The sequence below is a fragment of the Panthera tigris genome, chromosome D3 (genome assembly GCF_018350195.1).
Source record: "Panthera tigris isolate Pti1 chromosome D3, P.tigris_Pti1_mat1.1, whole genome shotgun sequence".
In the NCBI taxonomy this organism is placed as follows: Eukaryota; Metazoa; Chordata; class Mammalia; order Carnivora; family Felidae; genus Panthera; species Panthera tigris.
Window position 1 is genome coordinate 71,148,145 of NC_056671.1, and position 72,089 is coordinate 71,220,233.

Below are 72,089 nucleotides of genomic sequence, written 5' to 3' on the forward strand. Positions count from 1 at the left end.
GAGAGGCTGTGGGTGGGAATGAAACAAGAAAAAATTAAAGAGGAAAATCCATGTTATTTTACAATGGCTTATTGAAGGAAATAATAGTAACAGAAAAATCAATAAAGCACATGATGCAGAATAAAAAGCAATGAAGTCTGGGGTAAAGGCAGGCACTATTATGTTCAACAGAAGGAATCATGGGACTAATAACAATTATGTACTTTTTATTATAAAAACAAATAAAATGTTTCCAATTGAAGTCACTGATCCCAATAACTGAGAGCTTGAGAATCATAATAAGCATTCAGTCTTTTTTTGAAAGTCAGTTCAATGCTTACAGTATATTATCAATATAAGCAAAGTGATATCTTCTGGGAAAAGAAGTCACTCTAGAATTATAATGCCAATTATATCTTTGAAAACATGTAGGCAGTGTTCTGTCAGGAGCATTTCTGAAAGAAGTATTTTTATTTTATTGCTGGAGAGTCAAATCAGGACATTGGACAGAGCCTCTGTTTTTTTTTTTGTTTTGTTTTGTTTTGTTTTGTTTTGTTTTGTTTTGTTTTGTTTTGTTTTTTAATTCCCCACCTGAGGGCTAAAAGGGAGGAACATACTTAAAGAACTTCATCAACAGTATCAGTCTGGTAGGAAAATACAAAGCCATTCTTTGTGCAATAGTACAAATCTTAGCTCATTCCTCCTTCACCAAACCTGTAGTTTTTAGCATTCGTGGAAGGCCACTAAAAAGAAGCTATGGTTATGTTGCTTTTTGCCAATCACTCTTGGCTAAGGTTACTTTTTTTTTTTTTTTTAATGTCTAGGGAAAATTGTACATTTCTTGGGACAGAACATTGTCCCTACTGCACTTTTTAGCCTCCAGTCTGTCTGTTCATATCTCTTAATTGACCTGAATTCCCTATTTATATTGAACACAATAAACCTCTCTTCTTCTTTGGTTCTGTGACAACAGTTTATGCCTTGGGTATCTTTCTTCAGACAAGACAAACCTTCAGTGAAAGCAGTAAATTGTCCTGCTTTGGTTTTTCAGGTTGAAAGTTGTACCTCTGTACCTATTGTGTCTGAGCACAATGTACTGTAAGAATTGTAAACCCTTTGTTATTTGTCCATGAGTAGGAATCAAAGTCTTAGGATATGTGTGTGGGGGAGGTTGGTCTGTAGAATGGGTGTAATTTTGTGGAGATTACAATGAAGATCATGGCATTGGAGGCAATGGAGCCTGGCAGCATCAAAGGAGGGAGTTGAAGAGATGCTAAGAGGAGGGGAAGGGACACTCGGGAATTATTTCTGCTTCTTATATCCTCTCCCTGACATGATCCTTTCATTTTTTTCTTCCTGGTGGATTCTTACTCATTCTTCAAGGCCCAGCTTAAATATTATCTCTTTTATAGAGTTTTATTTCTTGCCTCTTTCTCCTCTGCTTTTCTGCCTCCCCACCCCCCCAACCCCTTCGTTCTCTTTCCCTACCCCGGTAGTGGTAGCACCTCTATCTTCTGGGCTGTGTAGTCATGTTCACACATCCTTCTGATCTATAGCTCACACTGAGTTAAAGGATTTGGGGCACCATTCTGTTATTCTGTCAGAGTATGAGAGCCTTGAAAGCAGAGATCATGCATTCTTCTCTTAGTATTCTTAGAGATTATTAGGAACCCAGTAATATGCAATACAGGTAGGAGCAATTAAACTGATGAATGAATATATGAACAAATGAACAATATTTTGCCTTGGGTCATCTGTGTCATTACTTCTTTCTGATTAGATGGTGCAGCAAGTAACTCCTCAGAGTGATTTCCAGGCAACTTTCCCACTTGCCCAAACCGAAACCTTAGGAATCATTTTATGCCTCTGTCCCACCTCATATCCCCCTGTTGATCCCATTCCCCTTTCCCTCACACCAGTGGCTTCCATGCTAACTTTTCTTTCCTCCTGGTATCCTCCCTGGCACCATCACTGTGCTTGTCTGTAGATCATTCCAGCTCCTTCCCACCACCACCATTCAAACGGCAACGGACGTGTTTACAGAGATAACTTTAGAATGCACTTGCTAACTGTTAGAGGCACATGATATATGACAAAAAGTTAAAATTATCTGAGATGTTAAGGATGTTAATATAATAAATTGGAAAGAGATGTGCATGCAGGCCCCTTATCGTTCATGATAACAGCAGAAACTCAAAAGCAGACTCCCCTGTGTAACTGAGGAGAACATTTTACAAGATTAAAACGTTCCAAGCACTGTCGGCTTTGACAGTGGCATTAAACAATTTCCCACAAGGAGTGGGAATAAAACCAGATCTAATAACCAGGACCCATACGTGGCTGCATGATGAGAAGACAAAAGATGAAACCATTGCAAAAAGATGGCCCTAACATTCAGTGATGCCAAGTGATTCACAAAATCCTGCCTGGGTGTAAATTTCTTCCTGACACTTGAACAACACAAATATCTCATTTTAACTGGTTTTAGCTTATGTCTCCCTCTGGCCTTTCTGTTTCTATTTCTTACTGGAAGCAAATAATGTATTATTGACTCTTGATAATATGTGACAGTTTTAACTTGAGCTCCTGAAGCTGAGTCCTGGGAACTGGGGGGTAAGACAACATTTCTTTCCACATTCTCCTGTGAAGGCATTCTTGGTATTTCTCTCATTTCCTATGTCTTAGAGCTCAGTAAGGTGCTGAATTTCAGTAGAGATACAAATGTGCTTGCAAACTTGGCAGTGATCAATCCTGATATTTTCTGTAAGGGGAAAATTGGAGTTGTTTTTTGCAGAACAGACTTCTCCAGAAGAGTTCAACTTGTAGAACCTCTGGTGGGTAATCTAATTAGGTTTAGAAGATTGCGTGAAGCTCATTTGGAAAGAACGAAAGGAGCACAGAGGCCTGAAGGCAGCTGCCTTTTATTTTCTTATAATACACTTTATTTCAAAAATATCTTAAGCCAGTGCCAGCTCCTGAGACTACATCAGTATTTTTGACATATAAATGGAAACAGTATAAATCACTGATTTGATACTGTTAAAAGACAAAATTCACCTGAGTAAATTTAAAGATCAAATTGGCTTTGTTCAATGATTCATGAATTGGGCAACATCCCATCTAGTAAATAGAAAGGGGTGCTGAACAAAATGGGGGAGTTAGTTATACATAGACAGGGTTGGGGATCAGGAAAGAGCAGGTTACCTCATCCTTCTTTGGGAGATCATTGGGGTATGTCAGGTAGATTACCTCACAAGTGCTGGCCATGAAATTTCAGATTTACTGGAACTCCTTGGAGATGTTGTAACTGCAGTTAGGTTAGGTAGTAAGACCTGGTTTACTGAGGTGGGGCTCAGTACTAGTGACACCTTTTTGGGCCTGTTGTCTCTTTTTTAACAATGCATTCTCAATAAGTTTTCCTAACAATAAGTTACGTGGTATCATATTTTCTTCCATATTGAACAATTCTAGCTTAGTCTCTTTCCATGTTTGATAATCCTTCTTGCCAATATATCTGGCCTTTTAAATATCAATTTATGTTTCTCAAGAGCTGGAAGACATGATACTCATCAAATGGTAGGTCGAATGGAAACCGTGATGTCCAGACTCTAATAATTACACTTTGGGCTCCTCACGGAGAAATCCCTAATTCCAAAGCATAGAAGAAGGAATGAGAACCTTGTTTGGTCTATCTCCTATAATAATGGATTTTCTGGATATCATGAAACAACACTTAAATAAACCATTGGGAAGTGGAGAATTTGAACAGTGTAGAGTAGATGACAGAGGAGCATCATTTTTACTTTGTTGGATTAATCCAACTTAGTGTGGTAGTAATAACTCTCAACAGAGAAACAAAGTAGCAAAACATTGTAATCTAAAGAATTATTCTAAAAGGCTTACATATGCAAAACCTATTGTGAATATGCATGTATGATGCTTGGACAGAATGCCAAAATTTGACTTTTTTTTTTCTTTTTTGAAATTGCTTTATTAAAAATATTCATCAAAATGTTCTCTTTGCTCAAAGAAATTGAAACTGTGATTTCAGAAGAATATATCTTACCTGGCACCTTAAATATGCAACTAGGAGAAAGACAGATATACTATTGCCTCCTCAGTAACAGGGCATCTCAATTTTACCCTTGCAGCTGGAGGGTAGAGCTAGAGTCCAGAGGAAATTTTGCTGTTGTTGAACTTTACTAATAATATTACCTGATTCTGATCCACCTGGAGCAGATCTAGAAAGCACCGTGGCTACCTGTGGCTATGCTTGATTTGATCTTTCTCTGTATGGGTGAATTTAATCAATACTCTTCCCTCTCTCCCCAGAGGTGCCAGTCCTCTAAAATGGAGGGAGGAGACAAAGCTCTGGATATACACAAATGATTTGGGAAAGCCAGAGTTTTCTAAAACCAAAGGAAAGAGTAATTATTTTCAGGTTTACCAGAAGACGTGTCTTTTGTTAACTAATTTATGTAATTAGGGAAGGGATCAGAGAGGGATACAACAGGCTTGTAATTTAAATAGCTTCAAATCCTTGTGCCATGGAGGGTGATACCATGAACCAAGCCAAAGAGTGACAGCTGCTTTATAATACCCTCCCCTCCAAACCTAAAGATAGTGAGTGTGAGAATCACAGGTCCAGAGATATTCTAGTCCACCACAGCTGATAAGCTCAGATGTCCCTCCAAGAAAGATCACTTTCCAGAGGGATGACCAAGACCCGGTGGCACCTACTTGCAGAGGTTGGTAAGAACCAGGTGTTCACAGCCCATCTCCTCCTCCATAAACAATGCAGGATGTTTTATGCTAGCAGCAGAGTAATGATGCTAAGAGACTGAATGATTAAATGCCAGTCTGCCAGCCAGAGTACATTTGTTTTCTGCTTGAAAAAGCCACTTTCATTTTGTATGACAGCTTTCTTAACTGCAACATAGCTCAGAAAATGACAGAGAGCGAATGAGAATAAGTGATTGTAAACTGGCAAACAACTATTTGCTACTATTTGAACTACCATTAAACCGTTCATTCAATTTCTAGTCAGAAGCCATCACTCAGCTGTGGAACCAGAATGTAAGCATTATTTATTTGGTGGTATTACAATGCCATCTAATCTTGGGGAAAATCTTTTAGACAAAAATCAGAATATCCAAAAATTGCTTCGGCATTCAGTGGCAAAATATAATGCTTAGGCATGGCTTCTTTTCTGTATTCTTTTTCTCATTGTTATTACTGAAATACTTGAATTCTATTCTCATTCCAATGTTATACACTCAATAATATGCTTTTTCTTACTAGCAGTCTATTCTGGCTAGGTATTGTTAGCACTGGGCAGAGTTGCAATTTTATAAGCTGTTCATGGGCAACATGTGGCTTCCACCATTAATTTTCTTTGGGAATGTGTTCTTTCACAGCTTCCACATTCCCTAAGACAGAGTTGCTTTGCCTTAAAGAACTAGGAATTACAAAAATAATGAGGTCAAAGGTACTCTGCATATTTGATCTTATTTAAACTTAACAACCTTATTGTTATAGATGGTTTGCCTCTGTTACAGACAAGGAAGTTAAGGTTTATCTAAATTAAGTGATTTCCAAAGAGTTAGAATTTGGCCTCAAGTCTGAGAGACCATAAACCTACCCTACCACACTGCTTCTCAAAGGAATCTCTTAGTGTTAAGGCCTTATTACACAGAAAAGGAGGAAATTTAAATATTCAGAGGGAGTCATTTAGTATTTGTTGTGAATTTGAAGTAAGGGGAAAATAATTTTTAGGCAAATATTCCAGAGTTAGTTTCATATGAGAGTGGTTTTTTCCCTTGTGAATAATGGAAGAGTATGTCCTTAGTCCAAGGATATGGACCACACTGAAAGCACCTTTTAGAATATCTTCTAAGACCTTTCTAGGATCTGGAATCCTAGGTGTTTCTGCTTGTTTGTTTGCTTCCTTATTTGTTTTCTTGTCTTTAATGTTAACTATTTTACCCTAGCTTTTTGTTCTCTAAAAGTGTATTTGGTATTTGATAACAAATCAAATTAATCTGGAGTCAAGTGTAGTGTTAACCAGTAGATCAAGTTATCCACTATCATTTTGTGTATGAAAAGAATTGATCATATATTACATGGATGTGAATTAGTGTACCTCATAAAATGAAATGTTAGAGAATTTATAACACTGTCATGATGGTTTTCCAAGGGTGTTAGAAGAAAAGAAGGTTTCTGGAGATATTTTGGTAAAATGTAGGAAGACCTCTAAAGTTTTCTATGTTCTAGAACAACAATTCCACTTCTAGAAAGTTGTGCTAAAGAAATAAAGATGTATGCTAAGATTTTTTTTTTCTAGGACACTCATGAATGCATTATTTAAAAGATAAAATGTAAGAGTATATCTAACATGGGGAATTAGTCATATTACTATACAAGTGTAAGAGAGAACACTGTGCCTTCATTTAAAACAATATTATAGAATAACATGTAGTACTTTAATAATTGAACATAAATATTGATGAATTTAAATATATTAGAAAATGTTTTATGATATAAATATTATTCTTTATATATATGATGTATGTATATATTGTATGTACACCAAAAGGTAACCATGGTTTTTAATTTTTTTGTGTGTGTTTTGTCTTCAGATTTCCCATAGCATATAGTATTAATTTTGTAATGAGAATATTTAAACACCTCTGAAAAGTGTTTTAGTCTATACTCATACATTATAGAAGGTTAATCACTTGGTTTAACTAACTGAATTTCAACATAGCACCTTTCAAAAATACAGCCTTCACAGACTACGAGAAACTATTTGCAAAAGACACATGTGATAAAGGATTGTGCAAAGAATTCTTAAAACTCAAAAATAAGAAAATGAACAACCCAATTAAAAATGGACAAAAGACCTAATCAGACGCCTCACCAGAAATACAGATTGATGGCAAGTTACCATGTGAAAATGTGTTCAGGATCATGTGTCATTAGAGAATTGCAACTTTAAAACAACTTTGACATATCACTAAAGACCTATTATAGCCAAAATTTAAAACACTGACAACACCAAATGCTGATAAGGATGTGGAGCAACAGGAACTCTCATTATCTTCTGGTAGGAAGACAAAATGAAATAAATAAATCACTTTGGAAGGCAGTTTGGCAGCTTTTTTTTTTTTTTTAATTAAACTAAACATCATTACCATGCAATCTAGCAATTCTTCTTCTTGGTATTTATCTCAGTGAACTGAACATTATTTTCACACAAAAACCTGCATATAGATGTTTGTATAGCAGCTTTATTCATAATTGTCCAAACTTGGAAAGAAACAAGATGTCTTCTGATAAGTGAATGGCTAAACAAAATGTAGTATATCCAAGCAATTCAGCACTAAAAATAAATGAGCTGTCAAGCCATGAAAAGACATGGAGGAACTGAATATTACTAAGTGAAAGAAGCCAATCTGAAAAGCCTATGTAGTGTGTGACTTCACCTGTGTGATATTCTGGGGAAAGGTACAGTGGATACAGTTAAAAGATTAGTCGTTGCCAGGGGTTAGAAGAGAAAAGATCAGATGAATAGGCAGAGCACGTGGGGATTTTTAAGATCATGAAATAATTCTGTATGACACTACCATGTTGGATGCACATCATTGTACATTTATCAAAACCCACAGGATTTATCAAAACCTACAACACCAAGAATGAATTCTAATGTCAGCTATGACTTTGGGTTATAATGATTTGTCATTGTAGGTTTGATTATAACAAATGTACCATTGTCGTGTTGATAATGGGGGATGTTGTGCATGTGTAAGGACAGGGGTACATGAGAACTCACTGTACTTCCTGCTCAGTTTTACCATGAACCTAAAAATATTCTAAAAATGAATTTATTAATATAAAAAATACACCCTTAAACTTTCTATCTGTAGGAACTCAAAATCAAAAGGAAAGGAAAGGAAATACTGTCAATCCTCTGGAGAGTTAGCTAAATGAATCTCTGAAAAATATCTAGATGGGCTTGGAGGGAAATCGGAGTTTAAAGCAGAGATTGGTAAACATGTCCTGTTAAGGGCCACACAGTAAATATTTCTGGCTTTCCCTGACATATGATTTCTGATACAACTGCTCAACTTATAGTGTGGAAACAGCCCTTAGGCAATATGTAAAGGGGCAGATGTGGCTGTGTTCTCATAAAACCTTATTGCCAAAACAGATTGTTTGCTAACCTTTGATTTAAAGTAAAAGATGGCAGTGTTGTGTGGCAAGTCCAAGGTGAGTGTGTACAAAAGCTTTCAAGGGAGAGAGAGGAGCTCTGCTAAATGTTGGGTTGTTGAGAGCTGGGAGAAAAGATGACAAAGGCAGTTCTGTCTGGCATGGAAATAGAATAGCACTTCTCTAGAGTTCCTTGGGTCTCCAAACAATTCTCTTAGGTTCTAGGAAATCGCAAAGAAGAATTAGTTCTCCCAAGTAGTACCTGCAGAAGTACTATTTGTTTTCTGGGAACTAGCTGATCAAAGAAAAAAATATTGTTGAAAATTTGTAAAAGGTAGCAAAACTATTTGTTTAGTCTCTCATGGTCTTCTCAGAAGGCAACTTGGAATGAGAATAATAAAGAAAATGCCTATTGAATCACTAACTTCCCAGAATTCAGGTACCTCAGTTTCTTTCACAGGAAGAAAGTTTGTAAGTAGACTCTACTATCTGTCTTGAGAAATCATTACCTAAATCAAAGCATTTCCTTTCACTGGGGAGTTGCAGGAGATGGGCCAGAATCAGGCTGAAGTAAAAGAAGAACATACTTAAAAGTAAGATGCATTATGTGGCAGAATTATATAAGCTTTGCTCTTACTGGATTGAAATTGACCTAGTGGTCCCTTTCCAATTCATATTTCCTAACTCCTTACAATTATTTGAAGATGATCTGAAAGAAAATCTCTTTCACTGTATCATTACATTGGAATGAGGTTTTTTTAAACCTCAATAATGTGCAATTAAACAAGTTGGGGAAGAATTCAGCTTGTACACAAGCAAGTTAACCTTTGCATTCCTTCAAAAGTGGACATGAAAATGAAGTGCATTCTCCATTATGTTTTCAAAGTTTATTTTTTCCAGTTTTCTTAAAAAAAAAAAAAACAAGATATAAACTTCAAAAGATAATCATTGGAGGGGATCCTGGGAAGATGGCGGCATAGGAGGACGCTGGGCTCACCGCAAGTCCTGCTGATCACTTAGATTCCACCCACACCTGCCTAAATAACCCAGAAAACCGCCAGAAGACTAGCAGAACGGAGTCTCCGGAGCCAAGCGCAGATGAGAGGCCCACGGAAGAGGGTAGGAAGGGTGGAGAGGTGGTGTGCGCTCCACGGACTGGCGGGAGGGAGCGGGTCTGGAGGGGCGGCCCGCCGGCCAAGCAGAGCCCCCGAGTCTGGCTGGCAAAAGCGGAGGGGCCTGATGGAATGTGTTCTGACAGCAAGCGGGACTTGACATCTGGAAAGTTATAAGCTAACAGCTCTGCTCGGAGAACGAGAGGGCTGGAGGACAACGGAGGGAGAGTTGTTGAGCCCCGGACCACAGACTCACCTTGCCGGGGAACAAAGGCCACTCGCCAGCACCATCTCCCTCGCCCATCCCCCAGCCAAAATCCCAAAGGGAACCGGTTCCTGCCAGGGAACTTGCTTGCACCGCGCAAACACCCAAAGCTGTGCTTCTTCGGATCCATCCTTTGGGTGGGTCTGACTCCCTCCCTGTGTGGGAGGGCCCCTCCCTAAGCAGATCTCCGAAGGAAAAGCAAGCTGAGCCTGCCCCTCCCACCCCTGTGCACCTTGCCGATCCATCCCAGCTAATATGCCAGATCCCCAGCACCACAAGCCTGACAGTGTGTAAGTAGCCCAGACTGGGCCATGCCACCCCACAGTGAATCCCGCCCCTAGGAGAGGCGAAGAGAAGGCACACACCAGTCTGACTGTGGCCCCAGCAGTGGGCTGGGGCAGACATCAGGTCTGAGCGGCCCCGCCCACCAATGCAAGTTATTCAAGACAGCACAAGGGAAGTGCCCCGCAGTCCTGCACCACTCCAGGGACTATCTAAAATGAGGAAACGGAAGAATTCCCCTCAGAAAAACGTCCAGGAAATAACAACAGCCAACGAACTGATCAAAAATGATTTAAACAATATAACAGAAAGTGAATTTAGAATAATAGTCATAAAATTAATCGCTGGGCTTGAAAACAGTATAAAGGACAGCAGAGAATCTCTTGCTACAGAGATCAAAGAACTAAGGAACAGCCAGGAGGAGCTAAAAAGAAGCTGAGAAAAAGAGAGATAAAAAAATCCAGGAGTATGAGGGGAAAATTAGAGAACTAAGTGATGCACTAAAGAGAAATAATATATGCAAAATTGGTATTCCAGAGGAGGAAGAGAGAGGGAAAGGTGCTGAAGGTGTACTTGAAGAAATAATAGCTGAGAACTTCCTGGATCTGGGGAAGGAAAAAGGCATTGAAATCAAAGAGGCACAGAGAACTCCCTTCAGACGTAACTTGAATCGATCTTCTGCACGACATATCATAGTGAAACTGGCAAAATACAAGGATAAAGAGAAAATTCTGAAAGCAGCTAGAGATAAACGTGCTCTAACATATAAAGGGAGACCTATAAGACTCGTGACTGATCTCTCTACTGAAACTTGGCAGGCCAGAAAGGAATGGCAGGAGATCTTCAATGTGATGAACAGAAAAAAAAATATGCAGCCGAGAATCCTTTATCCAGCAAGTCTGTCATTTAGAATAGAAGGAGAGATAAAGGTCTTCCCAAACAAACAAAAACTGAAGGAATTCGTCACCAGCCCTACAAGAGATCCTAAGGGGGATCCTGTGAGACAAAGTACCGGAGACATCGCTACAAGCATGAAACCTATGGACATCACAATGACTCTAAACCCATATCTTTCTATAATAACACTGAATGTAAATGGACTAAATGCGCCAACCAAAAGACATAGGGTATCAGAATGGATAAAAAACAAGACCCATCTATTTGCTGTCTACAAGAGGCTCATTTTAGACCTGAGGACACCTTCAGGTTGAGAGTGAGGGGATGGAGAACTATTTATCATGCCACTGGAAGTCCAAAGAAAGCTGGAGTAGCCATACTTCTATCAGACAAACTAGACTTTAAATTAAAGGCTGTAACAAGAGATGAAGAAGGGCATTATATAATAATCACAGGGTCTATCCATCAGGAAGGGCTAACAATTATAAATGTCTATGCACCGAATACAGGAGCCCCCAAATATATAAAACAATTACTCACAAACATAAGCAACCTTATTGATAAGAATGTGGTAATTGCAGGGGACTTTAACACTCCACTTACAGAAAGGGATAGATCATCTAGACACATGGTCAATAAAGAAACAAGGGCCTTGAATGATACATTGGATCAGATGGACTTGACAGATATATTTAGAACTCTGAATCCCACAGCAATAGAATATACTTTCTTCTCGAGTGCACATGGAACATTCTCCAAGATAGATCACATACTGGGTCACAAAACAGCCCTTCATAAGTATACAAGAATTGAAATCATACCATGCATACTTTCAGACCACAATGCTATGAAGCTTGAAATCAACCACAGGAAAAATCTGGAAAACCTCCAAAAGCATGGAGGTTAAAGAACACCCTACTAAAGAATGAATGGGTCAACCAGGCAATTAGAGAAGAAATTAAAAAAAATATATGGAAACAAATGAAAATGAAAATACAACAATCCAAACGCTTTGGGATGCAGCGAAGGCAGTCCTGAGAGGAAAATACATTGCAATCCAGGCCTATCTCCAGAAACAAGAAAAATCCCAAATACAAAATCTAACAGCACACCCAAAGGAAATAGAAGCAGAACAGCAAAGACAGCCTAAACCCAGCAGAAGAAGAGAAATAATAAAGATCAGAGCAGAAATAAACAATATAGAATCTAAAAAAACTGTAGAGCAGATCAATGAAACCAAGAGTTGGTTTTTTTGAAAAAATAAACAAAATTGATAAACCTCTAGCCAGGCTTCTCAAAAAGAAAAGGGAGATGACCCAAATAGATAAAATCATGAATGAAAATGGAATGATTACAACCAATCCCTCAGAGATACAAGCAATTATCAGGGAATACTATGAAAAATTACATGCCAACAAACTGGACAAACTGGAAGAAATGGACAAATTCCTAAACACCCACACACTTCCAAAACTGAATCAGGAGGAAATAGAAAGCTTGAACAGACCCATAACCAGCGAAGAAATTGAATCAGTCATCAAAAATCTCCCAACAAATAAGAGTCCAGGACCAGATGGCTTCCCAGGGGAGTTCTACCAGACGTTTAAAGCAGAGATAATACCTATCCTTCTCAAGCTATTCCAAAAAATAGAAAGGGAAGGAAAACTTCCAGACTCATTCTATGAAGCCAGTATTACTTTGATTCCTAAACCAGACAGAGACCCAGTAAAAAAAGAGACCTACAGGCCAATATCCCTGATGAGTATGGATGCAAAAATTCTCAATAAGATACTAGCAAATTGAATTCAACAGCATATAAAAAGAATTATTCACCATGATCAAGTGGGATTCATTCCTGGGATGCAGGGCTGGTTCAACATTCGCAAAACAATCAATGTGATACATCACATTAATAAAAGAAAAGATAAGAACCATATGATCCTGTCAATCCATGCAGGAAAGGCCTTTGACAAAATTCAGCAACGTTTCTTAATAAAAACCCTCGAGAAAGTCGGGATAGAAGGAACATACTTAAAGATCATAAAAGCCATTTATGAAAAGCCCACAGCTAACATCATCCTCAACGGGGAAAAACTGAGAGCTTTTTCCCTGAGATCAGGAACACGACGGGGATGTCCACTCTCACCGCTGTTGTTTAACATAGTGTTGGAAGTTCTAGCATCAGCAATCAGACAACAAAAGGAAATCAAAGGCATCAAAATTGGCAAAGATGAAGTTAAGCTTTCACTTTTTGCAGATGACATGATATTATACATGGAAAATCCGATAGACTCCACCAGAAGTCTGCTAGAACTGATACATGAATTTAGCAAAATTGCAGAATACAAAATCAATGTACAGAAATCAGTTGCAGTCTTATACACTAATAATGAAGCAACAGAAAGACAAAGAAACTGATCCCATTCACAATTGCACCAAGAAGCATAAAATACCTAGGAATAAATCTAGCCAAAGATGTAAAAGATCTGTATGCTGAAAACTATAGAAAGCTTATGAAGGAAATTGAAGAAGATATAAAGAAATGGAAAAACATTCCGTGCTCGTGGATTGGAAGAATAAATATTGTCAAAATGTCAATACTACCCAAAGCTATCTACACATTCAATGCAATCCCAATCAACATTGCACCGGCATTCTTCTTGAAACTAGAACAAGCAATCCTAAAATTCATATGGAACCACAAAAGGCCCCGAATAGCCAAAGTAATTTTGAAGAAGACGACCAAAGCGGGAGGCATCACAATCCCAGACTTTAGCCTCTACTACAAAGCTGTCATCATTAAGACAGCATGGTATTGGCACAAAAACAGACACATAGACCAATGAAATAGAATAGAAACCCCAGAACTAGACCCACAAACGTATGGCCAACTCATCTTTGACAAAGCAGGAAAGAATATCCAATGGAAAAAAGACAGTCTCTTTAACAAATGGTGCTGGGAGAACTGGACAGCAACATGCAGAAGGTTGAAACTAGACCACTTTCTCACACCATTCACAAAAATAAACTCAACATGGATAAAGGACCTGAATGTGAGACAGGAAACCATCAAAACCCTAGAAGAGAAAGCGGGAAAAGACCCCTCTGACCTCAGCCGTAGCAATTTCTTACTTGACATATCCCCAAAGGCAAGGGAATTAAAAGCAAAAAATGAACTACTGGGACCTTTTGAAGATAAAAAGCTTCTGTACAGCAAAGGAAACGACCAACAAAACTAAAAGGCAACGAACAGAATGGGAAATGGTATTTGCAAATGACATATCGGACAAAGGGCTAGTATCCAAAATCTATAAAGAGCTCACCAAACTCCACACCCGAAAAACAAATAATCCAGTGAAGAAATGGGCAGAAAACATGAATAGACACTTCTCAAAAGAAGACATCCAGATGGCCAACAGGCACATGAAAAGATGCTCAACGTCACTCCTCATCAGGGAAATACAAATCAAAACCACACTCAGATATCACCTCACGCCAGTCAGAGTAGCCAAAATGAACAAATCAGGAGACTATAGATGCTGGAGAGGATGTGGAGAAACGGGAACCCTCTTGCACTGTTGGTGGGAATGCAAACTGGTACAGCCACTCTGGGAAACAGTGTGGAGGTTCCTCAAAAAATTAAAAATAGACCTACCCTATGACCCAGCAGTAGCACTGCTCGGAATTTACCCAAGGGATACAGGAGTGCTGATGCATAGGGGCACTTGTACCCCAATGTTTATAGCAACACTCTCAACAATAGCCAAATTATGGAAAGAGCCTAAATGTCCATCAACTGATGAATGGATAAAGAAATTGTGGTTTATATACACAATGGACCACTATGTGGCAATGAGAAAGAATGAAATATGACCCTTTGTAGCAACATGGATGGAACTGGAGAGCGTTATGCTAAGTGAAATAAGCCATACAGAGAAAGACAGATACCAGATGTGTTCACTCTTATGTGGATCCTGAGAAACTTAACAGAAACCCATCGGGGAGAGGAAGGAAAAAAAAAAAGAGGTTAGAGTGGAAGAGAGCCAAAGCATGAGAGACTCTTAAAAACAGAACAAACTGAGGGTTGATGGGGGGTGGGAGGGAGGGGACGGTGGGGGATGGGTATTGAGGAGGGCACCTTTTGGGATGAGCCCTGGGTGTTGTATGGAAACCAATTTGACAATAAACTTCATATATTGAAAAAAAAAGATAATCATTGGAAAAAAATGTAAAAGGAAAACTCATGTATGCTGCATTATACAAAAATAATATCCAAAGGAAAAGTCAGAATCTGACCATTAAATATAATTCTACATATCCAAATGTGTTTACTAAAGCAAAACTGGAATGACAATCAGAGATAAAGATTTATCTAATTACCCTATCTTAGAGTATTTTTATGTTGTTATGTGTGATGGGTCTCCCATATTAATAAGAACTCAAAGTAGAATTCAACAATTACAACAGGGTCTGGTCCTTGGTCGCTGATCAAGGACATCTTCATGTCGGGGAATGCATGGATAAGCTCCATTTTGCTCACGTCCTGGCATAGATTTTATTTGGGGATCGGTAAACTATATTTATGCAGTTCTATTCTCAGATTTCCACCTGCCTAGCTAGCTAACCTTGATTTGTGGAATCAAGAGAGAAGAGTGTATCTGTAGGAATAAACTTGCCTTACTGGATTCCAAGAGCATGACATATGTTGGCGATTTAGTTAGGTCTTTGAAAATTACACATAACTTCAACATTCTACCTCATAATTAATGTAGACTTACAACCTCTCCATGGGGTGTTACTCAGCTTTTTCATTTCCTTAATTTACTGAGCATCTATAACATGTCAGGCATCATACTGGGTACACACTGATGCATAAGACACAGTTTCTACTTTTAAGTGAGACCCTTAGCGCTCCCTAGGAGAACAGTGGTTCTGCCCATTAGGTTTATAATGTTGCTGTGCACAGCAAGAAGCGAGGGATAAATGATCCCTTACTATACCATTAGTTGTGACAATCTGAACTGTGACATAAGGTAGTCCTATTTCCATGGTCTAACTGGTCAAAGAAGAAATTTAGTTTAATGAAAATGTTTTATGAAATCTTACACTCTGCTTGGTAAAAAAAGTTTTAGATGAGACTAAAATAGAACTAAAAAGGAGCTCATGAAAAAATAAAATGAAGGATACAGCTCCATTAATGTTTATTTTTGTGTGTGTATGTATGTATGTATATATGTATATATAATACATACATATAGACATGTATACATATATATGGAGAAATTCATGCTTTATATATAACAGAAAAGACATTTATGTATATATAAATCTAAATGTATATACTTTTGTACAGACAGAGGGTGATTAATGAAATAATGAAAATATTGATGATTATTTCAAGATTGTAGAACTTCAGGTGATATTTTCTCTCCTGTAGTTTTTCTGTATTTAGGATATATTACAATAAGCATGTGCTTTTACATAATCATATAAAAGCAAAGCTGTTTTCATTGTGGTGTAGGGCAGAAGATCTGTGCAACACCAAATACCTGCATTCCAGATTCTCACTGAAGAATATAAACTTAAATTAACTGCTAGTAGACTTTTTCAAGCACTCAGTCAAGAGAAACAGTGCTTAGGCATAATCATTGGAAAAACACATGCAGTGCATTCACTTCTGAGGTCTTGTTTGTAGCCCTGGATTTGGCCAGACCATCCCGGAGCTGTGTATTTGGATTATCTTGCCTTGTTTTCATCTCCCTCAGCCATACACTTCCACCATTGTCATTTTGACATTGGATTCAATGAAGCAAACAAAGTATCCTGAAAAACTCACTCACTGAAAGTCTACTATATAAAGGCATATAAAAGAACCTTCTGTTACACAAAATTAGAAGGAAAAAAAAAACCTTTCTTCTTATAGAATTTGGTATGTTTCGTCAGCTACGGGAATTTTGACATTTATGATATTTCCTACGTTGTTTTGTCTAACAGGAATCTTTTAGTATTGGATTCGTGTTAGTATTAGTGTTTAGTATTGGATTTTGTAACCCAAATTTAATCATTGCTCATTAATGTTTTCCAAAGAAAATTCATAATTGCTTCTCTAAAGGGCCTTTAAATTTTTTAATGTTTATTTTTGTGTGTGTGTGTGAGAGAGAGAGAAGCGAGCACGAGTGGGGGAGGGCAGAGAGAGATGGAGACACAATCCAAAGTAGGCTACAGGGTCTGAGCTGTCAGCACAAAGCCTGACGTGGGGCTTGAACCACGAGATCATGACCTGAGCCAAAGTCGGATGCTTAACCAACTGAGCCACCCAGGCACCCCTCTAAGGAGTCTTTTAAAGTATACTTTTTCTAGTCACCCAATTTTGCCCCCTCCCATGAAACTTTAGTATCACATATATACTGTGTATATTTTTATTTGCCATATATGTATACACACATCTGTAATTTATACAGAAAAATAGTAAACTTTTTTTACCTGTCCCCAGGAATTTATAAATGCCCTATTAAGAATGCATGCTATAAAGTAACCAATGGCCTTATATAAACATTCCTCTTTCTTAACTCGCCATTATATTTAATTTTCCCTGGCTCTCTCTGTGTGTCTATGAGCAGAAACACACATATAGATCCATAACCAAATGTATTTTTGAATGCATTTTCATAACCCCAATTCCAGTTAATTTAATATATCATTACATGTAAAATGAAAGACTGTAATCAGTGCTAAGGCAAACTTTGCAATGGAAATAAAGATGTTCTTTAGGGACTAAGCTTTGGTTATGCTTATCAAGCTAAAACTCTGGTGGAATGTGTTGATGTGACCTAGGGAAAGAAAACTTAAGAGTCCATCTTGAGTATGCTTTTGCATTGGGAAAAAAAATCTGTCAGTGATAAGTGCAGGAGGGAAGAAAACCATATAAACTAGAATATTATAAGCAGATTTTTTTAGTCACAGGAATTCTTTTTAAAAATATATTGATTTTCTTTGTATATGTTCCTGTTTTACCAAAGTCCTCAGATCTTTTTTGAGGTCCCACCTATTGCTTATTTCTAACCATTTTCATTATTTTTTTTTTTTCTGGACCCTTTGATCTCATCTATCCTGAAAGGACATGGCCTAACCTAAAAAGTCTTTCACAAATAAAAAGGAATGCCATGTTATAAAACATATTTTCTATTTCGATGCACCTGGACATATTCAGTATTAAGTCGTCTTCAGGATTGATGTGCACATTCATTTCAAGGCATAAGTGAACACTGTCAACCTTATTGAAATTACTTAAAACCTAAGTTTTGATGTGGATTGCCATTGGAGCTACATCTCCAAAGTACAATAATAAATGGATTCAAGGTACATGGTCACTTCCAGATGGCTTTCCAAAGCAGGACAATATCTCTTATTCTAGGAAATGAGCCCACAGAAATAAAACAATTGGGCAGTAGTAACTGGTTTACTATCTTCAAATGTTTGAGATACAAAGGAAAGAAAAATTTGTCAAGATAGACCTAATTAATTTCAAATTTCAAGAAAGATATATGTACTTTTAGAGACCAATGCAACATCATGAGGATAGGGATGCTTAAGAAAAGTCGTGCATGTCAAATAGAAAGAAAACTAAAAAAGCAAGTTGCAGTGAAATTTGTGTGATAGTGTCTTTCTTTCCTAACTGACTATGAAAGAAAAATAATTGAACTGTTTTAATTTATTATCCGGCCACGTCACTTCATGCAGGCATGTAAAATGCTCCTGAAAATAAATGAAGGAAAATTGGAGGACAAAATTTTATGAGAGAGGAGCTCTCATCTGTATTTGCTAAGATTATAATGCTGTTGCATCCTCAGTTACAATTATTTAGATGGTGAGTTAGGCTTAAAAGTTAAAAAAAAAAAAAAAGAAAAAAAAAAGTCTTTTAATTCAACAGTTACTTACTGAGCCTCTTCGCACCAAGCACTTATCTAGGTGTCTGGGTAATTGGGAAGCATCAGTTTTCCATTCAAAGATTCCTGCTGTCATAGAGTTTATTATATTCTGGTAGTGGAAGAGGTAGACAATAAATAATACAGTAAAATATAGAGTATTTTAGAAGGCTGTGAGTTCAGTGGACAAAAAGGAACTGTAGGACGGGGTGAGGAGCATCTTTAGCTCTGGCACAGTGGTGTGAACATGGTTTGCTGTTTTCAATAAGGTGTAGTCAGGAGTAGTTAGTAGTGGTGATAGTGATCAAGTAAAGGTCACTGACTGGGGGAAATGTGAGCAAAGACTTTAAAGGAGATGAGTAACGGAAACTGTGAAGGTATGTAGGAAAGCTAGAGTTTTAGGTCAGAGGAAATCCAATGAGAAAACTCCCAAGGTTCAGACACTGCTGAGGGATTTGAAGAACAGTCAGGGGGCCTGTCTGGCAGATGTGGAGATGTTACCTGGGACCACAACGGGACAGATCCTGTAAGCTATGAAAGGATCTTGGGCTTTTCATATGACTGAGAGGAAAGATGGGGGTGGGGGAGGAGTGGCTTTACATAAGGAGTATTACCTTTGATCTGGCTTCCATGTGTTAAAAAGAAATCATGAGGAGACAAAGTGGCTTAAAGGTTAAAGAAATGTAATTTATTTTACCGTATTTCCTGGGGCTACCATTACAAATTACCACCCACTAGGTGGCTTAAAACAGTAGAAATTTGTTCTCAACAGTTCAGGATGTCAGAGGCCTGAAATCAAAGTATCACAGGGTAAGTTCCTGCTGGAGGCTCTAAGGGCAAATTAGTTCTGTGCCTCTCCTAGATTCTTGTGGCTGCAGGCAATCCTTGGCATTTCTTGGCTTGTAGGTGCATCACTCCAATCTCTGCCATCATTTTCATACCACCTTTTTCTCTGGCTCTTCTCATGGCCTCCTTCTCAGTGTATTTCAAATCTCCCTCTCCTTTTTTCTTTTAAGGACACCAGTAATTGGGTTGAAGACCCACTTTAATTCCAAGCTCACCTCATCTCCAGACCCTTGACTTAGTTACATCTTCAGAGAACCTGTTTCCAAATAAGGTCACATTCAGAAACACCAGGAGTTAAGATTTAGACAACCCTTTTTAGGGGGTACCACTTAACCCATTGCATCAATATTTTGTCTAGAAGAAGGATGACTCCAGGGTTGGTTACTTTGGATGCTAATCATGTCACCTAGAACTCAGATTCTTCCCATTTTTCCTTCTCATTGCCTCCCTTGGTATGCTGGGTTTGTCTTCATTCTATCTCCATGGCTTCAAGATAGCTACAGCTATTATGGGTGTCAGACCCAGCTACATCAATATCTATAAGGAAAGAAGACAGCTGCTCCTCTGTGTCCCTCTTAGCTCCATGGGGGCAGGGATTTGTCTCTTTTATTCACTGCAGTCCCCCAGCACCTAGAGGAGTGGATAGAACATTATAGTGTCAGCAAACATTGGTTAAATTAATTAGTTGACAAGGATTCCATCACATGTTCATGCTTGTACTGAATGATTATTTATGGGAACAGGTGTGGGGGCTTTGGGCAATCACATCCCTAAGGCTGAAGGTGGCTTAGCACCAGAGGGACTGAAACGCTGCTATTGGACCCCAAAATTATTCCAATTAGAAAGGAGAAAAGGACAGTGGAAATGGTTATTGGATAAGCTATTTTAATGCTTTAAGAAAGGGTGTGTCAAGTAAGTTTGGGTATATGCTGGATTGAATTTTTTCAGGTCTCTGACATATGAGTCAATGACACTAAAAAAGAAGGTTAGGTCTTATACACATGGCATTTGTTACAGACTTTCTTCAGTGGCTCCCTATTGTCTACATTTCAGTCTGAACACTGGTACTTTATATAGTCGTGCTTCTTGTGACATTCTTGCATAAACTCTCTTGTCATGCCATTAGCTTATACCATACCTTTATATACAAACTATTTTCATAATTGGATAATGTATTTAATAAACTAGTAATAAATTATTAAATGACTTGAAATAGGCTGATGCTATTAAAACAATGGGATCGGCTCTCCTGAGCAGATAAAAACAGAGACCATAGTGATCTTTTTTCCTGAAATATTTTAGGAGAAAATAAATGATAAAAAAATAAAGTTTTTCTAGGTTTTTTTCTTATCAGAGATTACACAATATATTAATGTCATGAAATGAGAGCACCTGTTTTCTAAATTAGTATCTACAGAGTCCATCTTGGTTGTTTTCAATATTCATGTTGAGATAAATTAACTACAAAATAACGGCTATAAAAAAGCTCTCAATGTGTGCATGCATGCCCCTATATCAGTGTAATTACATTTATTTTAGATTATGTTTTATGTGCCTAAATAGATTTATTCAGGCACTTGAAGGCTTGTAACAACAATAGCAAAAAAACAAAAACTAACAATGGTCTTCATTGGAACCAAAGACTGCAGAGGGAAATGAGGTGTCAAATAATGCCTCTTGGGGCGCCTGGGTGGCTCCGTCGGTTAAGCGTCCGACTTCAGCTCAGGTCACGATCTCGCGGTCCGTGAGTTCGAGCCCCGCGTCAGGCTCTGGGCTGATGGCTCAGAGCCTGGAGCCTGCTTCCGATTCTGTGTCTCCCTCTCTCTCTGCCCCTCCCCCATTCATGCTCTGTCTCTCTCTGTCCCAAAAATAAATAAACGTTAAAAAAAAAAAAATAATGCCTCTGTGTGGTTAGCAGGTCACCCTTTTGGGATTATTGATTGTTGCACTAAGTTGGCAATTAAACATGAAAACAAAAGAGCTAAATATCCAGATACACACTGGTGCTTGTTTGAAACAAACAAAGACATTAAAACACTTATTCTTCAGCATCTCCTTAAAGCTAAAGTAGGATTCTGAAACCTGCTACATTCATCTCATCAGAATTTATGGACAAGTACTCACTGCCCCTAGAGAGGGAAATAACAGGGGCAGGAGGACATAAGACAAATATGTTCACATCTAAATCATGGGATCTCATGGCTTGCATCCCAGATTTTTTTAGGGACTGGCTTGTTATTTTGGCTGTAACTATCACATTTAAAGAATTGATGTTGAAATTGGGCATATCCTAAAAGATGAACAAATTAAGAGTTTCTTAATTAAAGAATGGGGGTGGAGGTGGGGACTAATAAATTTAGAACAGGAAATGGTAGTCATTTGAGAGAGATACTGAAAAAACCTGGGGAAGCAGTTGTGAGGGCCAAGCAACATCCTGTAAATTTCTACAACGATTGTATGTACCTGGAATTAACCCACACTGTTTTGTGAGGAACAGATGCTTCAAAAGAATCTGTGACAAGCTGGGGAAAAACAGCAGATTTAAAAGAGTTTTCATCCTTTTCTGTATGACAGACCATCAGAACCAGCCCTTTGTGGAATGGATGATGCCACTGTTGGGTGGATGTAAAGCTCAGGGTCAGGACATATCCAGGGACCAATTCTTCCTGACAGTGACGCCTGTGGAAGGGTCTGGCTGAAAAATGCCATTAGTTGTATTGCTTCTGTCCCACCTGAATGACCAAGTATTTTAGCATTTTTTTTTTGTTACCGTTTTTTGTTTGTTTGTTTGGCTGGCTTTTTTGGAAGCACTGGCTAAGTTCGGATGACAACGAATCACCTGTTTGGAGCAAGTGTTTACTGAACACCTGCCATATGGAAGGCTCTGTGATAAATGGTAGAGGAGAAATGAAGAAATCGACCAATATTTCTCAAACATGTACTGAGTTTTTCCTGTGGGCATGGTTCTATGGTAGATGCTGGGAGGAAGGGTGGGTTGGAATTATCTAAAAGATGTGTTACTTACAGTTTAAGAACATATAGTTTTGGAGCTAAGATAGCTAGCAAATTTCTTGTCTTTGGTAAATGTTTTTGGGCATCTTCCATGTGTCTGAGGAATTCAGGATGTGGCAGTATGGTTATAATTGTAGGACAAAGAGATGATCAGAAGACATCAAGGAAAATCTTAAAAGGTAAGGTAGCAATTCATTGAGTCATAAAAGAAGTGTAAGAGTTTAACAGATGGGGGATGACTACCAAGAGTATTCCAGGCAGCAGGAAAGAACAGTGACATGGAAAGGCTAATGCATGGGTTAAGTTCAGACAACGAAGCAATGGGTTTTGGCCAAAGATTAAGGAATGTGAAGGAAAATAAAAAATTGAGATCAGATCCTAAATAGTTTGATGTTAATTTTGGTGACCATAAAATACTAAGATTTGGTGTGTGGGGGGACAATGAACTTAAGCAGACATTTGAAACACTAATTTGATTGCTAAGTTTTAAGTTCATTAAAAGGGAATACATTTTAGAAGCAAGGAGATGAGTTTTACTAAGTCATTGGTTCCTGTTGGAGCTAAGGAAAGGCCTTTGGTGGTGTCTGTGGAAACTAAAACAACAAGATGCATTGGCAGAGATTTGTGCACATATTAATCCACAAAGAAGGACTGACTGCTAAATTGATATTCACTTTAAGTGCAATTAAGATTTTAGAAAATGAAGAAATCAGTAAGACTGCTACTATATTGTTTAGCCTATTGACCTACAGTTATGTATCTTAAATTTTGAGTTTGGCAGTGTAGCAAGGTAACAATAGTATTAATTCTCCATTGATGCAGCCCTGATCCACTTAGTTCAGTTCCTTATATTCAGAATTTGTTTCTTCTCTATATCAATTTTCTAGATAGGCAGGTTTCCCTTGGGTCCTACCAGTGTGTCATGGGGCACATAAGCCAGTTTCCTCAGTGCTGCTAGACAAGAAAAGAGTGTAGACCTGTCAGGTTTTGGGCATTTCTCCTACTGGACAGCAGCTAATGAGGGCACTAGGCTCTATCAGTGCAAAGATCCTTTCATGTAAAGAGCAGTTGGTTGGCACAGATCTTGGTTACAGTCCATAAGCTGTTTCCAGTCACTCAAAGTCAGCTGATGAGATCTGTAATCCACCATGTCTCCAGGTTCTGAACCACTCCCACACCACCTTCTTGACTTGGGCTTTTGGAATTCATAGTTTCCTACATCTTTTTTCCCTTGTTCCTAGCCTAACCACTATTCTTGTTTCCACACCCTATGTTGCTGGTATCCAAAGCCCAGTTCTCTCTTAGAGTTGCTACGCTGAGCACAAGGGAAGGCATCTAAGCTGTCATCCGAGGCCAAATGTTCCCCCCCAAGGAGGGAGAAGACACAGTTTTGAAATCCTAGTAACTTTTATTCTGGCTAGTTGTGGACATGGTTTACCCTCTGCACCTGAATTCATTGAATGGCTCTAAAGCAACAAATAAAAAGTGAAACAATTTGGGTTTCATTTTAAAATAGATTTGCCCCCCGGGCCATCTGGGTGGCTCAGTAAGTTAAGCAACTGACTTCGGCTCAGGTCATGATCTCACGGTTCGTGGGTTTGAGCCCCGCATCGGGCTCTTGTGCTGACAGCTCAGAGCCTGGAGCCTGCTTGGGATTCTGTGTCTTCCTCTCTGTCTCTGCCCCTCCCCTACTCACACTCTGTCTCATTCTCTCTCTCTCTCTTTCTCTAAATAAATAAACATTAAAAATATATTAAAAAACAAATTTAACTCCCTCCTTCAGCTATATTAGAGAGGCTGTTTTCATTTAGGCTTACACATTACAGTGTTTTCATACATGCTATCACATTTGATACTTGTCACAATCCTGAAGATCATTATTCCTTTTGCCATTTGAGAATCTGAGGCAGGGGGACAACCTAGTGGAGGTCATATGACTGAAAGTGACAAAGTTGTCATGAGAATTTAAGGCTGGTTCTCCAGTTCTATCTGTTTAATATGTGGTTATTGACCAAAGCACTGAAAAAAAAATTGTATATTCTATATACCGTACCTTACAGTTTTGATTTTATTATTAGAATAGCATTTTAATATTCTGTTTTCTTTGTTGACAAATAAGAGGGACTAATAAAATTCCAGGGGGGAATTTTTTATGGTAATTGGCTCAGTGTATGATTTTCCTCTGTCTTGATTCAACATTCACTTAACCATTTATTATGTATTTATGGAGTTGCAGATACTATTCTTGATTTCAGGGATACAACATTGAAAATTCCATGATTCTTCCCCTCTTGGCAATCAATATCCAGAGAGGGCAACATCAATAACAAACAGCACCATAAGTATTTAATATCAGCTCTTTAAGATAAAGTTAGGAATTAACCCCTCTTTTATACTCTTTTTACACCTTTTACCAAGTTTGGTCCACCTGGGTATTTACTGTCTCTACAGACTACCTCCCTCAAAATAGTGGTTTTCATTATTTGACTCATCCCACCAATTTGTAAGGTGGTATTTGCCCCAGTCTTTACACTGTTGCATACTATGTACAAAGGAAATTGGGGATCGTTTATTTCCCAAACCTCTTGAAGACTTCTCTTGATGCATTAGGTGTTTTGCCTGTGCTCTGGCTGCAAGAGAATTTGGGGAGGCAAATAACTTGCTTTATTAGCCCTTGTGGAGGAAGAAGTCACTAAGGGGGTGTGATGAGGAAGAAAGGCTATTGAGTAAATAACCACATAGTCTGCCACAGTAAATCATGATAAAATTATGATACTTTAATTTTTGAATGCATTAGTATGATCATTTCTCATTGATGGTGAGGTATTGATATTATGTGATTGAAATTGGAAAGGGATATATGATTTATAATATTCAGTTACCATTATAGTAGCAGAGTATAATAAATAAGATCTCTATTCTCTAAATAAAAAGTTATTGCCTCTAATTCTCAGACCTTGGACACTTCATGTTTACCATTGTCATCACTGTAATCCTCATCATTACTGTGAGCCATTCTCATCAAATAGCTATCATTTAGTTCTCTGCTTATACTACATACCATCTTATCTTTCTGTTTTTCTCAAAAAATGTGGCAAATAACGCTTTTGGAGAAATTAGAGTATGAGGAGGATATAAATAAGTTCTTGCACATATATTCTGTTGTGTTCGGTAGGTGAGCTCCTAAAAGTCGAGTATTGTAAATTGAGTCACTTTTATTTATTAATAAAAATTTTTTAATGTTTGTTTATTTTTGAGAGAGAGAGAGAGAGAGAGAATGAACAGGGGAGTGGCAGAGAGAGAGGGAGACACAGAATCCAAAGCAGGCTCCATGCTCTGAGCTGTCAGCACAGAGCCCGACATAGGGCTTGAACTCACAAGCAGTGAGATCATAACCTGAGTTGAAGTCTGACGTTTAACTGACTGAGCCACCCAGGTGCCCTGAGTCACTTTTAAATGTACTAAGGGATTTTGGTATTTAAAGGAGTATCATAATGCATCTGTTTTGCCAGGACTCCATTTGAAACACACTCAGTCCCAAGTTCAATAGCTTTGTAAACTTGTGCCTTCTTTCTTCAATTTGCTTTAAAATTTTCCAGGGAAAAGTCATTATGAATCCAAGATTGTCTTTATTACTTTGGAATAATTATGTCTAGTTAGTTTTTATTGCTATCTTAGAATTATCATTTTAATTATTACTTATGCTTTTGGATAAGTTTTATTTTGAATAACCATTTCAGAAGATTCAAATAATAAAATTCAGAAGTGGGGAAAAGCCTCAGGAATCACATATTTAGTGGTTTTGAAAAGATATAGTTCAGCAAATGATTCACAGTAAATGCACACTTATACATACAACCTCAGGAGCAGGTGCTTCTGTGGATGAAGCAAAGGGGAGGGGCAGTGGTTCTTCCAGCTGATGGAGAACCTGGGTTCTCCCTCTCATGGGGGGGGGGCACGCTATGTCTGTTCCCTGTGCAGGCTCTGGAATCAGATTGCCAGGTTCAAATCCTACCTCTGCCTGAGGTAAGCACATTTGGGTAACTGTTCACTCCATGTCTCAGTCTTCTTATCAGATTGTAAATGGTGGGTAATAATAGTCACTGTGTCACGATATCATCTGGATGGAATGAGTTATTACCAGTAAAGAACTTGGAGGAGTACTTGACCTGTAGCAGGCACTCAGGAAATTTGGCTTTTAAGATTTTCCTCTATAGAGATACCTTCATGAAATACCATGGCACAGAAGAGCATCTTTTAAAATTTACCCATGTAACCCTAAGCCCTCATTTTACCACTAAGTAAACTGAGGCTCTGAGGAATGAGCTGATTTTCCTAATGTCAGGCAGGGAGTTGGTGGCAGGAAGGATGCTTAGTTTTGAGCTCTGGAGGCCCACTCAAGAGGTTTCCACAAAGCTTGAATTAACTCTGGTGGTTTTCAGCACTTTATTCTAGGGACACAAGGCAAGACATGTCAAAGCTCCATTTAGAGCAGTTTCATTTCTTTTTTTCTTTTTATTTATTTTAAATATAATTTATTGTCAAATTGGCTAGCCTCCAGTGTGTAAATTGTGCTCCTGGTTTTTGGAAGAGCAGTTTCTTAAAGTAGACACTACTGACATTTTGAGCCAGATAATTCTTTATTGTGGGGAGCTGTCCTGGGCCGTATGTTTTTAGCAGCATCCCTGGCCTCTCCCCACTATATACCAGTAACACCAAAATGTCTCTGGACATTGCAGAATGTCCTCTGGGGATACAATTGTGTGTATTTGAAAACGATTGTATTAGCTACAAAAGATGCTGCCAGGAGCACTCCTGGGGAGCAATATAGCCCCACAAGAGGCTGATGCCCCATAGAGTGACTCAGAGGAAACTTACCAAGGCACATACCTCACTGCAAAGTCTCTGATACAGACTGTGACGTCTCTGTTATAGAAGGGCAATGCCACGTGTGGTGTGTGAGCAGTGTGTTTGTGAAATAGCTACTCAGAATAACGCAGAGCTTCCCAAAACGGGTTTGAATTTCAGGCTCTGAATATACACTGACACAAGATTACTTGCCCAAAGCCTGATGTTATTATAGGCCATTCAAGTGAAAACCTCTGGACCTTCAGAATTAAACAGAGTGGAAGTTCTCTTCAAACCTGTGTGCAGAGATTTTGCTAAACCCAGCCCTGGGAGTTCTCAAGGCTCAGTTCCTTCCTTAATCTGAGTTTCCCTCTCCCCTTTGATCCTCTTCCTGCTCCCATCATATGCAGGAGCCTCTTGGTTGAAATCCATTCTGTATCCTTAACAGGAACATCTCGTGGAGAACAGAAACTCAGTTGATAGAATATAATGATCAAAAAAGTGTTAAATTGTTTTCCATCAAATATTCTGTTGCTTTATACACTTCCCATGTATACTACAAACCTAAACTTTTTTGTTAACACCATCATTTGTGTTTCACATTTTAACTTATAAAGCCTCCTCACGTATGTTACTGTATTTAACCCTTATAACAATATTTAAAAGAAAATCAGTACAAAGAGGTTAATTATTTGAGACAACCCCATCAGTAACAAACCATTACTCCTACTAACTCCTCTGGAGCAAAATTCATGTAGTTCCACATTACATTTTCTTTGAAAATAATAACGGGTTTTATTTCAGCTATATTGCCACCGTTCTGAACTATTTTGGTAGGAATTATCTTTGGAGACTCTCCATTTAGAGCCTGTGGCTACCTAGGGGCTACATCAAGGGGACAGATGCCTGTCTCCCTAGGCAGTCATTCAGCTGGTTGGGAGAGTCAAGGTCAATTTTAGGTGTAGTGTGGCTTCACTGTCTCAGAAATTATTTAGGATAGATCTAACTTAGGTGGTTTTTTGTTTGTTTTGAGAGGGTGAGAGACAGAGCACGCACATGCTTGCATAAACTTTCTTAGGAAGCTTCTTAGATATAACCCATGGATATATTGATTCAGTAAATATGGGACAGAGCCCATGCATCTGTGTTTTAAACAACCATGCAGTATGATTCTGGAACCACTAATGTGATGAGTGCCCTAATTTTATAAATGACCTTACTTAGGTCTAGGCTAAATCCCAGATCTCTAAACTCCTAGTTCAAATTCCCTTCTTCTACCTTAGATTACATTTTATTCAAGGAAATCACCCAGCAGTGTGGCTTTGTGTTATCTGGTTGACTTAGTGCATCTACAACTCTACAGCCTTAAGAGTTGAAATTAATTAACAAAAACTTGAAGGTCAAGTTTGCACCAGATTCTGAGATCAGTTCTTTCCGAAGGCAGGGAAAATATGAAGAGCTGCAAACCAGAGGCTGTGCGCCGACTTAGTTCAACTGCTAACCCATTCTATATTTTACATTTTTGAACCAATCTGACCTCTGAAACTCTAAAAACAATTTAATGGTTATCATACTATAACTGTGGGTTTGTCTCTGGTTCTTATATTTCTAAAGTTTCAATTTTACATATCTTGATAAATTGTGAAAGTCCCATGGGTATAAGAAACAATTAGGAAATTACCCAAGGGAGCACATAATGATATACAACATGGGTGTGTCTGATAATGAAGGTATTGGTGATGTAGTAGTGTCTTTCCCTTCCTACATTGTAAACTCCTAGATGCCTAGAAGGAACTCGATAATGCATTCAGTCTTGTGTCCTGCATACCATTTTACACCACCCTTTATACACAATGAAAGTTCATAATAAATTTTTGAATGAGGGTGCCGGTTTAGGAAGCATATTGCAGTTCTCATCAAACACGTGTCCTGAGCTATTAGCAGTGCAGGCCTGCTGGCAGAGCCAGGGGTGGGGGGCATCGCTGGGTCAAGCGGCTTTCCCCACAGGGGAGCTGGAAAGTTTTGGCTGGCATAGCTTTTTGAAATGAATTTTACAGCTTGGAACTTTATACACTTTTAAAATGATCACGAATGTGGCCTTTAATATTAATGCTGCTTATTTCTAACATTTCCCCATCTGGTGGGGAAATGCCATATTGTCCTGGAAAACCCCAGAGCCTTGTAGATTTGGGGCTCTATTGTTTCCAACAGTGTCCTCACTAGCTATCAATACAGTGAAATATTTACACAATAACAACAACAAACAAACAAACCAGCCAAACACCAGCTGACCTTTTAGGAGAAGGATAGAGCTTTTATCATAAAATATAAAGTGTTTCTTTCACCTGTGCCTTTGCAGACGCTAGTCCCTCTGCCTGGAACATTGTGTCCTTCCACCATCTGTAATCCACCTTTCACTCTCCTACACACACACACACACACACACACACACACACACACACCACACTATTTGCTCATTTTTATGAGCCTAGTTGTTCCTTTCTTAGATCAGTCTTCTCTGACCCGTATGTAGTCCACAAAGAATGTCCCTCTTTTATATCTCCCCAGCACATGATACTTCCCATCTGATAGTCCTGATCATGCTGAAGTGCACGTGTCTATTTGTATATTAGCTTCACCATCTAAACTCTAAGCTACGTAAGGACCCAGTTCATGTGTAAGCATAATCATAATATAGTCATAAGACCATCATAATCATACCCCAAAATATCACAGGCATCCTAAGCTGATATTTTTTCCTAAGAAAGGTATCTGTTACTCTGCATTTGAAGACATTAAGAGGCACTTCCTCTATTACTTCATTATGAATAATGAAGCACTTTTCAGAAAAACATGAGGTCTCAGCTGATCTCAACCGATGGCAGTTTTGTATGGTTTTTTTTTGTTTGTTTGTTTTTATTTATTTTTTTTTTTCAACGTTTTTTATTTATTTTTGGGACAGAGAGAGACAGAGCATGAACGGGGGAGGGGCAGAGAGAGAGGGAGACACAGAATCGGAAACAGGCTCCAGGCTCCGAGCCATCAGCCCAGAGCCTGACGCGGGGCTCGAACTCACGGACCGCGTTCGAACTCACGGACCGCGAGATCGTGACTTGGCTGAAGTCGGACGCCCAACCGACTGCACCACCCAGGCGCCCCAGTTTTGTATGTTTAAACAGGTTATTAACTTAGTTAGTTTTTTGTAACATTAAAAAAAAGGTAACACCAGAGTTAGTAATTAGTCTTGAGGATATGACTTCAAGACTGTAAGTAACTGAGGAAATTATAAACAACCTTTTTAACAGTTTATGAAAGCAATATTGAAGGTGGTTATGTTTTGAAGACATCGTTTCTACAGCTATGGAGTGAATGGACAAATAAAATTGCCCCAGTGCCACAGAAATGGCCACTTGTGGTTTGTGATATCCATGTATAGATTTAAAATGGCTGCACCTCAACAGGATGAGAACATGATGTGCTCTGGAAAATGGTGGTGACTATGAATGAGGAAAACAGAGATTCTGATGAGAATACCTAGGGAGGAGTACAAGTGCAGTTGCCATAGTGTGAGAATGGAACTGTGTTATTTCTAAATGAATATATAATTTATCCTTTGTCATTTAAAATATGCAAGTGAGTACAAAATCACAGATCACGTAAGTCGAATATAACTATTTTATCAACATCTATAAAAGTTACTTTTACATTCATATCAGCCAGAAAAAAAATGTCAAGGGTCTTGTTGTATTCTAAACTCAGAGGAGGGTGTTATTTATGGAAATATGGTTTGCTCTTTGCTGATTCAAGGAGACCACAGTGACTGATAACTGGGTATGGGACTGCAACATTTGCCCTTAGGATGTGGTGTTCATTTAGACCAACTCACTCACAGTTGATCAGACCCCTCAGAAGATCCAAAATAGGCAGAGCCATAGCAGTTGCAAAGGCTTAACCTCATCCTGTGCCTGTCCTGGCCTGCCCCTGTCACCCAAGCACATGGGAAAAGGGACATTTTGCAATGTCACTCGTGATTTCATTGGTTGCAAGAAGACCCAAACCAAAATGAATAAACAAAAAGAACATGATAGCTCAAGTAACTGAGAAGTCTGGGGATGTGGCCATTTCTGCCTCAATTTTGTAAGGCTCTGAAGATATTACCAGGAGTGTGTTTCCCTCTGTCTCTCTCTCAGCTCCATGTGCGGCCCATCTGCCACCGACTCTTCCTTGCAAAAGGGCAGCAGCTCCAGGCCTGATGTCCGCTTAGCTCAAGTTCAACGGAAACACACAATTGCCCTGTTCAGCACAGTGTCTATGCATCTCCTCTGTTCTAGTTGTATCAAGTCACATTGCTAACACATCACCATAGCTGGGAACACACCAAAGAACATGCTGACATGAGGATAAGGAAGGTCTGGTTCCTCAGAGGTAGAGAAAGTTTCTGCAGTCTGAAAGATAAATAGATGTCTGCAGCAAAACAACAGATGCCCACTCCATTTTTATGCATTCCCGACTTTAACAGTATCCATGTTAATTGTATATCATTCTGAAGAATGGAAAGAAGGAAAACCACTCATAGCCTCATTGCTCAGGAAGATCTTTGGATAAGGTTTTGTCATGTTTCACCCTAGTTTTTTTATTTGCATAATTTTTAAACAACAGCAATCATAGTGTATATGTATAGAGATCTGTGTTTTTACTTAAGTAATAAGAATTTTACTATAGTGTGAATGAAGTTTCGTAAGCACCTTTGATGGCCGCTTCAAAGCATTGCATTTTATGTAGCAATTTTCATTTCTCTCATGTGGATCCTCCAACTTGTACTGGATTTCAGGCGTTAATCTCTGTCACCATCCCTTGTCCGGTCTGGTGATGACTATGACTTCCTTGTATTTACTGGGGCTGCACCGTGGCCTAGTCCAGCTGCTCAGTCTTGATTCCAGAACACAGCTTCCACACAGAATGCTGTGTCGGGACTGTTGTTTCTGACTTGGCTATACCTGGTACATCAGCTGTCTGCTGTAAGATTCAGTGGTGGCTGAGCCCCTGGAGGCCAGATCATCAGATCATTTCCTTTCACTGCCATTGTGTACAATAGCAATGTGTTCATTCTTTCAAAAAGTACATATTGAGCACCTCTTATGTGCCAGTCGTGACACCACTGCTGGGAATATAATAGCAAAAATCTATCTTTATTTTGCTCACACTCTAGTGAGAAAGACAAGCATTAATCAACATTAAATATAACATGACCACCTGATAAGTACAATGAAAGATAGGAATGGGATATGAGTGGGTGTAATAGGGGAATTAGATCTACTCAATGATAGTTTTTCTGAGGAGATAATGATTGAATTGAGACCTGAGGGATGAGTGAACAGTAACCAGCAGAAATGGTGGGGTGGAGAAAAAAATCAAGAACACAAAAGAATCTCCTGATTTAAAATTGTACTTTCTCCAGCAACTTCTATAAGAAAGTAGGCCAGGGAAGGTTTTTCTGAGAAAAGTGATGTTTGAGCAAAGAGCTCAAGAGGTAAAAGAGAAAGCTATTCAGGTATCTATCAAGGATCGTCCCAGGCAAAGGAAATGTGTGTCAAGCCCCTGAGGTGGGAGGGTGTCCTGTATGTTCCAGAATGTGTAGGAGGCTAGAGGCCGAAGCAGCGCATGGGGTCAGGGGACGTTTACCAAACAGGGTCAGACAATGAAGAAGGGAAGTACAGGTCTTTGAGGTGTTTATAGTCATTATAGTCATATGAGTTTTGCATTTTTTAACTTTTTAAAATCTGAGTTATAGTTGACATGCAATGTTACATTAATTTCAGGTGTAACAGCATAGTGGTTCAACATTGCTATGCATTATGTTGTGCTTAACATAAGTGTAGCTAGCATCTGTTCACCATGCAGTGCTATTACAGCATCATTGCCTATGTACCCTACGTTGTGCCTTTTATTCCAGTGACTTATTCATTCCGTAACTGGGAGCATACATCTCCCACTGCCCTTCACCCATTTTGTTCATCCCCTCATCTTCCTCCTTCTAGCAACCATCAGTTTGTCCTCTGTATTTATAGGTATGATTCTGCTTTTGGTTTGTTTATCCATTTGTTTTCTTTTTTAGATTCCACATATGAGTGAAACCATATGGTATTTGTCTTTTAAATTTTGACTTATTTCCCTTTACATAATATCCTCTAGATCCATCCATGTTGTCACAGATGGCAAGATCTCATCCTTTTTGATGGTTGCATAATACTCCATTGTATATATCTATAGCTCTTCTTTAACCAGTTCTCTATCTCTGGACACTTAGGTTGCTTCCATATCTTGGATATTTCAAATAATGCTGCTTTAAACAAAGAGGTGCATATATCTTTTTGAATTTGTATTTTTGTTTCCTTTGGGTAAATACCTGGTAGTGAAAATATTAGATCATATGGTATTTCTAGGTTTAATTTTTTGAAGAACCTCCATACTGTTTTCCACTCTGTCTGTACCAATTTACATTCCCACCAACAGTGCATGAGGATTCCTTTTACTCCACATCTTCACCAACACTTGTTATTTATATTTTTTCATTTTAGCCATTCTGAGAGGTATAAGGTGGTATCTCACCATGGTTTTGGTTTGCGTTTCCATGATGCTTAGTGATGTTTAGCATCTTTCCATGTATCTGTTGCCATCTCTATGTCTTTTTTGGAAAAATGTCTATTCACATTTTTTAATTGGATTGTTTTTTGGGGTTGACTTGTATGAGTTGTTTATAGTTCTTGGATATATCATTTGCAAATATCTTCTTTCATTCAGTAGATTGACTTTTTGTTTCATTGATGGTTTTATTCACTGTACAAACACTTTTTATTTTGATGTATTCCTAATAGTTTGTTTTTGTTTCTCTTGCCTTGGGAGACATGTCTAGAAAAAATGTTGGTATGTCCCATAATAAAGTTACTACCAAAAAAAAAAAAAAGAAAAAGGAAAGAAAAACATTACTGCCTCTGTTCTCTTCTAGGATTCATATGGTTTTAGGTCCATACTTAGGTCTTTAATCTATTTTGAGTTTATTTTTGTATGTGGTCTTAGAAAGTGGTCCAGCTTCATTCTTTTGCACTTAACTGTCCAATTTTCCCAGCACCGTTTATGGAAGAGACTCTCTTTTACCCTTTGTATATTCTTGCCTCAGTGTGGTAGATTAATTGACCATGTAAGTGTGGCTTTATTTCTGGGCTCTCTTTTCTAGTCCATTGGTTGATGTGTCTATTTTTTGTGACAGTATCCTACTGTTTTGATTACTACACCTTTGTAATATAACTTGAAATCTGGAATTGTGATGCCTCCAGCTTTGTTATTCTTTCTCAAGATTGTTTTGGCTATTTCAGGTCATTTATGGTTCCATACAAACTTTAGGATTATTTCTTCTAGTTTTATGGGGGAAAAAAAGTGGGTATTTTGACAGATTACGTGGAATCCATAGATTACTTTGGGTAGTATGGACATTTTAACAATATTGATTCTTCCAGTCCATGAACATGATATATCTCTCCCTTTGTGTTATCTTTAATTTCTTTCATTCATGTTTTATACTTTTCAGAGTGCAGGTCTTTCACCTTTTTGGTTAAGTTTATTCCTAGGTATTTTATTCTCTTGGGAGAAATTGTAAATGGAATTGTTTTCTTAACTTCTCTTCCTGCTGCTTTATTATTGGTATATAGAAATGCTACTGATTTGGAGGTATTGATTTTGTATTCTGCCACTTGACAAAATTTATTTATTATTTCTAGTAGTTTTTTGCTGGAGTCTTCAGAGTTTTCTATGTATAGTATTAGGTCATCTTCAAACAGTGACAGTTTAATTTGTTCCTTATCAATATGGATACCTCTTCTTTTTCTTGTCTGATTGCTGTGGCCAGGACTTCCAGAACTCTGTTGAACAAAAGTGGTGAGAGTAAACATACTGATGTTAGAGGAAAATCTCTCAGTTTCTCCCTACTGACTGTGATGTCAGCTGTGGGTTCTAATGTATGGCTTTTGTCACATTGAGGTATGTTTCCTCTAAACCCACCTTGTTGAGAAGAATTTGAGTTTTGTGTGAAATGAAATTGGATTTGAGTGAGATGAATAAGATGGAGGACGAAAGATCTATTTTGAACAGAGGGCCATGATCTGAATTATACTTTAAAAGAAACAATCTGGCTTATTGAGAAGAGATTGTATAGAGTAAATGCTGGAAGCACAGTGATGCTTGGGAATATTTATATCTCTGTTTTACAGAGGAAGAAAGGGAAGCTCAGATTTTAGCCTGATTAAAGTCATATAGTGCCTGGATTGGATTTGAGCTTAAGTTTCACTAATCCTTAGGTCCATGATCTTTCTACCATACAAGAATGGTGTATGTATGTGAGGGGGGCAGGGTGGCATATTAGAAAAATAGGATCATTACAATACTTTAAATTTGGATTATTTTTCACTTAAGATGTCATAAAGTCTATGACATTAATTTTATTTTTCTGTAGCATCATTTTAAGGTCTGCACTTTAGTTCATTTTATACATGTATTGTCTTGAGATAACCTGTCTCGTATTGCTAATTTAAAAAAAAAATATTTAAGACCTAAGAAAGTAATTGCATGAAGATTTTTTTCCATCATTTTCAAGGACACAGCCAGATATCCCAAGGAAAATATTTTATTTTTTTAATGTTTGTTTATTTTGAAAGAGAGTGAGTGAGCAGGGGAGGTGCAGAGAAATGGGGAGAGAGAGAATCCCAAGCAGGCTCCGTGCTGCCATTGCAGAGCCCAACGTCAGACTCGAACTCACGAACCATGAGATCATGACCTCAAGAGTCGGACACTTAACCAACTGAGCCACCCAAGCATCCCCCCACAAGTAAAATATTTTAGAACATGTTTCCTGCTGATGAGAAGGTGATCTTTCATATATGAAAAACAATTTAAACTCTAATGCTGCATTGGCCTTTTAAGTTACTTAAAACAACAGCTTAAAAACTTACATTTCACATTTTTGTGAAATAAACATGAAACTATTCCAAACTACTAATTAAAAAATTTGGAGATGCAATCAATATGTTCATGACGAACGGCATGTAGAAGTTAAAGTGCTAACATTTTCATATGTTAGTTAAAAAGTCATTGGACAAAATTAGTTCCTCCCTCACCTCCTTCATTGATTTGGTTTGATGATGATCCTATAAATTTCTCAGTTCTCTTTTCTCGCATAGCAGCTCAGGAATGTGATTTCTCTCCTGTTGTCTTATCTGGTACTTTTTCTGGCCAATACAGAGTTCAGCCTTTTTTTCCTAGGTTTTTCAAGTTTCCTTTGCTTCCTTTCCCTTCTCACCTAAATAAAACAAACAAACAAAAACAACTGATTTTGTCTCCTTTTCCTTTTTCTTAAGAACTCTCAGTGCTGTGGGGCAAGAAAGCCCTCGTTTTATAAGGAAAAAAAAATCACAAGTTTTCTCATGGGTGAAGGCCAGCAGTTGAGTCTTCTGCAATACTTCACATGGTGGAACTAGAAGTAGGAAATTATTCAATTAAACCTGTGTGGTTCACCACTGTAGCAACAAATAGGCTATTTCTGCAGCAGTCTTAACCAGCCTCAGAAGGAGAACTCCCTCAGTACCAGGGAATAGAGTTGTACCAAAGTAGCAATTTTCAAGAGTATTCAACTGCAAAAATGACACTTTCCTACTTGCAAAAGAACTTGCTTTTGCTATTTTTTGAGACAGAGGGAAAGTTCCTTTCCCATTTTGGAAATCAGTAAGGCGTTTTCCTCTCCTCCATTGCCATGGGTTATTATAGAAAGAAATACTCCTGTGCCTGAAGATAAGTTGTAAGATGATTACTGAGATGGAGCTAGCTCTGCTCTCCCTTTGGGCAGCCATCTGGAGACTAGGGACTATTGGTTGAAAAGATGTGAAGAGATCCATTCTAGTTTCTAATGTTCAGGCATCATAGCTGTTTTAAGAAGTTTCAGTAGAGCATTTTGAGCCAGCATCTCCCAGATCCCAGGGTAATTTCCTTCGCCATTTCTTATAGCACACCATTACCGGAATTTATTCGGGGTCCTACTCTTCTTGAGTTCTTTATCTAAGATTTTACAAAAATACATGAGGTGACTATTGCAAAGATACAGCCCATACTTGAGGAAGGCATTGCTCTCTACAGAGAAGACACAGTGCCTCTCTGAGGACTTGGTCCTTATGGCAGCCTTACTTCCTTATATATAGCTGGGAGGCAGCATAGAAAGACTGGGCATCCATAGAGTAGGACCTGCTCATGTTTGAGCTCTTGCCCTTGTTTAACTATGTGACATTGGCCTGGTAGTTTCAACTCTCTTAGTTTCAGGCTTCTCATTTGTGAATGGGAAGAATAATACTTCACAAAGTTCTTAGGAAGATTAAACAAGATACTACATTGAAAGTGCCTGGCATAAAACCTGGCACATAATGAGAATATAAATGGTGGTTGCATGCTCCTCTTCCATTCCATATGAAATCCAGTCTATTCTCAGAGTGGTAATGAGGCACACATTATCATCCTTTCTCCATCCATGGACATCACCATAAAAAGCCGTTTTCTCTATTCAGGCTTAGTTCCTCATAGAGTCCATTTGGACTTTAACCACTTATAATGGCTTCCAAATTCTTAAATATATATTAAATATTATGTGATTTATTATCTGTAATATTAATTTATAATTAATACATAATACAATACAAAATATGTGTATTTACAGGGACTCATTGACTTTAATTCTAAACCCAATGGAAGGTATGCACAATTGCAGAGTGATAAAGGAAGAAAAGGTAATTTAAAAAATAAAGAGGGAGGGCATATAATTTTGGATTAAAGTTCCCTCTAAATAGGGAACCTCAGGGTATACTGTTGGGTGCACAGCAGAATGAGTTTTACCACCCTAGCTTCAGTACACCGTTGTATCTAAGGTGGTGTTAACTCGATGCTGGATTGTATGGTGGATGCATTATACAGTTTTCTTCCATTAAGCTGAAAATCAGCTAAAATGCTCATTTTTCCCACACTCAGTTGAAGTCAAATTCCTGCTTTCCAATGCTTTATTTAGAGACTTGAAATTTCTTTGGGGGGGGTGGTTATTAATTGCAGTCCTTTACAAGTATTCTTATTTTATTTTTTTAGATTAATTTCACTGTTTCATCTTGCTGAAATCATTTGAATCTTTTAAGTCATTCACAAATATATTATTCCTTCTAGTTTTATATCACCATCTAACTTGTTAAGCAGGTTAATATCTCTATCCCAGGTATCACTTAAAGCAAAAATGCTATGGGGGCAACGGAAAGCAGCACCCTATGATAAGTTACAGGAGAACTGTCACCTCAGTACTAGTTACTTTGGTTTATCAAACTGTTTTATTGTGTAAGTCATATTTTAACTTAAGTATTTACAGTAATTATCATGAATACACTGTAAAATGCCTCACTGAAAAATCCACATAGGATTTGTCTTTAATATTTTCTAGCTGTTTCAGTCTGCAGTAATTTATTCTGAGTGAACCCTTGCTGGCTCCCAGTGATCTTACATCCTTTCCTAAGTATTTATAAATCATGTATTTAATCATCTTTTTTTATTTCCTGCTTATGACTGATTTCAAGCTCACTTGCCTGCAGTTAGAAATAACTACAACTTTTCCATTTTTCATGTAAATCAAGGAAGCACGTCTATTTCTCAGGCACAAATGCCTCTCCTATTCTTTAAAGATTAAAAAAAAAGAGTGATTCAGCTATCTCTTTTGCTAAGTTGTTTTTATACCTTAGAAAATGTTAAAAACCAGAAATATTGGGTATTTTTAGAGTATACGCTCTCTAGGATTCTCTCATAATTGGATTTTTTTCCTACTGTGCCCCTACTCAGATTATCCTTTCCTCTCAGGCTGATTTAATTTCAGCCTCCCAAACTTGGCATAGGTATAGTCACCTCAAACTCTGCTGGTAGGTTAATAGTTCTGTGGGAGTTTTATTACTTCCCAAGAAGTCGTCTCTAACCACCTCATTTTCTCCTTCCTTTAAACTGCTGTAGTAGTTTTCTGCTATTGCATTATGAAGTTTTTAATTCTAGGTCATACAGCGTGTTTATCTTCTTTATTTAGATTAAAACTGCTTTAAAGTGAAAATTTTCTAGTTCTTCTTTTTAGCCAGCATGTTATCTTTTATATGTATAGTGAGCCTTGAGATGGGCCTGTTGACAAATAATAAAAACAAAGCCTTCTCTTCATTGTCATATCATCACATACCCAGAGTTAGACCTCTGATGGTCTCTGCCATTTAAAAGTCAGTTGCAACAGTAAGAGACTCTTAACTATAGAGAACTAAGGGTTTCTTGAGGGGAGATCGGTGGGGGATGGGCTAAATGGGAGGTGGGTATTAAGGGAGGGCACTTTTGATGAGCATTGGGTGTTATATGTAAGTGATTAATCACTAAATTCTATGCCTGAAACCAGTATTACACTATCTGTTAACTAACTAGAATTTAAATAAAAACTTGAAATATAAAAAAAAAAATTAGTTGGAAAACTGAAACTGGATAAAATCCATAAATTTCATGGTGTGAAAATATACTTAATAAAGATCAACTTAGTTTTTAATTGGCTTATTTAGGATTCTTGATGTTGTACAAGGTGACCAATTTCCTTAACTTGGATTAAACAGTAAAAGAATTATTTCACTTCTGTAACTGAGAAACCCAAAGGCAGGGCTGGCTTCAGGAAAAGAGACTTAGTTCAGTGTCACCAAGACCAGCTTCTTCTTTCCTTCCATTTCCTCTGATTCTGCAATTTCAGCTTCACTGTTGTGGTCTGTATTATTTTCTGTTGTTGCTGTAACACACTACCACAGAATTAGTGTCTTAAAATGACACAAATTTATTATCTTATTTTGGAGGACAGAATTCAGAAAAATCTGCTGCAGTCAAGGTGTCCAGAGGGCTGTGTTCCTCCTGAAGGCTCAAGGGAAGAATCCATTTCTTGCCTTTTCCACTTTGTGCAAACTGCCTGCATTCCATGCCTTGTAGACCCCTTCCAATAATGGCATTATTGTAACTTCTGCTTCCATCATCACACCTCCCTCTCTAACTCTGACTCTCTGCTTACCCTTTCCATTTTTAAGGCCTCTTGTGGTTATAATGGGGCCACCCCAATAATCCAGGATAGTATCTTTATCTCAAAATCCTTAACCTTATCACATCACAAAGTCCCTTTTGCCATTTAAGATAACATATTTACAAGATTCTGGGGGTTAGGATCTGGGCATCTTTAGGGTCATTATTCCATCTATTCTGCCTTGTTCCACAGTCTTCTCTCTAGCCCCAAAGGATTCACAGTCACCCTCATGCAGACAACATTAGCCCCTACCCAGTAACTACCCCCTCCCAACTTTTAATCCATTACATCATCAACTCAGAGTCCAAAATCTCATCCAAATCTCATCAGCTCAAAGGTCTCAAATCCAGTAAACCAGATCTAGGTCAGAGTCTGAGCATGATCCATAATGGAGGAAAACTCTCTTTTGACTTGTGAAACTAGAAAACAATTTATCTGATTTCAAAACACAGTGGTGCCACAGGCATAGGAAACTGCCTATAGACATTTCCATTTGAAAGGGAGAAAGTAGAAGAAAAACAGGAGTTACTAGTCCCAGCAATTTTGACATCCAGCTAACCAAATAATATTAGTTTTCAAGGCCTGGGAATAATTCTCTGTGGTTCTCAGCTTCATTCTCCGGGTCCATGGCTCTTCCCCCCTAGGTTCCTACCCCTGCCCTTTGAATTATCCTTCCCTTTTTTTCATGAAGAGTAGCATATTTTTGTAGCTGAATAGTCTTGTTGGATTGTATAGGGTTGTATAGGGTTTCTATACAATTTCTAGGAATGTATACAAACCCTATGTTTCTAGGATTTCTAGGATTATATAGAGTTTTTCCAATAGTCCTTTTCATTTTGTGTTCTCCCTGTCCCTTTCAGTCCAGCCTGGAAGTTTCTACTGTTATAATATTTTGAAGAACCTTGTTGGTCTCCCATATATGTCTTGAGGATTCACTCCATTGGACAAAAGATTCCTCTACAGATCTTTTCTGGATCATCCCTTCTCCACTCATGTCTTCTGCTGAAGTAGCTGAGAGGATCCATGAGTCACATGCCCAGTCTCCTCAAAGAGTGCTCCATGTGTCTAAATACTTGAATACTCTGACCTTTTGACCTTTCTGAGGCCTGAGCAAAAGGTTATCCAGTGGCATCCTTAGCTTTCTTTCCAGAGCATAATCTCTGGGCCATGAGTCTCTTAATTTCAGTGTCTCTTCTAATCTGGATCAGCTGAGAATTTCCCAAGTCATCAAGTCCTTCTTTTTGCTTAATGGTTCTCCCTTCAATCTCTCTCTTTTACCATGAGCAGCAGCAAAGAGAAATCAGGTCCCATCTGTAGGACTTTTGAAATCTCTTCAGTTAATATTCACATTCATCACTTAACTAGAGGACACCACTTTGCCAAGTTTTCTGCCATTATAAATCAAGGATTTATAATACCATGTTCCACATTTCCTTCTGAGCCCTCACCTGCAGCACTGTTAGGATCCATATTTCTATCAACAGGCTATTCAAGGAAATCTACCTTTTTTTCCCATCATGCTCCTTAAAATTCTTTCAGCTTCTGCCCATTGCTCAATTCCAGTGCCAGTTGCACATTTTTTTTTCTTTTGTAGCAGCATCTCACGTCACCACTTCATGGTACCAAAATCTGTACTAGTTTCCAAAACTAACTGTAGTGAGTTTAGTGGCTTAAAACAATGTATTATCTTATAGTTATGGAAGTCAATCCAGGGATTAGGATGTGGGTGTCTTTGGAGGGGAAATTATTTTGCCTACTACAGGTTTCTCATAAGGGTCTGCTGGAAGCTCCAAGATTTTTCTTCTGTTAGAACCTTCTTTGAAGCTCATAGGCTTCCATAGTCCAGAGGGAAAAGAGGTTTCTCTTGGAATTACCCTCATGAAAAGCAAAAAGCTTCTCATTTCTAGAAGTCCCAGAAAATGTCTCCATTTGACCTGATTAGCTGATGGATTCAGCTCTTTGTCACCATGATCAGAAAAATATGCTACTCTCCATGTCTAAAGGGATTCAGGGTCTACTTCATGGACTCTGTAGTTGAGAATGTGGAGGAGTCTCACCTTCAGCACAAGGTGAGACTTGTTCCCAAAATAAGGAAGCATGAATTCTGACGGGAAAAAAAGTCAACTGAAATACATCCCTTCACCCTGTGTCTCTAAACTAGCAAAAGACAGTGACCATATCTTCTTTCTTTTAAGTTTATTTATTTATTTTGAGAGGGAGGGAGAGACAGAGACAGAGAGTGAAATCTGGGAAAGGTCAGAGAGAGAGGGAGAGAGAAAATCCCATGCAGGCAGTACATCAGTGTGGAGCCCACAAACAGTAAGATCACGATCTGAGCTGAAACCAAGAGTCAGATGCTCAACCAACTAAGCCACCCAAGAGCCTGCATATCTTCTTTATAGTTATATATTCCATATAGGTATTTCATAGCCCAAATGCCTAGTATAATAATTAGCATTCTTTAATAACTAACCTAAATGTTAAATTTTGATTGCATTGTAGTCAGATTCATAGCCTAACATGTACCATTTGACTAAATGTTTGTGTCTTTGCAAATAAGTTTCTAAGACATGTTATAGAAAGTATCTTTTAAAGTTAGATTATGATATTAGGAGATGGATAGAAATAGACTAAGATAACTATCTGAATTAAGGTAGGACAAGAGATGTAGTTCCATAATGAGGATCTTAAAAAGAATTAAATATCCTGAATTTGACTCATCCTCCTGGGATAATCTCAGAAAACCAATGTTCCTAATGCTCTGTTTCCCAAACACACACACACACACACACACACACACACACAGGGTCCAGGTGGTTTGAAGAAATGCTAATATTGATTAATTTTCCTTCAGAACTGAGAAGTGTGTCTGGTTTCCCGTATGTTTTATTACAAGATTAAACCCCAGAAGAGGAACGCAAAGCACCAAATGTCGTATAGACTATGTGGAAAGCATTAATTATACTAAACTATTTCCTGTGGCTCCCATTTCTTTCCTCTTCCTGACTGATCTTCTGGTTTCCTTTCTTCCTGATAAGGAAGCTAAGTGGGAAATGGGCCTGGCACTTCTAAGAGGAGCAATGAGAAAGTGTTATGTCTCCCAGGTATAAGTCACTGTGCTATGAATCAGAGAATATTGAACTGTTTCTGAGAGGAGATCCTGAAATCAAGCTGGAATCATCTTTTTAAGGAGAAGGAGGGCATACTGGGAACCTGAGTATAAGTAACTGTCAGAAGCTAGTTGTGGAACCAAATGAGTATTTAAGAGGAAGAGAAGCTTATTGGCTAGTGGCCAGATGGCTTTGGCTACTCAGGGTACCAGAGTCAAGGACTGTAGCTAAGAGCAAGTTAATCATTAGTCATACTGTATTAGACTGAGTGGTGTCCATTTAAATGGATTTGAACAGTAATGATTATTTTTCTTTCCTACACGCCTACTCTTTGCGTATATACTTTTACTGATGAGGAGAACAGAGAAGTTAATGACTATCTCAGGAAGAGATTGCAAGACTCTCCTAATGCCATACTTCCTAATCCAGTGGATCTTTCTGTCATTTTAGCAGGGGGCATGCTTGAGTTCATTTTGTGCATGTAATGAAAGCTAAAGATTACCTCCTCAGGAAAAAAAAGCATGTGCACAGAAATCCATCATTTTTCATAAAATTTCAGGATATTCTTGAGCTCCCTGAATTTTGTCAGCAGGGACTCCCCAGAGAGATCCATGGACCCAGTTAAGGATTCTTGCTCTAAACCCTGAGCGTGCACCTATACAGACCTCATCCCCTGATAAAGGAAGCTTTGAGTGTTTTGAGAAAACTTGGGATTCACAGGGAATTCCATTCCATTCTAAAAATCCTCACTATCTCAGAAGGTTTCAATTTGGAGATCACAATTACTTATTTTAACTTTTCCCAGGCAGGAAGGGACAGATATGGCTAATGGTCTATAAATACTATGGTCCAGTTCTAGTATCACAGGACTTTTCCTGGTAATGATTTTATCCTGTAATTTTCAAGTCTGCCCTCCCGCACTTCTTTTAAAATAGATACTCATATTTTTTTTCTTCTCAAACTCATGAGTTGGAGAGTGTAGGGAAGAGAGAGAAAGAAGAAATAGTATAACAGAGTGAAGGGTGGAGATAACCTGCATCTGGACACCCCCTTAGAAGAACTTTTACCAGAGTGACATTTCTATTCATCATCCTTCCTGGCCAAGTTCATTCATTTGTAAGTTCCCTTATTCAGCAAAAACATATTAGCGTGTGTAGTATTATAAGTCCTACACGAGGTCCATGAGGAGCCCAAAGATGAATGACAAACAAACTCTCCTCTCAAAGGAGCTTGAGTTCCTGCAATGGAGATAAGATATGCAAAGAAAGTCCGTTTAAAACGATTTTCTGAAAGGGCTTCACTGTTCTCTCTCCCTAACAGAGCATCTCCTCATTAGATGGACCATCATATTTATCACGATTTTTAAAAGTATCCATTTGTGCCTCTCTTCCAACAGATCACAAACCCCTTAAGGATAGAGACTGGGTCTTATTAAACATCATATCTATATTTCATGGGAGCTAATAGGGCACCGGGAACATAGCAATGCCTTAAGAATTGTTGAGTGAAGCACTGAACCAAATCATGTCCGGAGAAGAGAACACAGACTAAATAAGATGTCTTACGAAGAGGACCCTGAGCTGCTGTGTCAGGAAATAGTGGTCTGCATTTGTCCTGTGTGTTTCTGGACATAGGTTTCCCATCTGTCCTAGAAGGGAGTTGGATTAGGCGATTCTTTCCAGATGAAAATTTCTATTTTAAATAATGCTGAAAGCAGAAAAGGAAATGCCCTGGCCCTCTGACCCAGTTTAAACACCTGTCTTGGTTTTACAGTCAAATAACAATCATTTCCCAAAGGTTGAGTGTCAAAAGGGATAGCTGAAAAACCCCAGACGCTCAGAATATTCGCAGGCTCCATTGACAAAAGTGACTTCCCACGCTTTGCCCACAGAGGGCATCCCTGCTCATTGATATGTAGACCAGGCAAAGGCAGCTGCTGGAAGCCTCCTCCGACCGCTCTTTTTTCCCTTCACCGTCATCTCTCTGCCCCCACCCCCTTCCCGTGGAGTCTTTGCCTGATCCAGTGCGTTTCCCTCCAGTCTCCACATTTTCCCTTCTAGCCCTCCACTTCTCTGGATCAATGGATAGTACGGCTCCAACTCCCACCTCACACACCGCTGGCGGACACCCCAGTAACAAGTGAGAGCGCTCCACCCCGCAGACCCCTGCCTCTCCTCCCCGGGTCCCCTCGGCTCTTGGAGGAAAAACAAACAGCATCCCCAGATCTCCTGCGGATTTTGCTTTTTCAACTTTATCCAGCCTTGGACAGGGAACCAGCCTCGACCTTTTAATGCACAGCCCCGCCACAGGATTGCTTTCTATCTCCTCTTGGTCCCTTCTGGATATTCTCTTTATTGATGACTCAAGAACCCCGTGGAGAGCGGTTTTCCCTCTTCTTCCTCCCTCTGTCTGAGTTAGTTTTCTAAGGTTTTACCGGAGCTTGGCATCTCTTGGACCGAATGGAACTTTTCGCTGCCTCCTTTTGCTGCTGATTCTGTCAGTGGACGAGCAAAGAGGCAGAAGAGGCACAGGGGAGGTGGAGAAAGAGGTGGAGGAAGAGGACGAGGAGGAGGAGGAGGAGGAGGAAGCCGAAGGGGCTCGGCGCGTGTGTGTGCATGTGTGCATGCGTGTGTGAGTGCATGTGTGTGAGTGCCGCCACTGCCCAGGACCTCCGGCCCCGAAGGTGTTGGCTGAAATATGGAGAATAGTCTTGGATGTGTTTGGGTACCCAAGCTGGCTTTTGTACTCTTCGGAGCTTCCCTGCTCAGCGCACATCTTCAAGTCACCGGTAAGAGGTTCTTTCCTTTATTCTCCTCCACTGCCCCCCATGCCCCCCTTTCCTTATTTCATCTGGGGAGTATTAGAATTGGGGTAGTGGAAGAAAGAGCAAGATGATCTGTGCTCGCTTTCCTCCCCATTTCCTCACAGATGATAAAAGACTGGAAGACTCCCCCCCCCCCGGGGGGGGGAGCGGAGGATGTTGGCGATTGGGGAGAGGGGTGCCCCTTTGCTCTTTTAAATCTGGTGCTTCTTGCATCTTTCGTTTTGCAAATACTTGAGTTGTTTTGGAGAGCTGACTGGCTGGGGCAGGGAGGAGGCAGGCGATGGGGATGTCGTTGAAAGGAATTGGGTTGGATCCTTAAAGCCTTGGAAACCTACCAAGAAGGAGAATTGGGGCAACAGGACCAAGTAGGGGAGGTCGTGGGGGGTGCTGTGAGGAAGTCAGTGTGGAATGTAGATGGTGGGGCTGAGAATGTGCTTCTGTGTGACTCAGGTTTGGATTTTCAGCCCTGGTGATTAAGAACTGAGAAGGGGACAGCTAACGTGTTTGGGCACTTTGGAGGAAAGGACGGTGGTGCCCAAAGAGGAACGGAGTTGCCAGGAGGCGGGAGGCATGTTTTATTTTATTGTATTTTATTTTAACGGTGAATGCAGTTAGCAAGCTAAGTCTCCATATATCTCCAGGATACTTCCAAACTCCAAATAATTGATATTCTGGGGAACCAGCCCCCTGGCCCTGACATTTGGCAAGCAGAGTTTCTAATTAAAAATGTCAAAACTGTTTGGGGATTGGATTGGGTTCTAGCAGGGAGGGATGCTCAGGGCTGCTGCAGTCTCCTAAAAGGGAGCTGGGGGCTTCCATGGCCAGAAAAAAAAAAGAGCAAAATGACTCATTATGATGTCCATTCTTTTTGTCGGGCCTCACCACAAGTGTAGATAGGCACTGGGGTACAGGAGATGGACTCGGCAGAGAAGGAGGGGAGAGCAGCCGGTGAGCATTCAAATCCCTTTGGAAACTACCTTTTCCCTTTTCTTTATCAGAAAGGAAAGGAGCCTCAGGCTGGGGCCAGGCGTCCAGTAAGAGCCCTCAACCCACGCCTTGGAAATTAACCTGGAATGTAATGTAAATCACAGCAAAGCCCCCTGCCTCCCGGGAGCCTGCAGCTCCAGCTTTCTTGTTCTGCTAAGCGCTGCCAGGCCCAGGGTTGCGAACCCAGTGGTGAATGCGCCTCTCCCGTCGGCTAGGGATTCAGTCAAGCACGGGGCCAGCTGAACGCTCCCCAAATCCTGGCTCTGCCACACTCAAGCAGGAATCTGCGCAACCTCACCAACCGGACTCCTCACCTTCGTTTGGCCTGACAGAAGGAGCCGAGCGAGAGTGAGGAGTGTGTGTGCGCGCGCGCGTGTGTGTGCGTGTGTGTGGGGGGGGGGGTGCGGGGAGGGGGTTGGCCAGACAGAGTGAGCAAGCGCGAGGGGTGAGTGTGTGTGTGTGTGTACACGCAGGGGTGAGAGTGTGTGTGTGTGTGTGTGTACGCGCGCGCGCACGCTCACAGCCGCATCTGCCGACAGGCAGCCCGCGCGCTCCCTCCCTTCCTCCCTCTAGGCCGGTCCCCTCCTCCCTAGCTCATCTCTCCCAGCTCCCAGAGCTTTGTCCTCAGCAATTACTCCCTCTGAAGGTGGGCGGGGGGGGGGGGGCATCTCGCTGTAATGAATAGGTGTCTTTTTAAAATTCCCCTCCTCACTAGACGCTAGAGGCTGCTGCAGGAGGACCCTTGTGCACAGAAGACAAGAGTTGCGCTCTCGCAGGCAGTTTGGGACGCCCCCACAGAAGGAGAGGGGAAGTTTAGAGGGGTCATCCTTCCTAGATGGAAAGTCTGCCAGGCTGGGCCTGAAATGCCTTGGCTGAAAACATTGCATTAGACAAAGGTGTGCAAAAATGGACAATGACGTTTTGTCAGTTACACTAAAATATTGTAAAGCCATTACCCAAGTGGCTTTGGCAAGGGTGGGGATAAATGAATAGAGATTTGTATATGTTTTACGAAGATTTAAATTAGTTAAATATTCCCTTCCCATTTATTGAAGTTTCTTATATAGAGAGTTGGGGCTGTACAGTATTACTGCTTTATTTTAATTTCAACCTCACTTCAACAGACAAGTGTATGCTTGCAAAGGCAGACAAAAATATACATATACAAAGGGATATGCCTGTGGATAGGCTTGCGGGTCTAAATCTTTAAGCTAGTCTGTACTTCTAAATTGTTGCTGTTATGTACAAATGAATTGTGATGCATTTTGCTCATGCCCCAGGAAAGTAGATGGTGCAGTTTTGGGATATTGCTAATTCACATCACTCTGGTCTTTGCTCGTTAGGTTAGTCTGTTTCTCCTCTTTCTCTTAGTAGCAGTTTCCCCTCTTCAGGAACATAGAAGGGAATTAATGCTGAAGAAAGCACAGTTCACTCCATGAAAGGACCAGTAGGAGGTGCCCTTAATAAGGCCAAATGTCTAATTTACTGATAAGTGAAATTCTCATTCAGCAGGATGTTTCAAAGACTTTGTTGATTAGTAACAAAGGATTATGGAGACTAGCACAATAGCCCTGGATATTTTCCCACTTCCTAGATAGAGTCCAAAACTGCTGTAGATTTTATGAAATCACTGTGACATAACAAAGGGCATCTCTGAACAGTATTGGCATAGGATGGGGACGAGGTGCTGGAGGAGGGTGGTGGCTTTTCACGTGGCTTTTGTAAGATGCCACCTCCTTATATATTTGACTTGAGCCACAAGCAGAGGTACTAAGTAGAGTCTTGGGACCTCAGATGAGATGGAAACTTCAGATGTTCGATGTTAATGAATGCAATAGCATATATACGTGTTAATTAATTTTTCATATTTATGTTTGTGTTACATTCCATTGAAAACAATTTATGAGAGTCTATATAGTTTGGACATGACGAAATGAGGCTTTGCTGCCTCCAGTATCAACCCTTCTAATCCCCCAACCATAGCAGATCAGATGCCCCATCTAGGTTTGCTGTTGAGTGAAGCATGACAGCACCTGAGGGTGCCTGGATGGCCTGGGTGTCCACTCTTCTGTGAGTGTGGCGGTATAAATCGCCAGCAACCTGTCACAGCTTCCATTTTCCACACAGCAGCCGTTACCCTCTGAGTTATGAAGCATGTGAAACAGCCACCACATGTGTTATATGTGAATATATTAGGCTTAGTGCATTTGCTTTAATGCTCTTAAAAGCTGGGCTGGCTTGAGCTGCTGATAGGCATTTTTTTCTGAGGAGAGATTTATAACTTCTCAGTGTATATGACTTACGTTTATTCTTTGGCAAGTTAACCTCTCAGCAAACTTCCTTATTGTTTTCATTGAAGAGGAAGAGCCTTAATCCTATCTAAATTCCTGAATGAAGCCCTGCTGAAAGTTTCTTGGGGAGTACAGAGTATTTGCAGGCTATAGTATGGTTTTCTCAGAAATGGGACACTTGGACAAGAGATTTGGGGAGGTACCTTTTGGGTGGAAGGGGGTATTTTTAATTTCTGGAGTGGGAATGAATGACACTGCATATTTCAGGGGAATCCCAGCACTCTATTCTCCAAAGCATCTTTTATGAGAAGGATTTTTTTCCTCTCTGGCTTGCGTTTCTGCTTTCATGCATCCAATAATCTAAGATTTCCAAATGCATGTGATTTGCTCCTAGAATGTTTTCCACTGCGCACACCAGGGTCATCTGGTACCATCTCCCTCCTTTGGAAACAAGCCCTGATTTAAACCCTGAGGTCTCAACCAAAACACTTCTTATCTTTCGGTGGTGCCACATGTTTACAGGCAGTGCTGACGTTTCTGAACAGCATATTTCTTTCCAAGGCAGACTGGGTCCCGAGATTATATTTTAAAGCAAATATGCTTTGGAAAATTTGCCACCGTAAACTTTGCATGTCAGACTTTCTCCTCATGCTTCTACCGGCCAGGGTAACTCTGTTAGAAAAGAGTATAGTAGTTTCTGGCATTTTCTTAAAGTAAAACACAATCATACATACACAAAGAGAAGGGGATTTCTAACTTCCATATGCCTCCTTTTTAGATGTGTGACGTTAGGCTGAATTAAAATAGCGCTAATTACATAAAGACACTTCTGGAAACCACTGTGATTTCCCTAGTGAGTGAGCTCTTCTTACCTGGTTATATAGATCTTCCCGCTTTTGGTATATATGGCCTGTATCACTCTCAGGAACTTGTATCAAGTTAGGAACACATTGCTTTGTTGTGGTGTTTGTTTCACAGCTACTAGCTCAAATGGTACATTTTTGAGGATTAATCTACCTCATATGATAATCTCTTAGATGAGCTATATATGTAAATTTCAGGAAATCTTAGTTTGCCTATATAAAAAGAATAATGGCATAAGCTCAGTGAGAATTATTTGACTAATTAACTAAAGATAAGAAGTCACTTGGTTCTGGAAACATACTGGAATCCCTAATGTAGATTGATAAATACTATATGCCTTTACAATTCATAAAATGTAAACGTGGAATCTTCTCTTTTATTCTCCCTGTTTTTTCATTATGATGCTCCAGAGGAGGATTAAGAGTTTCATGAATTGTCACAACAGTTATGCCTTAATGAGTCATAGCCTGGGATCTCACTAGCTCTTGACTGAAACACACTGAATTAAATATGAATGTACTGCCTGGCCACTTGCTCTCCATGCTGCCTGCTAGTGGGCCCTTGCTTCTCTCCAGCCTGTCTGTAAGAATTGTAGTTCTCCTCTTGCAACTGTAAGGCATCAATACTGCCTCTCTTGCTTCGACTCAGTAGAACCTTTGTTACCATGAATCCAGGCCCCAGATCCACAGGCACGGTGCTTAACATGCTGTATTATACTTTGCAAGGTCATGAGGATTGCCTTCAAAACGAATTTTTAAATTTTCACGAGTGTTTCTTTTAGTGGAGAGTTAAGCTGTACTCTGAAGACAGCTAAGTAGTGCTCTTACCGTAGGAGACTCTGACTAGTAGCCTCTCAGCCAGTATTATTGGAGTTCTAGAGCTCATCAACATTAAGAAGATATAGGAGGAGTGCATACTAGAAAACAGTAGGTTGTGCCAACCGGGGCATGCTGTGTTTTCAGGAGACTGTTACCGGGTTGGAATAATGTAAATTTCATTTTCTTTAAAGTTACTACTTATCTGAGGTCAAAGCATTTCTTAATGGTATTATAATAGCCGTAGCATGCCACTGCCCCAAAGCATTTAAGATCTTTTTCTTCAAACCAAGACCTTAAGTAAAGCACATGTTAAGCGTGTCAATAAGACAGGATGAACAATCCAGACTATTTTCCCTGTAGACCAATTAAAAAAAAAGTGCAAGATAAAATTACATGTTACATATGCCAAGTGGGTAATAGCAAAAAATAGAGTGTAAATTATTATACACCTTTATAATTGCAGCACTCAGGTAAATTACAGCACAATTTATAACCACACTTTTGCTTCCTCCCACAGTGGAGTTCTGATTCCTTATCTTCTATTTCTCTGGTTTAACACCATACTAACAGCAGAAATATAGGTTGGCTGATTGATGATCAAAATTACAATAGTGCTTTAAAGTTCTTTGACAAATTTTAGCCTAAGGTTAACAAACCAGGCCCCTTTCACTCAACTGTTTAGCAAATATGTTTTCCTTAGTGGTTTAAAAATGCCTGAACACTGGTGATAAGATTTAGAAATATATAGTAATGTGTACAATTAAGTATTCCTTCTTTTTCACTATTGATGGTAATTTGCCAATGGTAAGGCTAGTACATGTTGCTTTTTATAAATAGCTCCAAACATCCATATTATTCACAGATTTCATTTCTTGGGGGGAAAGTTCAACCAGAAAACACACAAATCATTCCGTATTTATTGATCATATTTTTAAGGTCTATTATTATGACCTGACTTGAGTGGGAAAGTTTCTCTTCTCTGCTAAATTCCATGAGCCCAGTGCCTATAACTTACTTCTTATTTTCATGATGTACTTTAGCTTAATTTTACACATCCACATTCTGTGACTTCTTACTTGCTCAGTCATCTAGCAGTTTCCAGGGAGGAAGCCTCTTTATATCACTTGTGACTGACGGGACTTAACAAGAGTACGTGTTGCAATTTGGGCATTTTGCCCTTGTCCTTTGCTCCTCCTTTAAAGATTGGTTCTTGCTACAAGGCTCCTCTTGAGAGTATCTAGGACAGAAATGTTCCACTGAATTAATCTTTATGATGCGGTCTAATGAAAATACCAACTCATTAGTGCATTTTGACCTAACAGGGCTAATAGTACCAACATTATTCTAATATCTAAAATATTCTTAAATATGCTTTTAAATTTTTATAAGAGAACTAAGGAGTTAAACAATTAACATAAATATTATTTAATCAAGTCAGTTTTCTTAGTAGCAGAAGTTTCTTGTTAAATGCCAACATTTTTGGATTTACTTACTTTTCCATAGTCTTTAACAACTCTTTACTCACTTAGCTGTCTTTTAGGAATGTAGGACAGAATTTAATCTTTCTTTAATGGATCCAAGGCATCACTGTGACTCAGTTATTATATCATCTGATATTATAGCAGTGATTTCTGAAGATATTACATCATAGAGGGCTGTTTATTTTTCTGTGAAGTGGCCATGGGCTGCTGCCTTTGTTTTCTTCATAGTTTTATTCCTGATTTATAAAATGCATTTTATCCATTTGTTTGTGTCTAGGTGGAACTTCTTCCTGTTATAAGATTTCTTCAAAATAGTCCTTTTCTTTTCTACTTTTGATTTGCTAAGACATAGGGGACTGAGTTTTGTTGCAGTTGTGTCTAAAGTAAAAGAGACTCTAAATCAGGGTCTGAGTCCCTCACTAGAGGAAAAAAGAGCTAATTGTTTTAACTAATGGGTTTGTAACATTTCTGAAATCCGATATTACTTTGGTTACCAATTTTCTTTATACAACATGTTTTTCCCTGTTAAATGAGAGTGTAGACTTCATAACTTTTAGTTATGTTACTAGTTTCAACGTTATGTGGTTTATTACGAACTACACTATACAAACAATGCTTGCTATAATTAATAATATGCTGATGATCGTGATAACAGTAATTATAATGAAATAACCCATGTACCCACCAGCAATTTTCTTAATTTTATGTTAGTTTCTTGCCTTCTTTATATATTTGCTGCATATGCATGCATCTTTACCATGTTATTTTGTTTTGCTTGTACTTAACTATTATGAAGTAAATGTAACGTGTGTATTCTCTGATTTGCATTTTTGATAAACATGATAAACATTTTGATAAACAAAGTATTTGAGACTCATATGAGGGTGCATAATGTGGTATTTCAGTCACTTTCTTTGCCTTATAATATTCCACAATATTAATCATACCTTATTTAATTTACCATCGATGGACTTTTGAGAAGTATTTTATTATTGCCGGTAATGCTGTTATGAGCCTTCTTCTATGTGTCCTCAAGAACAAATTTGCTATCATGTCTAGGGTGCATATATAGGAGGAGGGACATACAAAGGACACCTAAGTCATAGAAAGGCCATCTTTACTTTTTGGAGGCAGTGACGAGTTTCATCTATTGAAACTCCCACAAGGAGCATAGGAAAATCCCCTTTGCTCCATGTCTCCACCAGTATTTAGTATTGTCATGTGTTTAATTTGCCCTCATCTGGTGGATGTGAATTAGAATCTCAATGTGGCTTTAATTTGCATTTCCCTGATTAATAATAAGATGAGCATTCCCTCCCCCCCCCCCATAAATTTAGTGGCCATTTATAGTCTCAGCAAGATAATTCTATGATTCTGTTTCTCCAGAACTGAACAACCATTTACTTTGGAGGTATCAATATTATCGGTAGTTATTCTGCTTTTCCTACTAAGCAACCGTTTGCATTTAGGCATAGATAGATGTTATCAGTAGTCTGACTTTTAGTAGGATCATGTTGTGGCCTGATACTGTGTCATGCTTATTTTAGCACAGACTTTCCTTAAACACCTTCCAAATGAAAAACAAATCCTTAGCCACTGTAGAATTATTGGTTATCTAGAGCAGCTCTTGCCTTGTCAGTATCCTGCTTTATTCTGTTTGTTATGTCTTTGTAACATATCACTTACAAGGAAGCAGGATGCCGGGGTGCCAGGCTTAATTTGATGACCAATTCCCTGAATATCATGAAACCTAAACACAACTTAATTGCACAGTTACAAGAACAGATATGAAGTCCAAGTTAAAATCCTTGGTCTGACCATTTGAATTTGGGTGTGTTTCTAGTAGGGTAAAATACGTAGACCCAGGATGATTGTTACATATGTGACTGTGGCTTTCAAACAACATCCATGCTCTTGTACCTCCCGAGTTTTGTTTGGGTTCATAATTGTTTCATCTGTTCCCATGGGGCAGCTAATGAAGGGCTCTGGATGAAATGAGGCAATAGATATGCTAGCAGTGGCTTTGCTGGTGTGTTTCCTCTGTGTTGACTCATTAGAGATGTGCACGAAGGCTGAGACATCTGAGCAGACCCTCTGGACCCAGAGTTCCCAATCCATTGTTGCCATATCTTTTCTCAGCCTCATGGGATCCCAGAAGAATATAAATTAGAAAATCTGCAAAGCTTTCCCTTTCATGTCTAATGTCTGGGCGAGGTTGTTCCCTGCAGGACAATTTCTAGTTATTTTTTCTCTCTGGTTTGAGACATCTCCAGGGATGATCTCCCTGTTTCCCTTGGGAAACTTTTCAGCAGCATATAAATTCTTAATGTTAAAAATTTATTTTGCACTCCATCCTAGATAATCCTGTTCTCAATATGCTTCCCATTGCTCCTGTCACTCAGCTCCCTGGTCCCTGTTTCTCCTTGTCAGTGATACTCTGCCTCTTCCATGGGGAAGCCTGTTAGGTAGTTCTAGCCTCAAGTAATTCTTGGGTTCCCTTCTTAGTCTTTATTTAGCAAGACTATTAAATACTTTGTTTATTTAATCTTTCTTCCTGCCCCTTCAGAAGCTTGATCATGTTTATTTTTCTTACCTGAACTCCCTCTAGTTTGTTTATATCTTCCTGGTAATCAAGGGCCCCCCAATTTAATGTTCTGTTCTAAGTAGGCTGTCCTGAGTCATATATTAGAAAGTACAGATTTAGCATAGTATTTTACCTATTATATAACCATTCTGTGAACACACATTTGTCTCCCTTCAAATTTGTGTTCTCATTTGTCAGATAGGACTATCGGTGCCTAACAAAATCATTGAGGTATCATAAGGATCAAATAAGATCAAGAAGTTGATTCAAGGGGCATCTGGGTGAAACAGCTGGTTAAGTATCTCTCTTGATTTCGGCTCAGGTCATAAGTCCCAGTTCATGTGTTTGAGTCGTGAACTGGGCTCTGTGCTGACAGTGCAGAGCCTGCTTGGGATTCTCTCTTTCCTCTCACTCTGCCTCTGCCCCTCTCTCTCAAAATAATAAATTAACTTTAAAAATAAAAGAAGTTGATTCAAGATAATAGTTACTAAGCATTTTCTATAGCTTACAGAGAACTAACAGAAAGTCTTAAATGTGTTTCTGCCCTCACGGGTTTATCATCAAATGGGTATGACAGGCACAGACGTAGCTAAATACTATACAAGGCAGAATGATGTACTCATTAAAAAAAGAAGCACAAGAAAAATGGGGCAGACTCTGAAAAATATTAACTACCTTGTTTATGCATTATAGCATTAATATATTTATATTCGCCAGATGGGCTGACAGAGCCAATTGATTCCTCTTTGTATTTTTAGGTTGGCCAAAACAAAAGAAAACAAAAATAAAAAGGAGGGAGGGTAAAAAGTTGCCACTCACATTTAAACCAAGCTATAGGTATGCTAAGAATGAAGATATCAGAGGTATTCTTGGTAGATCAGACAGCCTATTGCTATAAATACATCCCCAGGCTTCCATGACCTTCTCCTCCTTTATTTATTGAGTCTATGCCTGGCACTGTGCTAAGGCGGTGATGGAGTTTTGAGCCTACTGAATGGAAATGCTAACCATATAAATATAATAATCCACAGTTGCAAATGAGATAAGAATTTGGAAAAGCAAAAACAAAAAAGTTTTGTAGGTGAGTGACTCAGACTGTATATCAAAGAAGCCTTCCCTGAGAAAGTTGTAGTTGACATCTGAAGAATGAGTTAGCTTAAAGAGGGGATGTTTGAGAAGGGCAGGGAAGAGAATGGTAGGTAAGAAAAGTGAGTGCAAAGACCCTTTGGTGGGAGGAAGCATAGTGAATTCAAGGAAGATCAGTCTATCCAGGGCCAGGAGAACTAAGCATTTTAATGGCATAGCCGAGGCTGGACAACACTTTTGGATCCCCTCTCTCATACTCAATATGCTGGTTGAATGGATTGAAATGAGTTCACGACAAAGACCTTTTTCTAATCTCAGCATAAACATTTAAAAACGTAAGTAGGGGTGCCTGAATGGCTTAGTCAGTTAAGCCTCCCACTTTGGCTCAGGTCACGATCTCGCAGTTTGTGAGTTCGAGCCCTGCGTCAGGCTGTGTGCTGACAGCTCAGAGCCTGGAGCCTGCTTCAGATTCTGCGTCTCCCTTGCTCTCTGCCCCTCTCCTCCTTGTACTCTGTCTCTCTCTCCCTCAGAATAAATAAACATTAAAAAAAAATAAGCAAATTACTTAGGCAATCTTTGCCCTGATTTTCTTATGATCAAATAAGAGTTTATGAACCTATCCTATGTGTCTAGAAATACCTTATGGGGTTGTGTGGACGTAACTAATGCAATAAAGGAAAGGTATTTAGAAAAGTATAAAAGACTAGCAAATGCAGGTGATTATCGATAAGCATGTGTAACAGGCTACTTTCACTTGGAAAGCTATGACTCTGCAGAGGGAAACAGAACTTTACCTGTTCTGTGCAGGTAAGAACAGCATGAGGAAACTTCTTTCACTATGGCCTCCTTTCAGTTGTGTGCTTCATCACTCTTGGTGAATTAAAAAGAACTGAACCTAAGATTTTTTTTTTTCAGATTATTTTCTCACTATGCTCCTTTCGTATACATTTTCTCTCCAATATTATTTCTTAAAAACATGGATGTGTGTTCTCTTGGCTTTTTTTTAAACGTTTATTTATTTTTGAGAGAGAGAGAGTGCAAGCAGGGAAGAGCAGAGAGAGAGGGAGACACAGAATCTGAAACAGGCTGCGAGCTGCCTGCACAGGGCCTGATGTGGGGCTCAGACTCACAGACTGTGAGATCATGATCTGAGCCGAAGTTAGACGCTTAACTGACTGAGCCACCCACGCGCCCTGAGTGTTCTCTTGGCTTTAAGTTACAGCTCATATAGATGTGACTGAGCTTGCAACATTTCCTCTACTGCCGCAAGTTGCAAACGAGTCACTGCACAGCCCTGTGTGTGGTCTTTGGTCATGATGAGAGGTAGTGCAACGTAGGGAGAAAAGCATGCTGGTGAGTGGACTTGACCTTGATCTCCCTATCTGTGAAATGGAGACAAAGGCAACCTCTCTTTTCCAACTTTAAGTTGGGCATAAATCACTTCAACAGTTAGACACAAAATAACTAGTGTAATCCCAACAATAGGTGTTCTGTAAATGCTACTTTAAGTGTTATCTTAATATGAGCTAGGTTTATGCTGGGATTGTCTTTATAAATAGAAAATTTCACAGACATGGGCAGGCCACCCTAAAACCCACCTCAGTTTTATTGTTGTAGTTGAAGATTTCAAAGACGTAGAAATAAAATATGATAGACTCTCAACAGCAGTTTTGAAATCCAGCCCATGCTTTGTTTAGTGGGCCAGGGTTTAGCAGGCCGTGGTCCATGCCTTTGCTGCAGTTAGAGGCTAACAAGTTCAGCTGAGTTAGACGTGACACAGCACAGTACTGCTCAAATCTGGTGCCATGTAACACCGTGTGTGGATTCCTCATCCAAATTAACCTCCTCCATTGGCTCTCTCTGTAACCACATCCATTTCCTGCAGACTCATTGATTCTGGCATCCACTCAGCATGAACTTTTGGAAGTTAGTGCTTGCTTGGTTAATGTGTAGCGCTAAGTATAATTTGTCCCAAAGGTCTTCTTTCTGGAGGAGAGGCTGTCAACTTGGCTGCATATCAATGCCCAGCCCTAGGTCTTACCAATTAACTTAGACTCTTAGAGATGAGGCGTAACATATAAGAAGTTATTAAATCTTAGGTGGTTCCAAAGGGCAGCCAAGTTTGAGAACCAGTATCCTCGGGCCTTGCTCTTCAAAGTGTGATCCGTGGACGGCATCATTTGCAACTCCAGGAAGCTTTTGAAAGAAATGCAGAAACTTAGGCCACACCCAGACCTAGTAAATTAGAATCTCTGGTGACTGGGAAACACTGCCCTAGGAGACTGAAAATACAGTGGGGAAAGTACTCTTGCTCTGTTTCTTTGTAAAAATCTAGTCAATGGGGAAAATGCTCCAGCCAGACTAGGTGAGTTTTAGTTACTTTGAAGCCTCTTTGGGGAGCTTTGACTTCAGGAGCTGGTCTTGCAATGGTAAATGATGCCAACATCAAAGTCCTCTGCTTTGTGGTTCAGTGGCTAATATATTTCTCGAAGGCTGTGACATATTTCATTTTCCTTGAGATGAAAAGCCCTTGAAAATGCTCTTTAGGTGTTCCATCTGCCTTTTCCCTTCTTTTCTCAACAGTGCTCAAGAAGAAGGTACATTTTAAAAGGGTCTGCTGGTTTTCATTCTATATGGCCACCCCCACCCCCATCCCCTTTCCTCCTTCAAAATGCTTAGGCTCAGGGAAAAAGGCAGGTACTTGAAAGGGACACAGGGGCCCTGGGTCCTTCTTCACCCCACCTCCTCTGCCTCTCAAGTCTGATGCTAAAAACACATATGTGCTCAAAGTAAGACTGTGAGGGGTGACCCCACGATGAACCGCGCCTTGTGACTGGGAACTGTCTTCAGGCCGTGAAACAGCCCAAGTGCTCATTTGCCTGGGCTTATGTGGCAGGGGAAGGAGGGCATAACTGAGGTTTTTGAAGAGTAAAGCTTTACAGACGGAGAGCTCAGTGCGAGGTTTTGAAGTTCTTGCTCTGCACTGCTGGCAGACAGAGGAGCTTTAACTGGCCTGCCTCGAATCACACTGTACAAGAGGAGAACGTGGGGGCTCAGCTGTGCAGATTAGAGCAATCTGAATGAAAATCACTAGTGTTCCTCCTGGTAAGAGAAGTTTCTGCTTAGCTCATGAACTGTAGGCCCTTTTCTGGTCCCTGTAGAAAATGAGGAGGGCTTTGTGAAAGGTTATGTAAGGCTGCTGGTTCTTTTCGCCCCTAGAGTAAAATTCTATTCAGAGAGGGGTGACACGGCCTCTCAAGGGGGGGAAAGTGTGATTCTGACCCTACAGCTTAGAAGAGATAATTTAATCATGATTTAAGAATTAAAGGAAGAGAGGAAGAACAAAATTGTAGGCAGTGAGTGTGGGGCGTACGAAAAGAAATAGGACTCTCAGAGTGCATCACAGCCCTGGTCCTGGTCGTTGCAGCATTTATAGGGTGCCACCTGTTCCCGTTCTTCTGGAACCGAGCGGTTTCCCTGGAAACAGGACTTTTAGTATTAACAAGAAGACCGGCCCAGGTTAACTGGAATGGTGGGTCACCCTAAATTAGGTACCTGACGTGGGGAGGAGAGTGGGGGGAATTTTTAAGGGCTTTCAGCAGCGCCGTGGTGCTTTAGACAGCACACAGCCAGAAGGAGGAAGAATTTGGGGGTGCACCAGTACATACTAAGGGGAGCTCTTCCAGCAGCCCAAAGATGGGTACCCATTTGGAGGTTTAGAAATGACTGTGTCCTTGGCCATCATATTTGACTCATCCAGTCCTTACCTTCTAACCCTATGCTAAGGTCAAAATTGATGTCCAAAACGGAAGGTGTGTTTTTGTTTTTGTTTGTTTGATTTTCTTTTGGTCAACTACCTGGCCTGGGCTGGCCAGCTACCTGGGCCGAGGAAAAAAAAACAAAAACAGAGCAACAAACAAAAACAACTTGTCAGAAACAGCTTATTTTCAATATCAGGATGTTTTAGAGATAGTAGGATGATGTATTTGTTGGAGAGATAATGTCTAAGACTTCGTGCTTCATTGTGCTGGGTCATATTAATCATTCAATAAATACCTGTTAATGAATTGATTTCCATATAATGGTTATTCTCAAGTTAATTCTTCATGGAATCTGAAGTTATTCTTGTGCACAAGCCAAACAAAGCTAAGAATATGTTAAATTTCAGAGTACTTTCCTTTTAACTATAGAAAAATGTATTCTTTCCCTCTCTCCTTTTTGCTTGCTTTTTCTCCTTTACATGACACTATTACCAATTTGATGGTAATATTACAGTGTTCTTGTGAAAAAATCTAAAATCAAATTTTAAAATGCTGATATGTGGTGTGATGTGATGTGTATGATGTGTGGTGTGGTGTAATGAGTCTATAAAATTCGCTCTCATTAAGCTCTGTTACTAAAGCAGTTAGGGCATTTTTCAACTCACATGTATGAACGTGGTACAAAATAAAATAGGTAAATAATTATTTCCTACATAATTCTACCAGAAATAGGCTCTCTGTTTTCCCTAGAAGACTTATTCCTGAGGATTGGGATGAATCAAAGAATTAAAATGCTATTTTTTTTAGAAGTCAGTGGAAGCCAGGACAAGATGATGGAGGTAAGAGAGTGCCCCTGAATGAGAAGGTCAATACTTTGTGTGTTTCAGTGCATCAGTCAAGCAGGAAAGGACCTCAGCAGTTGTTTAAGATGACCCTCACATTATACTGATGATCAAACAGAGTTCCAGAGAAGCTAACTGAGCCCCCAAATTACAAATCCCAGAATGCGTGCATGGGACTGAATCTTGGCTCTGCCGAGACTTAACTTTTTGACTATCATTATGTTTCAGTCCTCATCCTTAAAACTGGGAAAACCATTGCTGCATGGGTTAATGGTTGTTTTTTTTTTTTTTTTTTGGATTGTACTTATTTTTTATTATTTTTAATTAAGTTTTTATTTTAATTCCAGTATAGTTAACTTATAGTCTTATGTTAGATTCAGGTATATAATATAGTGATTTAACAATTCTATACCGTGGGGGTTAATGTCTTAAAAAATGCGTTACTCAAAAGGATTAGCACAATTCTTGACACATAGTGAGCACTAAGTTATTTCTCTGTGTATGCATTCAATCAGCAGATGTTTATTGAGATCATGCTTGGTTTACCACATTTGGTGGCTCCTACAGTGGTTGTAAAAAGCATATAATACACGGCCATTGTTGTTATAGAGTTAACAGAATGCTTGGGGAAATAAGACTTAGACAGTTTAAATAGGAAAAAAAAAGATAAGAAAGAGCAGATCACAAGACAGTATACTATTAAGAACCAAATGAGTGAGGAGTACAGGTAGAGTACAGGAAGAGGAACACTGTTAGACTTCATGAATGAAAAGCAACTGAGCCTGGTAGACAAGCTGATTAGAAAGGAAAAAAGGGCATTTCTTTGTGGACACTGCTCTTTATATGTTCAGGCTCTGGGCAAAAAGTGGAAGGATGGGGAGCACTTCACTTCCAAGAGCCAGCCACTCCCTCACCTCAGGCACTGGTTCTCATCACCAGCAGTAGCTCCTTTGTTCTCTAGCCTCTTTCCAAATGGATTTGTGATAGCCTAGGAAAAAACAGGAGAGAAAAGTAACAGGATCACCTGAGGAGTATATTTGGCAGCATAAATAATGTAATTTTAGAATGAAGAGGTTTTGCCTGCAAGGCTTTACCTAGTAATTTTAAGGAGGTCTCAGAAGGACAAGTTGCTCAGGAGAGGACACATGCTATCACACACCACATTTTGAACTCTGAGATCTAGTGGCTGAGAACGCATATTTAGGCCCTTGAACTGATGGAATAAGCGTGTGCTAGAAATTAATGTTTCCATCTTTTTCTTTTTAGCACAGCTTTAAGATGTATAGGAAGCTTTTGCTCAGGATGCCAAAATCCTTTATTACTAATACATGAAGGGTGTTAGCTAGCCCGTAAAAGGTCTTCTGTACATCTTACAGCCAGAGGGCAAGTAGCCCAGCTCAGAATTTGCAGATTAAATAGTTCTTCTTTTGCTCTTTGTACCAAAATACTAAGTCATGTAAGGTTATGATAATTAATAATTGATAAATGCTGATACACTGTTTCATATTAGTCTGGTACTTAAATTTTCTAATAGATTTCATATCCATTGTCTAAATTCATCTCCCATTACCTCTAAAAAGTAGGCAACGTGCTTAACCCATGTTTTGTGAGTGGGGTTATGAAGATTGGTGGTCAGTTACTTGTTTAATATCACACAGAAGTTACCAATTCTGTAAGAAAAAACCAAGTTTTCTGACTGAATCCATTACTCACTAGTATGTAACTGCCATCTTCCAAAAGCAAGAGCAAAACAAAAACAAAAAAGCAAGGCATCCCACTTTTTTGTTTCCCTAAAATGCATGTACTTAAAAAAAAGATATCTAGTACCAAAACCTTAATTTTTAATAGCATTCTCCAATAAAAGGAACAAGAGTCCCTTGGAGAAATGGCTGATTCTAGGACTTAGACTGGAAATGTTTAGTCTGAGGCATCTAATAGTACCAGAGAGTAAGAAAGTTCTTTAAAAGAAATGCCAAACCTACAATGATAGAGAAGGTCAAAGGGACACAGGAGCTAACTGAAAGCTCTCAATAGCCAATGCTGGAACAAGTTTTCTTTTTAAAGATTTTATTTTTAAGTAATCTTTAATCCAACATGGGACTTGAACCTATATCCCCAAGATCAAGAGTCCCATGTTCCACTGACTGAGCCAACCAGGTGCCCCTGGCCAATGTTGGAGCAAATTGAGCAACACAATAAATCAGCTAATTTTACAAAATGAACGTCCATGAATTCATACTGCTATAAATAAATGATGAATGAATACATGGGAGAGAGTAGACAAATCTATGCAGAAGTCCACATAATTCATATAGACAATTCAACCTCTAGGAGGTGGAGAATTACCCCCACTCTTTTCAGCATGGGCTGTGCACAGTGACTTCTTCCAAAGAGTACAGTATGTTTATAAGGGGGAGGAGGGCCGAAATTTTACAGAGGAGAAACCTGACAAACACTACCTCAGCCAGATAATCAGGGTCATAATCAATAATGATAAATCATGTTAGTAGCCTGTACCCCGTATGATGTGGTGAGAATGGCACTTCATCTCTGATCTTCCCCCCCCCCGCAACCCCCAAATCCATAACCCCAGTCTAGTTTTGAGAAAAATAGCAGACAAACTCTAATTGAGAGACACTCTACAAAATACCTGACCATTGCTCTTAAAAACAATCAAACATAAAAAATAAGGACAGTTGGAGCACCTGAGTGGCTCAGTTGTTTAAGCATCCAACTTCAGCTCAGGTCATGATCTCACAGTTCATGAGTTCAAGCCCTGCATCAGGCTCTGGAGCCTGCGTCAGACTCTGTGTCTCCCTCTCTCTCTGCCCCTTCCCCGCTCACACTCTGTCTCTGCCTCACTGTCTCAAAAATAAATAAACATTATTATTATTTTTTAAATAAGGACTGTCTGGGGGCACCTGGGTGGCTCGGTCGGTTAAGCATCCGACTTCGGCTCAGGTCATGATCTCACGGTCCGTGAGTTCGAGCCCCGCGTCGGGCTCTGTGCTGACCGCTCAGAGCCTGGAGCCTGCTTCGGATTCTGTGTCTCCCTCTCTCTCTGCCCCTCCCCTGTTCATGCTCTGTCTCTCTCTGTCTCAAAAATAAATAAACGTTAAAAAAATAAATTAAATAAATAAATAAATAAGTAAGGACGGTCTGAGAAACTGTCAGTGCTGCAAGAAGCCTAAGGAGATGGGATGATGAAATGTAATATGCTATTCTGTATGGGATTGTGGAACATAAAAATGACTTTAGGTAGAAATTCAAGACATCTAAATAAAGTATGGAGTTCAGCTAATAATAATATGTCAGTATTGGGGGGCCTGGGTGGCTCAGTCGGTTAAGCATCTGACTTCGGCTCAGGTCATGATCTCACGTGGGTTCGAGCCCTGCGTCATGCTCTGTGCCGACAGCTCAGAGCCTGGAGCCCGCTTCGAATTCTGTGTCTCCTCCTCTTTCTTCACCTCCCATGCTTATGCTCTGTCTCTCTCTCTCAATGATAAACAAACATTAAAAAAAATTAAAAAATGTCAGTATTGATTCATTAATTTTAATAACTGCCATATCAATGTTTTATTAATAATAGGTGAAACTTAGCATGAAATATGTGAGAACTTTCTATACTATCTGCACAATTTTCCTATAACTCTGAAACGATTCTAAAATTTTTTAAGGTTAAAAAATAATTGTGTTTCTTAAGAATGGAATGCAAGGCAGAGCATTTAATCCCACTAGACTTGTTTCTTCCTCTTTAAAACAGTTTCACTCTTGTATGGTTATTATGAGAGTTAGTGATGATGTTTGTATAACCCTTAATGTCTCTGTACGTTTCTCAAGGTGTAGCGGCATCAGCACTACTTGTATGTGTCTTAAAATGCGAATGTACAGGCTCCACCTCACATCACCTGAACCAGAGTCCCCGGGGCAGCCCAGGAGGGGCTAGGAAACAGCATTTTTAGCATGCCTTCTCCATTATTCTTAGGCACACTTAAGTTTGAAAACCACTGTACTTTGCTGTGTATTTTCTTAAAAATTAATCCTGGTAGTTCTCTGTGGAGCCAGTCTTTGAACTCAGAGTCTGATTTTGAATCAGGTGGATTGAGTTTAGGTCCTAACCCTAGAACTTTCCAAATGGGAGAGCTAGGACAAGACACCCTACCTTTCTGTGCTGTAGTAAAAGCAGGTTAAAGGTGATGAGAAGAAACTTGAGTCCATAATGACTTCCTTGAGCAGCAATACCATCTTGAGATAGTTCTCTTCTGGACTTCTTGTTAATGTAGTAAATTAAACCTCTATTTGGTTTTAACCAATAATAGGGTTTAACCAAATAATGAGGTTTCTGTCATGTGCAGCTCGTCTCAGTCCTAACTCCTGTAGGCTTTCATATTGAGTTACTTACTCCTCAAAATAAAACATAAGGAACTAACATTATGTCCTTTTGTAGGTGGCAAAAGTGAGACACCAAGAAGTTGGATAATTTTTCCATCATGGCTCCATGCTAGTAAATTGCAGACTTATGGTTCAAATCCTGCTTCAAAATACATGTTCTGAAATCCATGCTGTAATTCCTAGATAAATAGTAGTTACTATTATTATTTTATTATTGTTGTTATTTTATAATATTCACCTTTCCTTCCAAATAGGCAATGTTTCCTATGAGCCATTTATTATTTAGACACTTCTAGATTATTGAGTATCTAAATAAAAACTCAATTTTCTGTTAATCGTTTTCAGATGTCACAGTTTTCACTAACAAGTTATAAGACAGCTTCATGCGCTTTAATTTCCTCTGAAAAGAAATTCACTGCCACCTTATAAAAGACTAACATTCAGGCTACAGCTTTGGAATGCTAATGCCCTACCTTAACAACGAGGCCAAGCTCTGTAAGTCACATATGTGTTGTGATTTCTCTCCCATTGTAGTGTAAGGAAATTTCACATAGTTTTGATATATCGTGTAAATTAGGCCAACAGAGTGCTGTGCTGTGTCTTCATTAAAATAGGAGACGGTAATAATGCAACCATGTAGCGTGGTCTTGCAGCCTTTGAGTTATGAACATTCAATAGCATCTCCTTACTTGTGCTTAAGTTGGCATTTGTGAGCAGCATATGATCAATTAATCAATAACCCAATTTTCTGTTCAAGAGATGGTGCATCATTTTTTTAAAAAATCAGGGACCATTGTATGATTTTATGAAAAGAGCTGTGTCAGCAAGGAAACTTGTTTGAAAAACATTGAAAGCCTTTATTTGAGGATGATGATTTTGCTTAACTAAGCCAAAGTGAAATTGGATACAAATGTTCAGTTCCTGAACCATTTTATTATTTTGCAACTGCTAGAAAGCAAAGTACCAATTTGGGATTGCTGGTAAGAATGCATTGTTTTTACTCATGATTAGATATGGGTGAGTGGATTCATCTATGAAATGCACAGTGAAAACTAACTCTAAAACTTCAAAGTTCAAAACTGATGGATTATATCCTATTTCTTACACATTTTGAAGTGTATATACAGCCACCTAACATGTCTCACATAAAGTCACAGGAGCATAAGGTGATGCTTCTAGGATGATAGAGCTGATAGCCATGCGGCCATGAACACCTGGCCTTCTCAAAGTGTTGTGTACATTTATATCCTTATCTTTATTATAATTTCTGGCTAAAAAGATATATCTGCTCACTGTGAAAATCCAAATATTATAGAAATGGATGAGTTAGATAAAAAAACTTCCCCATGACTCCATCCCTCCAAGGTAAGCCATTGGTCATCGGTTGTGCTCAGTCATTTGTATCTCTTTTTCTACCTGCCGTATAATTACTGAGAATTGCGGAGATATGTCTTTGCATCCCCTTAAAATATTGAGCTCTGTTTTGTTTTTAACCCATTAAGCAAATAGATGTGAAAGCAACAGCAAAACAGGAAACCCAAACATCTGCTTTCTCATTGAGAGGACATGCTCAGGACGAAAATCATCTTCACTTCCAAGACAGTCAAGTACTATCTTCTCTGTTCCATATGCAAGGAAGTAAGTTAGCTTCCCGTTCTCAGAAATAGCCAACTATCTTGTAACACCTTGCCTCTCAAACAGTGGCCTGTGCTCCAGCAGCATTAGCACCACATGGGAGCTTATGTGAAATGCAGAAACTCAGGCTTCAGCCCAGATCTGCTCATTTAGGATCTACATTTTAACAAGTTTTCTTTGTGATATGAATGCAAGTCAAAGTTTGAGAAGTACCATTCTAGTTCTAGTATGCTTCCTACTAAAACCTCTATCATATTCTAAGAGCTGAGGTTGCTTACAAATTAGCAATGTGTCACCACAGCTGTTTCATGTGACTTCCAGATGTGCTCCACAGGACTGCATTTTTGCTCATCAAATAATGTCAAGATCAGAATAAGTATCTCAGGGCATCTGTCCTCTTCATGAGGCCCTTCCATGTATTCCTCACCTATACCTCTGAAGTCTCAAGGCAGTCATGTCCACAGTGGTTTGAAGAATTATGGTTCTTTTTCTAATATATATATATATATTTTTACTAGTCATGTACAGCTTGGTCATTTTGCTAATACACATGAAGGCTTACCCCAATGAAACTATGAGCTGTGTGAAGAAAAAGACCAAAAGTATTTTTTCTTTGCTTCAGCCCCCCAGTTAGTACTTGATTATAGTAATGATGATGTAATAGTGCAGAAAACACCAAAGAAATGATTGATGCTCTTACCTTGGAATGTAGGTGGAAATAAATGTAGGTTAGCTTTTTCTGCTATGATAACTTCACAGGAAGACAGTGCATTAAGCCAAAGATTCTATCACCTCTCTGTGGGCAGAAAAACAAAGGCATTGCTAGTTTTCTCTATTTCCTCTCATGACCAGGGTACCTTTAAGTCTTCATTTCTCTTTGATTTTTGAATATCAAAAGAAATGTACACAACATTTCTCTTTGAATATCAAACAGATATTCAAATATCAGAGATGTCTTCTCTTAATGTGTAGGAATTAATTACCCTTTTCTTTGGCACCTTAACTTTGTCTTATTGGCAAGTAGCATCCAAGGGGCCAATCAGAATGAAACTGAAAACATCAAATCTAAATATTATTAGATGGTGAAATGGTAATGAGAAATAAGTTGTGAAATGATACAAGGAAATCTTCATTAACTTTAACTTCAACATATTCTCCTTATTCAGATCACTGTTCCTCTTTGGTTCACTAAGTTACCATTGCTAGTCCAGCATTTAAATGGATTAGATGATGACAAATGTTATCTGGGGCATTATAAATGCAGTAACCTTGAATGATGGGTCATCCACTGCTTGAGAAATGTGGTTTTCAGTTAGAACTTAGATCTCTACAATTCAAGCAGTCTTGAGACATTTTGTTTGGTTGTGTTTTGTTTTGTTTTGTTTTTTGTTTGTCTTGTTTTGTAGTATAATCAGTGAGAAACATCAGGTTAACAAAATTTTGTCTCGGGTTTGTTGCAGAAATATTGGGGAGGAGGCGAAATCATATCTCACCTTCTGTCATACCACTAACTTGACCTGTAAAGATGATGAATATCAAAGAGTAAAACTAGAAGGCACTGAATTTTCTTTTTAATGAATCAAAGTTGAGTTTGCTATAAATAATGCATTTGGGGGTATTTTTCATGGACTTGTCCACCTCCTAAAAGTGTCAGGCCTTGAATTACTCTAAGCTTGAGATATGTGGTTTGACTATTCTAGGATACCATTGCTTTCTTTCCAGGAACAATGTAATTAAACTCTTGAGTGAATGAAGAAACATGCTCGTGGCTGTGTATGGCATTTTGATTTTGAAAGCCTTTGCCTACTTGAAGCTAATCTATTTTAGGATGGAAAGGTCAAGCAATATCTCAAAATCTGGACTGCTAGACCCAGCCTCTGAGATCCTTTCTTCAAATATGGCAGCCCTGTTTGTAGAAGCTTGGCCATTCCCATGAATGGGTAAATGGTGGTTTTCAGTTATGTTAGCTCCATGAATCCAATCATTTCTGCTTCCCACAGATCGTTTGATGGTTATGTTTCCTACCAGGAGCTAGGATGTCATTGCTCTTGATAACTGGTCAATTTCTTCCTTGAAGTTATGTCAAGATCTCCCATAGCACATCTCTCTATGCCCTAATTCTAAGCATTGGTTGGTTATCTGCATGAAAACAAGATCATGGGCAAGGGTAGGAAGGGTTAAATTTATAATAAGTGAGCTTTCATAAATTGCCAAAGGGAGGCTAGGGAGAGGACATTTGAATTCCATAATGGGTTTTACATTTAGCCCATAGTGTTTATGGTTTTCTCTTAGCATCTAAAACCTAGAAGTCTGTTTTGGGTGTGTGTTAACCTTTCCAACTAAGAGAATCAGAAGAAAGGAAAATGGAATGTAGTAATGTTATCAAATGCTAAAGAAAAAAAGCAAAATCTTTCCTTATGTTCTTCGGTATGGGTTGGGGGGAATGGGAACAAGATTAAAGAAAAGACTTTGTTCTTTTGGGCTCCTACATTAAAACAAACAAACACGTTTACTTAGGTTGCTTTATATATGCCTTTCTAGGGATTTATTTCTCTGGTTTACAGTCTAATAGGATACACAGAGCTCATCATGAGGTCTGTATTCAGACCAGTTTCAGCTCAGACCAATTAACAAAATTATGCAATCAATTGGTTCTGTTTCTATTTGTGGGACTCTTACATTTTGAAATGAGAACATGGCAGTGCCAGTGAGGTTCACAAGGACACCCTTCAAAAATCCCTCATTCTCTTACATTGCACAGTCAATGAAGAAAATGTCACATTTTCCTTCCTTTCAAAGTTCTTGACAATTATTTTTTTGGATACAAACTTCCCTTGCCCATCACTTCACATTATGCCTTCTTTGACTAAGAAGACTCTGTCACTGGGGATATTTGTCAGGCAAAGATGCAATTCCCAGGAAATTATAGAGCCAGAAGATGAGATAAACTTCTAAACAGGGCACAGGGCAGAAGCAAGAGAATCAGGTGCTATTGGGAGATTAAACAAATTATTTAAACCCATTGTTGGTATTCAGCCACTAAGTACCAGTGTGGATGTTCAGATTTAAAATACCAAAATATTTATTTATTAACTAATAAATATTTGCTGCCCAGGGCCTCCCAATATGTCCTGTCTCATCCATTCTGATTGGCCACTGCCTATGCCAGTCAGCTCCCCAAAATCCCACTTCTGAGATACCAACATTGGCTTTCCTCCAGTGACATTGGAAGGCCAAATGCATGCTCAACGGGTCTTAGTGAGGTCACCTTCACACCTTCTAGTCTGCCAGCTACATCGCCCTATCTGTTGGCCTGCAACAACCCCAGGCCCCTCCTATGTTCTGGCTTCTTGAAATTGTGACCTCTGAGCAAGCTGGTGTTCCTTTAATCACTGTCCCATAGATGTCAGTGGTAACTTCAGCTCTGAGAGTAGGTGAGACTAGCTGGAGGGCTGAGTCTCTACTCTATTGATTATTATTTTTAAATATCATCCATGCTTCATTGTCTCTGTTCTTTGGAGAAAACACTAATTGCCCTTGTGGCCTGAAGGACCTTCAAAGAATAAGTTATATAACATGTGATGATTGGTTTTATGATTTCTTTAATGATTTTTACACTTTTATTGTCTCTATCTTATTTACCAAATAATTGTGTTCAATGTAGAAAGATTTAAAACAAGATAAATAGAAAAAAATATATAGATATAAATCATTCATTAATACATGACCTAGAGAATTATTGTTAAAATTTTGAGATATATTTAATAGTAAATGAATCATATACCTGTATAGGTCTTAAAAAATTTAACAAACTATTGTGAACACAGTTCCAAGATTTGTAAGAGTTGAGTGGGAACTTTAAAGTGAACTAGTTTAGTCTCCTGGTTAAGGGAAAAAAATCCTTTATATAACATTTCTCTCAAGTCTTCCAACTGGTTACTTGATATCTCCAGTGACAGGGACCCACAGCAGCCTCTGCCTCTTCACTTTTGATCATTAATTATTTCAGAAAGCTCTGTTTTACTCTTGATCAAAATTCTTCGTATCTTTTATCCTGCATCCTGGTTTTGCCCTACTTAGCATACATAAGGGGGTGGAAGTGGCAGAGGAAGGGCAGGCTTAGAAGGCAGTAGGAGTTGTCTGACCTAAAGCAGAGGCAAGTGGCCTTCTTGAGCAATAACACCTGACAGTGAGATTGCTTGAGTGTCTTGGGCGATCCTTTTAACCTGGTGTTCCCACTTGCTGCTTTCTACAGAGATTTAAGGGCTAATGCCTTTATGTCTTTTATGTCAAACTGGAAAACCTTAGAGGTGTTGAAAGTTCAGAAGAAAAAAAGAAAGTATATTTACCATTCCCATGTGGTGTGTGTGTGTGTGTGTGTGTGTGTGTGTGTGTTTTGTTTTTTGTTTTGCAGGACAATTGTATTTTAGAAAATGAAAACAGGGGCGCCTGGGTGGCTCAGTCAGTTGAGTGTCAGTTGACTGACTCTTGATTTCGGCTCAGGAGCCTGAGATCAGGTCATGATCTCAGGGTCATGGAATGGAGCCCCCTTCGGGGCTTGAGAATCTCTCCCTCTGTGGCTCTCTCCTGCTTGCACTCTCTGTCTTTCTCTAAAAAACAAAACAAACAGGATGTGTTTGAAAATAGATTAAGTTGGAAAATATCTAGAGGTTAATTTATGATCATAGGTTATGTTTAAACTTGTTTTCTGGTCACCTTTCTTACTTTCTGGTCCGGAGAAGATTAATAAGATGATGATGCTTAGTGGTTGATGTTTTGAAAGAAGAATGCTATGTAAATGTCAGCTATTAGTGTAATCCTGCACAGCAGTGATTGACCATGAGGTGGCTCACGTTATTGTATTCCTTTAATGAATTTATTCATGTATTAAGT